Genomic DNA, 54,325 nt, shown 5'->3' on the forward strand with positions numbered 1-54,325 from the left:
AGAGAGAGAGAGAGAGAGAGAGAGAGAGAGAGAGAGAGAGAGAGAGAATAAATAAATAAATTGAAATAAGTTTTCGAGTTAGTGACCTGGATGAAAGAAATTAAGGTGGCACTCAAAGCTTAAATGTTTGGGCTATGGTTGTGGCTCAGTGGTAGAGTGCTTGCCTAGTACACACAAGGCCCAGAGTTCAAAACCCAGCACAGCAAAATGAAATCTTTAAAGAATGGTCCTGGTTCCTGGATGCAGGAAATGAGTGGTATGGTGAGTTGAGGTGATGGGACGTATCAGAGGCTGGTGGAGGTACTGGAGTCTTTGTCCAGGAGGGAACTGTGTTTTCTGTCCTGCTAGTTCCCGCAATTGTTAAATCCCAAAGAAATCACACAGAAGTCTACATTAGTTATAAACTGATTGGCCCAGTATCTCAGGCTTCTTATTAACTCCTATAACTTATATTAGCCCATTATTCTTGTCTATGTTAGCCACATGGCTCGATACCTCATTCAGCGAGGCAGTCTTGTTTCTTCTGTGGCTGGGCCAGGACTACAGAGGAATGGGCTTTCCTCTTCCCAGAATTCTCCTGTTCTCATTGACTGGCCTCTACTTCCTGTCTGGTTGTCCCGCCTATACTTCCTGTATGGCTACTGGCCAATCAGCATTCTATTAAAATACAATTGATACAGGCCATTGTCCCTTAGCAGAACTGTTGGAGCCCTTCCAAGAGAGAGGAAAATTAAGATCAAATTAGAAAGTAGTCAGTAAAAGAAAAGGTCTTAGGAGTGGCACTCTAAGAAATGATACCACTAGGCCTGGAGAGATGGCTCAGAGGTTAAGAGCACTGGCTGTTCTTCCAGAGGGCCTGAGTTCAATTCCCAGCAACCACATGATGGCTTACAACCAACCATGTATGTAATGAGCTCTGGTGCCCTCTTTTGGTAATACAGACAGAACACTGTATATGTAATAAATAAATCTTAAATAACAACAATAATAATAAAGAAAAGATAGCACCAACTATACTCAAGGCCTACTTGCTCATTCGGTCTCTGAGAACCTCACGTCTGGTCTCTGGTCTACTGTGGGTAGGCACGATGGCTTTGACTGAAAAGGCTGATGCTCCCCTCTGAGTGCCCTGACTCTGCTCCTGTGGTATGAATGAACACCCCACAAATGAATGAAGTGTTTTCTGTGTGCCAGGCAATGCTCTGGGCACTGTGGATGCAGTGGTAAACAAAAGGGGATTGAGTTCACAGTGCTTATATTCTGATCTGTAGGAACAGGCGAAACAGTCAGTCAGATTTTAAAAAGCCGATAGAAGAGATGGCAATATATACAATGGAGTGAAATCAAGCAGAGAAGGCAGCAGGAGTGTTGATGTTATATGGGATGGCTAATTTAAGGAGCACTCAAAAGGTATGCCAAGCAGGTGTGTCCATATTTCAGGGACTGTCAACCCAAAAGGAAGTGTGCCAGTGTTTCCCAGACTGTCTAGTACGTTTGAACAACAAAATGCAAATTCACCTTAACACTTTGTCTTCCAATCTCCTGGGAAAATTTGGTTCTAAGGGGGGCTGGCGATATAATTCAGATTGTGAATTATGCTTGCCTAGCGTCTACGAGGCCCTGTATTTGGTAAACTGGGGGTAGTTGAAAATAACTGTAATCTCAGCATCCATGAAGTAGCATAGGTTGAGATCTCGCCTGTCCCTCACTGAGACAGGGTTTCTCTGTGTAACAGTCTTGACTGTCCTCAAGGCTCACAGCCAGGCCTCAAACTCACAGAGATCCACCTGCCTCTGCCTCCCAAGTGTTGGGATTAAAGGCGTGCACCACCACCTCCCAGAAGAGACCCTACCTCAAAACCCAAACAAAAGCTTGTTCCTTAGCTTGCAATCCACTGCCGGGTGAACAAGCCTGAACTGGGCACTAGGCAGAGAAGAAGGATGAAGCTGTTCCGGAGTCATCTGAGCAGAGAGGAAACCACATTGTCTGCTTGGTTTATGGCTTTACTTTTTAAATTAGATAAATAGATGCTTGGCGGGGCATCTCTCAGAGATGTGCTTCTTGTGTAGTTCTCTTCATCTTTTCTCCCGGGTCTCTCCTGTTCTCTTGTGTTGTGACTGTTCTTCCTGCCTCTCTTCTCTGACTCCCTCGTGCCAGCTTCCGCTCTGATTTGCTCTTGTCCACTGTTCCCCTGGGCTTGCTCCCCTTGTACTGTTCTCCTGGCTCGTCTACCTGCGTGGTGCCGTGGGATGCAGGTTGCTGTACCCTCATGCGGTGGTGAGAAGTCGTGGAGAGGCTGACGGGATGAAGAAGCATTCTTCTCGGAGCTGTGATAACTCAGCTTTGCTCCTAGTGGCCATTTCCTCCTCCCTTCTGATAAGATAGAGTTCCCGGAAACTGAATACTGAAGAGAAGTGATGGTGTGGACTGCACAAAGTCTTCCCAATGGGAAAGGATCCGTCATATAGAGATTCCTGTGAGTGTCGGACAGAAAGTGGTCAAAATCATATAGGTTACCAGAAACACTCTTCTGTGAATGCACAGACACAACGATAGCCCTTTGTCTCTGGGGATTTATCTTCTGACAACTCTAAACTTTATAGATATCATTTCTTCTGATATAGACAAATTAAACAAAGATTAATTCATAGGCATGGTACGAGATTACCAACATGCCTAGTAATTAAATCAAACAATTGTGATCTAACAAAAGTTATGGTGGCTATGGTTTCTCTCTCAATATTGAATCTCCATTTAATTTTGGGGCTGTATGTGGTTGTGGCTAACTGAAACCTTGGAAAGTGAGGCCACGGGGGCGGGGGGGGGGGCCCTTGTTCTTATTTACATTTTCATTTTGAATGTATTTAATTACGTGGATGGGGGATCCGTGCACGTGAGTGCAGGTGTCTGTGGAGGCCTGAGGCATCAGATCTGGAGCTGGAGTTACAGGCAGTTGGGAGTCACCTGAAGTGACTACTAGAAACCAATTCAGGTCCTCTGGAAGAGCCATATGCATTCTTATTCTCAACTGCAGGATGACCTCTTTGGCTCCTACTTACATTGAAAACTTTTCAGTTATTAATAAATGGTCTTTTGGAAGAATTTCAGGAATTTTCTTTCATATGATATTATTTCGTTGATGCTATCTAAAGTTTTACCACATTTGCTTGTTTTGCGTGCATATTGTAAGAAGGTCATGAAAGTAGAAAGGGGTCGTGGGGAGGCAGGAAGAAGAGCAAAAAGATAGAGCAAAGCAATGCAGGTGACAGGAAAGAGATGGGGACCAGCAAGAAGGGAGCAGTGGGAACAGCGAGGGCAGCAAGGGGGGACAGGAGAACAAAGTATAAGGACATCTACTTAGGAAATGCCAGAGTGACAGAAAACAAGAAAAATGCCATAGTGAAACCACAGCTTGCTGTGTTAACTTAAAAATTACTTTAAAAATAAAGATTTTTTTTTTGCAAATACAAAAATAAGTATTTTTATTTCTATGAATTAGAAAATCAAATTAACCCACCCTCTTTAGGACTGCCAGACCCAATGCAGAGAAGGTGCTTCACAGTGCTAGTTGAATAGATGTAGGATAGATGGGGCACCTTGGAGGGGGAGAGGCTGGGACCCAGGGAAGTTTGTCCTCACTCAGCCCTTCAGTCCGGCTCCTCGTCCCTTTACTACAGCACCACCATTAGTTAGGAAGACACCAAGAGCTCTAGGGCAGGAGAGGGGAGGAAAGAGCCATGGGAGCTGCTGAGCTCCAGGAGATGGGCCGCTATGCCTCTTACACAGCAGGAAGAGAAGGCCCCAGAGCACCAGCTGAATGGTCTGCCCTTCCGTGGTGTCTGGAGATACCACACTGTAGAATTTCACTCATTATTATTGGAGGCAGAGTAAACAAGGGAGAAGAAGAGCGGAGGGTAAGGTTACTGTGGCCAGCAACCCATCCTCTTCACACAGCATTTGGAATCACCCTGAGGATCCTAGGACACAGTCCTGTTTCTGAGCTTCAGCTCCAGCCAGTCCCAAGAAGGCCACCAGATCAATCCCATCACCACCATACCTCCAGTCAGGGACAGCCGAGGCCTGCTGGAGGCAGCCAGAGTGCCGAGGAGCGAGAGGGGCTGTGGCCCAGAGGGGTTCTCTCTTTCCCACTCTCCGAAAGTCAGCGCATCCCTCCAGCTGAGATCGCGAGTGCAGGGGACACTGTCTTCACTGGGAGTATCTTTCCCTAGTTAAGAAAAGGAATATATTTGCACTCCAGCTCACAGAACACTCTGGAAGCTAACAGCTAATAGTTATGGGGAGAGGAAGCCATCATACACGAGATCCATCAGACAATTACACATTCTTGCTTTTATCATTGGTGGTAACTCTCCCACAATCCCCCACCTTACAGATAAGAACTCTGAGGTCCACAGAGGCTGATTGATTTACTAACGACCATATTATCATGAGGCAGAATCAATATGCAAAGTCAACCAACCTGATTTGAGAGTCTGTGTTCTTAACCACTAACTACATCCTGTTGAGTAAAATTGCGGGTTAACTAAGCTAATCTCCCCAAGGATATATTCAGTCGGCTAAACTGACAATGGCCTTGAAACCAGAAGAGCAAAGTCAGAGCCTATTCTTAAACCCTTTGCCCCTGGCTATTCAAAATGTAACTAAAACCTTGGTATCAGCGGGGATCATATTAGAAATACCTGATTTCAAGGCCTTATGTCCAGGTCTAATGAGTTAGAAACAGCATTTCAACAAGACCAAGAATTGACTTATGCACCTGCTAATAGGGGCACACAGGTGAACTTTGAGCTTCTGGTGGTCTCAACTGCATAACAATCCCCATGCCCATCCGCTGGAACTCTTCTGCAGCCAAGGTTGATCTTGAGCTCGTGACTCCTCCTCTCCTTGCCTCGCAAAGGCTGGGATTACAGGCATTCACCACAATGTCTAACTAAGTGTGCATGAGTGCATGAGCGCCTCCATGCATGTGTCTGTGTGTGTGCATATGTGTGCATGCATGTGTGCCTGTGTGAGTACAAGTGAAGGAAGTAGTCTCAGAGACCTGAGGCATCCGATGCCCCTCCTCCCTTGGGAGCTGGAGTTACAGGTAGTTCTGAGCTACCCGAACTGGATGCTAGGAACCAAACTTAGATCCTCAGGAAGAGCAATATGCATTCTAAACCCCTAAGACAATCTCTGAAGCCCCATGGGTTCTGGGAGTCAAACTCAGGTCCTCATTCTGACAAGGCAAGTACTTTACTGGCTGAGTTATTTCCCTGCCCTTCTCGTTATTTTAATTCAGAAGTTCCAATAGAGGGTTTAGGACATGGCTCAGTAGGAGATAGTAAGGGTCCCAAGAGCCTAGCATGTAGCTTCCCTTTTCTGGCCAGTACTTGACCCAGCAAGAAAACAAAGTCCAAAACACATCCCAACGTGGATCATTAAAATCAACCTAAGAACATTTCAACATTAGATATTCTGACATTTCTTTTGGTGTTGTCCGAGGCTCTAGTAAGATCCTATGTAGCCCAGGCTATCCTGTAACTTGCCATACAGACCAAGCTGGCTTTAAGCTTGAGATATTTCTCCCAGCTCAGCTCTCCAAGGTCTGCAATGACGGGTTTGCACAGCCGCACCTACCCAGATATCTTGAAGTTTTAAACCTTTTCTCTCCAGGCCCAGCACTCACTGGAAACATTCTTGAATATTCTCTTTTCCTTATCTCTAACTTCATAAACTATTTTAAAGTGTGTGTGTTTGCGAATGTTCTTGAATGTGCTATAAAAACAGAAAAAAAAATAGTTGACATCGTGTCAAAGGTCACGGCATGTGGGAAAGCAGTCCCAGATGGGGAGGAAGCGAGGCTCAGCTCTCCTGTCAGGACGCAGGAGCTGGCGGCCGCCACGTCCATCTTCAGTGCCCACGAGAGCCTTCCCTTCGGTACATCTTCCTTGCCCACTAAGCTTGAGTATATATATATATATATATACACATATATATGTATATATACACATATATATGAGTATATATACACATATATATATGTATATATATGTGTATGTATATATGCTGCGCTTCTCTTTACAGGGTATATTTAAAAATTCAGACTTGGGACTTCTCTTGAAAATAAAAACATCTGGAGTAGCTGACGATACCAGACCAAGCGCCAGCATGGCGGCAATTAGTCAAAGTCTTAGCGAGTACCGCCCCTGTTTTTGTTCCTCCTGTCTCCGTCGCTCTCTCGATCGCCTTCTTAGTGTTGAAAGCAGGGGTCAGTTGCCAGCAGTTGTTTTGTTTTCTAGCTTTACTTATGTTTTATGTTGTGTGACTATTTCGCCTACATGTAAGTCTGTGTACCACATCCATGCCTGCTGCCCATGGAGACTGGAAGATGGTGTTGGTTCCCCCAGGACTGTTGTGAGCTGTCATGTGACCTGGGGATTGAGCCTGGGTCCTCAGCCCAGAGCAGCCAGTGTTCTTAACCACCTAACCATCTCTCCCGCTCTACCGGCAGTTGTTTTAAACATCAGGTGAGAGCCAACCATTCCTTTTGCCCGCGTTCCCTCAGACCTTTATTTATTTATTTCACTCTTAGACATGAGTTTGTAAAATGTTCTGATTTGGATCCTAGTTCTCCTAGGATCTCCAACCCCCTCTACATTCCAAAATATAGCATGATATAGCTGTCTCTGAGCCATGATGGAGAATTAGTTTGTCAATGATCTTAGGTACTGATATTTATTGAACTCTTGTTGTGTCCCCAGCTCTGCGCTTGTGCTGTGGATGACTTAGAGGCATGCACGCAATTTAACATTCATTAAGAAATAGGCCTTATGCCTATAAGAGAACCAGAAAACAGTGTGAGAGGTTAGGACGAAAGCCGAGTCTTGGCAGGAACGTGTGGGGTAGGATTTAGGACAGCCGGGTTTAGAGCAGCTCCTCGGGGGAAGGAAGTGAGTGTGGGATGACTAAGGTATGACGAAGTGTGGGTAAAATTGGACTGAAACAGATGTGGCTGGGGTAGACATGAGGCAGGGAGCACGTTATCAGGGGAGACAGGAAGAATGGAGAGGCTGCTGAGGGACCACATCCAGAAGACTCGAGATCAATTAGAATTTGGCAATAGGGAAGCAGCTAACGCTTCTAGAACGTCACAGCTTCTCACATGGCCTAACCTACTCCATCTGTCCTGGTCCTATCATATATGGCAATACCCTGAAAGAAGTGAAGGCCTCTCTACCTTTCATATCTCTGGCACCCCAGCATGAACTCTGAATGTCGTCTAGAAAGGAGTTTCTATGATTTTGGTATGCACCCGTGTGACGTCACCCCCTGGGAAAAGGCGGTGTGGGCACGGTAAGAGCCTCTGGTGCGTGCTTTTGAATATGTCAGTCAATCAACAAATGGATGCTGCAGATGTGAAGGGAAAAGTACCGGCTAGGGTCATGTGTGGAACTGGAAATCAAGAATAAAGAAGCGCCGGGCGGTGGTGTCACACACCTTTAATCCCAGCACTCGGGAGGCAGAGGCAGACGGATCTCTGTGAGTTCGAGGCCAGCCTGGTCTACAAGAGCTAGTTCCAGGACAGGAACCAAAAAAAAAACAAACAAACAAACAAACAAACAAACAAACAAAAAAAAAACAAAACAAAACAAAAAACTATGGAGAAACCCTGTCTCGGAAATAAAAAAAAAAAAAAAAGAATAAAGAATCATCTCAAACTGGGCGGTGGTGGCGCACACCTTTAATCCCAGCCAGCACTCAGGAGGCAGAGGAAGATGGATCTCTGTGAGTTCGATGCTAGCCTGGTTCCAGGACAGGCTCTAAAGCTACAGAGAAACCCTGTCTCGAAAAGGAAAAGAAAGAAGAAAAGAAGAGAAAAGAAAAAAGAATAAAGAAACAGATTAATAGAGCTTGGTGCCAAATTGATTTTGGTGACCAAAGAGCCCAGAGAGTTACCCATTATGGTGGGGGAACCTATGGTTCTCCTGATGGCATCCAGAAGGACAGAGGGGACCTTGTGAGGGATCTGAGTCTATGCCTACACAGCAGCCGGCTCTCCCAGCATGGGACCCTGTGTCCTTCCTTACCTGCGTTGGTCTTGTTGATCTGAATCTTCTTGCTCCTCCTGGAAAAGATCAAAGTTAAGGAGAAGAACATTAAATCAGGTGGGGTTTTGTGTGTTGTTTCTTTGTTTTTTGAGACATGGTCTTATCATAGTCTTAAATTCACTATGGAGCTGAGGACGACTCTGAACGCCTGACTTTCTTGCCTCCTGAGTGCTGGAATTATAGCCGTGCACCAGCGTGCCTGGTTTATGCAATAGGACTGCGGATCAGACCTTGGCTTTGTGTGTGCTGCCGCAAACACTACACCCTGAGCTACATGCTCAGCCTTGAAGTGACATTTGAAAGCTTATCCCTAGTTAGATTTTTTTCCCCATGTGAAGGATTTAGAGACGGATATAAATATGGAAAAGGCCAGCTGTGGCTACACTGGGTGGGTGTGATGCGTACTGTTTGCAGAAGAGAAAGGGGAAAGAGGAGGTGGGATGGAGATGGAAGGAGGTAGGGACCAGAGCCCGTGGCTCTGATGTGTTTGTGGAGAAGAACCGTGGCCCTATCATGGAGCTTGCATGCTCTTTACTGTTCGGTGGCAGGTTGCTGCAAGTGAGCAAAAACCGGTAATAACTGCAACCAGCCTGGAAGGCGCCTGAATCTGAAGCATTAACACGTGGAACTTTGCTCTGGGAAACCAAAGAAGCCACTGAGGTAACAGGGAGGCAGAAGTGATACTCTCCACTCTTCTTTTCCAAATCTTCCTGACCCGTTTTATACAGTCAGTCCAGACCAGTTGAGCTGCTTATCTGGTCTCTCTGAGTCTCTTCTCCTCCCCCCCCCCCCCCCCCCCCCCCCCCCCCCCCCCCCCCCCCCCCCCCCTCCCCCCCCCCTCCCTCCCCCTCCCCCCCCCCCCCCCCCCCCCCCCCGCCCCATCAACTGTCACGCTACAGCTAGAGTGACCTTTTCAAATGCAAATTGTATCACAGCACCTCCAGGCATCAAATGCAGCAAAGGCTCCCTCCCACTGAAAGTAGGAAATCCTCCACACAGCTTCTCCCTCCTGCTTGGTGGGGCTTCAGCCTATTTCTACCTGTTCTCTGACCCAACGCCCTTCTTCCTCTTTCCCTAAACCAATCAGGTTTCTTCCTCTGGACAAAGCCTCAGTCATTTGTTTTTTTCAACCTTCCTGGCTCTCTACCTTCCTTGTTCTTTTTGTCTAATGCCTATTTCTTTTTAGGGGCTTAGCTCCCTCTAACCTTCCAGAATGAAAGACCAGAGATTGGTGGTAGGCCCCCCAGGAACCCCACTTCCCTTTTCCTTTGGGGGTAGAGCATCTAATTTTGTGAGGTATTGTTGTTTTGAGACAGTCTAGGTTGACTTCAAACTCACAGGAATCTTCCTGCCCCAGCTTCCTGAGTGTTGAGATTACAGGCATGTACCACCATCTCAGACTGAGGACACTTAATCTGTGTATCTAAAGGAGAATGTGCTTCTTAGCCTCCCCTGCAGCTAGTTTGGTCTATGGGACTGAGTTCCAGCCAGTAACTCAGAATGCAATATGTGCAAAAGAGTCTGTGGTGATTTGAATGAAATACACACACTCACTCATAGGCTTGAGTATCTGAATACTCAGTCCCCAGTTGGTGACCCTGTTCAGAGAGGTCTAGGTGGCGCAGTCTTGGGGAAATGTGTCACAGAGCATCTTGTGCCACTTCCAGTAAGATCTCTTTGCTTTGTGTTTGCATTTGACAATGTGAGCTACCAGTTTCCTGTTTCTGCTGCCACGCCTGCCTCTCGTTGCTATGGCTCCTAATCATGATGGGCTCTTGTTACTCTGCACCCATAAACCCATCCATACCCCAGTGCATCTAAGTTGCCTTGATCATGGCATTTTATCACAGCAATAGAAAAGTAGCGAATACAGTGTCCTATAAATAGTAAACTATCTGGGGATTGTGGTCATGCACTCTCAGGCAGGAAGATCCCAAATTCTGAGCCAGCATTGTCAAGACAGACGCTGTTTCAAACAAACAAAAAAACCATCGTAGCCAGGTAGTGTGGGGCATGCCTATCATACTAGCACTTAGGAGAATCAAGGGTTCAAGGTCTCTCACTAGTTACTTAAGTTTCAGGCCTGCTGTGATTGTATCTGTGATTTAGTAATTTGACAGTTTAAAACTTTTGACTGTCCTGGAACTCACTTTGTAGACCAAGTTGGCTTTGGATTCACTGAGATTTGCCTGCTTCTGCCTCCCCAAGTGCTGGGATTAAGGGTATAAATCATCACAGCCCAGAATATGACATTCTACATAACCATTTTGTAATTACAGTTTTCTGTACACAGAAACAATCTTTTATACAGTGACAATCTTTTGACAAACTGTTAAATCTTTCCCAAGACCATTAGTAACACACATTAATATTTCTTGAGATAGCACTCATATCTGCTTCTCGATCTGACAAAGAGCATACTAAAGGCTCCCAATCCCAACAGTATCCGGATGCGGCTTTCTATTATCTTTCAGGTATTATGGAACAGAAAGCTGGGGCACTAGTCCGAGAGCCTTCAACCACTCAGAGAGACCGTCTATAGGCTCTCTTGCTTTTCAGCTTCCCACCCCAACACTATTCGGTTTGCCTCTGAGTTACTCTAACTGGTTCCTATTATGATAAGCCCCTCCTCGTGGGTTGATAGACAGCTGAGTGGTAGAGCCCTTGCTTAGGAAGCTTGAGGCCCCAAATTCAACCCCCAAGCTGAAGGGAGGGGGGTATCTCTTCTTCTATGTGTCACCAGGAATGGTGGCCCAGATTTCCTTCTAATTCCAGCATTTGGGAGGGAGAGGCAGGAGGGTTGGGAATTCAAGATCGTTCTTGACCACTTAGGGAATTTGAAGTCAACCTGAGCTGCATGAGATTCTATCTTAAAGCAAAAAAGTTCCTTCTCTTTGACACTTCAGTTTTCTCTCCTGGTGATATATACTAATTCAGTTTTTGGTTTTCCTTCTCTGTTTGTAGCCCATGCTAGTCTGGAACTCATTCTGTTGCCCAGGCTAGCCTCAATTTTGAAAGAGTCTGCTTGCCTCAACCTTTCTCAGGGCTGGAACGACAGCAACGGGTCACCACACCGGACTTCCTGTCTCCCATATCACACTGAATCATCTGTACTACAGGGACATTTCTTCAGGCATGGAGAAGACAGGCCTGTTTCCTGGAGCATCCCAGGAGACAACACTTTAGGAACAACCTCAAGAGCTCTATGAAGTCCAAACAGAGGCCCAGTCAATGGGGAAACGAACCCAGGACACAGCAAGGTCTAAAGCAATACAGTATGCCTCTGTAGAATTAGATGCTGGGTTAGGATTTAACTCTCCTTCTCCCGTGCCTGTTACTAACTCATTTTCATGCTGAAGAAGTATTTCATTTCTACACACTTCCTCTGGAGTCAGGCCTACCTTGCTTGCTGTGTGGAGATCAAGGCAATGACAACAGGACCGTCCTGAGACCATCACTGCCTGACTGTGTCACGTCCCTGACTGTGCTCCTTCACCCAGGGTCTCGCTGCTGGGGTCTTCCGGATTAACCCGATTTAAATCATGTACCTGTGCTGTTTCCGCTGATGCAAATCGGCAAAGATCTGCGAGAGGGCCTCACTCTCCCCCCTGGCCATCAGCTGCATGAGGCTCTCGCTGGGCCGGGGACCTTGAGGTTTCTTCGGCACTAACTGTACAGAGAAGGAACAAGCAAAGCAAGAAGTTAAGCCGGGCTGGCTTCATTTTCTTAGTACCAGGGCTCTAAAGTCTGAAACATCAGGACCCAACCATTCCCATGAGGCAGCCATCCCGGCTTCACGGGAACACGTCTCTTGGTTGGTAGCTAAGTATTTGGTATAAACGTCCTTTGGTGCCTTAAAGGTGCAAACATATAATTAGTATCGTTAACTTGCCAATATGAATTTTAATACCTAGTGCTACTTGCTTTATATTTAAATGTATATATATATTATGAGAAATTCATGCTTAAAAATGAGTTCCTCTAATAAAAGTCCTCTATGCAGCTGCTTTGTGGGTAGGTAGTGTACTTGGACCTGGACGAATGAGTCCACACGTAGCGGCTACAGGTCAACACTGAGTGTTTTCCTCCATCATTTTCCACCTGATATTTAAGACAGGCCTTTCGCTGAACCTGGCTCTCACTGACTCCACCGAGTTGGCTGGTCAGCGAGTCCCAGGGATCCTCCCCAAGGGGGCCAATCAATCACCTGACCATCAGATATCTCTCAGAAAATCGGATGCACCTAAAGACATACTGAGGAGATGGGAAGAATAATTATGCCATTAATAAAATAATGTGATTTTGTTCCTTGAAGCTCCCCCCCCCCATACAGTTGCTCCCAGAGCCTCACTATTAAACCCGCTCGTTTTTCTGTGCCTCAAAAACTGTAGCTCTTGGGGGCTGGAGAGATGGCTCAGAGGTTAAGAGCACTGGCTGCTCTTCCAGAGGTCCTGAGTTCAATTCCTCGCAACCACATGGTGGCTCACAACCACCTGTACTGAGATCTGGTGCCCTGCTCTGGCATGCGAGCATACACTGAAGCAGAATGTTGTATACATAATACATAAATAAATCTTTTTTTAAAAAAACTGTAGCTCTTCCTTTTCTTGTTTACTCCTTTTTTGTATACCGCCCAAAGCAAAAGCACAAAGCCCAGTACTTGGGCTTTCTCAATGTTTCTCTGAAGCCTCTACCCCATGGCCCATTCTTTTTTTTTTTTTTTTCCTTTCAAGACAGGGTTTCTCTGTAGCTTTGGAACTTGCTCTGTAGACCAGGCCAGCCTCGAACTTACAGCCTACAAACCATTCTTTTTTTTTCTTCCTATTTATTTATTTATTTATTTATTTATTTATTTATTTTTGGCTTCTTTGTTATTTTTATTTGAGGGTTTTATTGTTACTATAGGGACATGGTATTCTCTTCTGTCAGGGCACAGGGTGACCTCAAACTTGTTGTTACAACCTATTCTTAAATTGTTTGCCATCTTCCCTTGTTGAACACTCCTGATATCTCGAACCGTAACTCAAAGGCATGAATAAATCAGACCCTGCCTCAAACAAACACAACACCCACATGGTTCCAAGTCCATGAGTTGCAGCACGCGCCTGTACTCTAAGCACGTGGAGGCTAAAGCAGAAGGCTGGAAGTCGTAGACCATCCTGAGTTCTGCAGCATGATTCAGCCTCAAACAGAACTCCTACAACTACATTCACAAGGGTACCAGCACAGGGAATCATGTAGGGGTACGTTTAACAAAAGGATGTTGAGGTTGGGGATTTAGCTACATGGTAGAGTGCTTGCCTAGCAAGTGCGTGCAAGGCCCTGGGTTGGGTCCTCAGCTCCTAGAAGAGAAAAGAATTAGAAAAGAGAGAAGGTAATGAAAGGATGTCAACGAGTAAAGAGCTTGATGCCTAGAATGCACGTAAAATCAGGTGCAGCAGCTCACGTATGAAACCTCAGAGTGCCTGTGGTGAGATGGGAACCAGAGACAGGAGAATCCACAAACGGTCAAGGGCTAGTTAGCCTGGAGCGCACATAGGAGAACCAGGGACCCTGTCTGAAGTAAGGTAGAAGATGAAGATTGACAGCTGAGGTGAGCTGTCCTCTGACATCTACATGTGTGCCATGGCACATGTGTACTTGCACACACACACACATCACACAGGGTGCAAGGAGGGAGGGAGGAAGAGGTGTTAAGAATAGATAATGAAAAAGCTAAAAATTCCCTCATGGGCTACGAAGTGAGTAATAGTACTTGTGAAAGAATTAGGACCTGAGTTCAGATCCCTAGCATTTGTGTAAAGAGCCATTCACAGCAACACCCACCTCTAACCCTAGCACTGGGGTGAGGGGTTGGGGAGCAGAGACAAGAGAATTGCTGGGGCTTGTTGGTCACTAGTCTAGCAAAAATCCCTCAAGCTCCAGGCTCCATGAAAAACCCTATCTCAGAGGAATAAGGCAAATAGCAAGAGGAATATACCTGAAGTCTTCCTCTGGCTTCTGCATGCCCCTCACAGTGCATACCACCACCCAACACACACATATGTACACACACATGCATATGCTTAAGCACATGTACATGCATGCACACACATGCATGCACACATGTACACACATGCATATGCATGCACACATGCATGCATGCATTCACACACGCACGCACACATACACACGCATGCACGCACACATTCAGGCATACCAGGAAAGTCTCTTTTGACCTGGCATGGTTGAACATGCCTGTAATCCCAGGACTTGGGAGCTAGAGAAAGGAGGCTTGGGATTTCAAGGCCAACTTTGGCTACACAATGAGTTTGAGGCCAGCTCAAAAAAGCCAAACAAAAAAAAAATAAGCAAAAACAAAGCCCTTCTCTCTTGTTTCTTTTCACTGAATTGTGGCGATGGCTGATGGTTGCACAACTGTGTGCCTTTACTGGAAGCATAGTTATTTAGAAAGAGGTATTCTGTGCTTACAAATGTTACCATGTCTGGCATAGAGTTAAAGCTGAGGGCACCTACTTTGGGCACTCAGCAGCGGCTGCTCAAATCTCCCTTCTCCAACTCTGGTCTTGACTGAAGGCTGGCAATGGGGATTTCTTACCTCGGACTTTCCACATGGGCTGCAGAGGCTCTTGGGTACCAGGCAGTGAGTGACCAGAATGCTAGGGTCCTTGGTGGTGATGGACAGACCCTTCTGCAGAATTTGAACCAGGCGGATCCAAAAGAGGAAGACAGTCTCAGGGTGGTCAGGGTGGAGCTTTAGGAAGTAGATCTTCTCGGTGACTGTCCTCAACCTCAGGACACGTTCATGGTGGTCACAGATCTGAAGCTCCACAAACTTCAAAGGAAGAATACTAAGACACAGAAGAAGACACCTGGACAACCCCATCACTTTGACATGTCTCCTTAAGGGTGGGGGCTTTTAGAGGCAGGAAAGAGAGCTCTTGACCAGTGGTGCTAAACTCTGGGGAAGGCAGATTTCCCTGGAGCCCTTGATGCGGACTCTCAGAGACAATCCCAAAGATTCAGATTCAGTCGGTCTGGGCTGTGGCCCTGGGACCTGCCTCTCTCGCACTGCCACGATTCTCATGCCAGTGTTCCCTGGGTCCCGTCACAGATGGAGCTCAGGAGTACGGTGGCCGGAGACATGAGATTTTGCCATTTCCTCCTTCAAAATGCAAAGGGAGCTGACCCACCTGCTCAACTTGTTCATTCAAGGACCTGGCTTAGATATGACATTAGTCACCTGTAGGGGGCAGTACTTGCTACAGGTACACCAACATCATAATGGAGAGCTCCGCACGAGGTAGCTCGGAGGGATGCAGGGGTTTCCTGGACCTCTGGTAACATCTAGAGATTCTTGAGATGGTTTGCAGACTGTGTAAGGAAGCCTTTTGTGGAGTGAATGTCTTCCCCAGACGCTTACTTGTTTGAACACGCGGTCCCCAGCTAATGGTGCCTTTTGGGAAGGTTGTATTTGGAACCTTTAGAAGGAGGAAGTGGATCACTGGGAGCGTGGCGGGGGATTTTACAGCCAGACCTCATTTTCTGTTCTCTGTTTCCTGTTTAGATGCAATATCATCAGCCAGCACCTGCTCTTGCTACCATGTCTCCCCTTCCCCGCCACAACAGGCTCTGTCCCCGTGGAACTGTAAGCCAAAATGAACCCTCTCTTCCCTACTAAGCTGCTTTTCGTTAGTTTTTTTTTTTTTTTTTTTTTTTTTTTTAATCACAGCAACAGAAAGGAAACGGAAACAAGGCCCAAGCATCAATATGGACGGTTCTATCCCAAGCCTTATGCTACCATTTGCTACAGCCCTAAGCGGGACTTTGGCAGTTTGCTTTATAGAGGAAAACTGCAGCCAGTGACTTGTGATACAGAAATTGAGTCTAGTTAACTGCGCACCCAGGACCGAAGAGAGCATGGCCTCTCCCGAGCTGCCCTCCACCCTCCAGTCTCACGGCCTCATTACTCCTTAACCGGAGGCTCGGAGGTTTCCTGCTAAATCAGAAGCGTGAAGCAGGAAGACAAGCTTGGAGACCAGCCTCCACTCCTGTCCCTGAGCTTCCCTTTGTCCCAAATAACTTGTCCTTCCTGTGAAAGGCCTGTCTTGTCTCACCTGACTTGCGTGTGTTATATGCATGCATGTTTGTCAGGCGTGAGCTTGCCCGTGCATGTGTTTGTGTATGGAAGCCAGGGTTCAATGCCACTGTCTTTCCCTAGTGCAGTCCACTATTTAAAAAATGTTTGTTTGCTTGCTTGCTTGTTTTGAGACAGTGTCTCACTATGTAGTTCTACCTGCCCTGGAACTCACTATGTAGACCAGGCCGGCCTATAACCCACAAAGATCCACCTACCTCTGCCTTCCGAGTGCTGGACTGGACTTAAAGGCATGTGTCACCATGCCCAGTCTAAAATTTTATTTTATTATATGTCGTTATGCGTATGGGGATTTGTGTGCGTGTCTATCTGTGCACCACATGCATGCAGTGCCCACATTCTCCAGAAGTGTCTGGTGTCCTGAGACTGGACTTACAGGCGGTTGTTGATTGCTATGGAAGAAGAGCAAGTGCTTTTAACCACCGAGCCATCTCTCCAGCCCCCACCATCTTTTTAAAGGGGCAGTTGCTTAAGAAAGAAAAGGGGCACGAGTTGCTCTTGCAGAAGACCTGCCAACCGCAGGATGACTCATAACCATTTATAACTCCAGGAGATCTGACTCTCCGCAGGCACTGGGCACTTACATGGCACACAGAGAGACATGCAGGCAAAACATTCACATGCTTAAAACAAAATCAGAACTTTTAAAAAATATTTAAAATATAAGAAAAAAGGCACTCATGAGGAAGGGAGTGGGCTTGTGAGTTGGGAAGACAGTCACTCAAAAACTTCCACCAAAATTGTTGAGACATTGCTCATGGAATCCCGAGCTTATGGTTTTTTCATCTGGCTAGACTAGCTGGCTCGTCCCTAGGATCCACTCTCTTCCTCTAACCCCTTGCACTATCTCTGGGGTTACAGGCACACATTGTACTTGGCTTTTTGCGTGGCTGCTGATTATCCAAACTCGGAAGCTCATGCGCATCATCCATCTCCCCATGAGACATGTTTCCCCACTCCCACCCACCTGTGTATGCATGTGTTTGGGGAGGTGTGTGTGCATAAGTATGTGGAGGTCAGAGGTTAACCCCCAAGTCCCATTTCTTAAGCGTTTTCCACCTTGGTTTGTTTATTTATTTATTTATTTATTTATTTATTTATTTAAAATCAGAGTCTCTTACTAACCCTGGAACTTATTAGCTAGGCTAGGCTGGGTGGGTAGCAGACCCCAGGATCTCCCTACCTCTACCTCCCAGGGCTGCGATTACCATGTGAACCACCATACCCATTTTTTTTAACACAGGTTCTGGGGATAAAGTCCAGGTCTCCTCGTGTTTGCGCAGCAGGCACTATGATTGGACTACCTCCCCAACCTCCTACTTGTCAATCTAGAGCAGCCAGTAGCCAGGCATCATGGTTTGGAATCTAAGCATACAGGAGGAGGAGGCAGGTGGATCAAGAATTCAAGGCCAGCCTTGACTGCAGAGTAGGTTCATGGCTAGCCTGGGCCATAAAAGATCTTGTTTAAAACAAAACAAAATAATAAAATTCCAAGTAACGTCACTGTAGTGACTTCTCAGTTCACCCCATCTGGAGTTTAGTACAAGGCAGCCTCCACCTGGGCCTGCCCTTTACCCCGCTCATCCCTCACTCCCATCTGCATTGCTTACCTCTTCAGGATGATGCTCGGGGCTGTGGATGGTCTGTTCCATGTCTGGCTTTGCCCCTGATGCCATTTGACTCTGGCCATAAGGAGGATGTTAGGAAGGGGTAGGCAAGGCACGGAGGAGGTCACCCCAAGGGCCATTGTGTTGGAGGCTTTGTAGATTTCTTTCCAGTTTCTGCCCCCCCTTCTGACCTGCAATGAAGCCCCGGGCCCAGCCTGAGCATTTGCAAAAAGCAGCAAGATGTTTCAGCCGAGTTTCTTCACTCGACACTGATCTTTGGTTTTGATAGCTCTGACTGGCCTAGAACTCACTGTGTAGACCAGGACCAGAGAGATCCGCAGGCCTTTGCCTCCTGAGTGTGGGGATTAAAGGCACGTGCCTCCACACTATGATAGTCACTTCTCTTCTTTGTGGGAGGAAGGCCATGCTGTTTTGTGGGAGTGTTTAGCAGCGTCCTTGGCCTCTGTATCCTGGATGCCCTTAGCAAACTCGCATCCAAATTCTGACAACTGAAAATGTCCTCAGACATTGCTAAATGTCCCTTAGAAAGGAGGACTTAAGCATTGCTTTTTGGCAAATGTTTTAACCTTTATTGGTTTGAAGACTCTAGTGGGGCTTATGGATGTTTTTTAAATTATTATTATTTTTTTTTAGTTATTTAAACAAGAAAAAAATGAAGCAAAACAGAGACTTACTCTATAGCCCAGGATAGATTTATTCTCAAGGACATCTCCCTGCCTCAACCTCCCGAGTGCTGGGATTACAGACTGTACCACCAGGTAGAATTTTTAAATAAGATTTAAAGGACCTACTATTAACACAGAGCAAGAAAAGTAACTTAGGAGTTCCTTGGCATCTGCTTCATGTCTATAGATACTCCCTTGACAGTTTCCTGACTTTGCTTTGAAAACAGTCATCCTCATGGTCCTTCCTTCAAAGTTCTGTCTGGCTCAAGGGGAGCCCAGGCAAGGAGATAAAAACACACCAAGTCAGCCAGGCAGTTGTGGTGCACGCCTTTAATCCCAGCACTCTGGAGGCAGGAGCGGGCAGATCTCTGGGAGTTTGAGGCCAGCCTGGTCTACAAGAGCTAGTTCCAGGACAGGCTCCAAAGCTACAGAGAAACCCTGTGTCCAAAAATCTCACTGTCTTAACCTGGCATCAGGTGAATAACATAAATTAGATATTCCAATGCCTCATCCTCCACTCAGCAAAGGATGCCTGGCTTTTCTTGCTGTGTGTACACTTTATAGGAGAAGCCCTGGCCAGCCTGTGTCTCAGCCCACTAGCTCCCCTGCATCAGCTCATCTCCCACGGCGGTCCTAAGGATAACTCTTTCGGTCCCATCTCGGGAACGGGTTTAGAAGAATCAAGGAGGGCTGTTCTGAGTCCCCCAAGAATACCTGGACAAAGTTACTTTCAAACACCACAGAGTTAGGAAACAGGTTGAATTCTGGAGAATGAACCATCTGACAGAGCAGTCCTTCCTCCACTCCTAGGTCCACTCCAGGGCTCGGCTCCCCTTCCACAGGCAAGAGGCCCCTGAATTTTTCCAAGGCATTCAAGGAAGGCAAGGTTGGATAAGGTCTTACAACTTTTACAGTCTTCTTCGAGTTCCACCAAGACTGTCTAGGTGGAACTGATGTCATCCTGTCTGCACATACTCAGGGGCCCTCTGCACTGTTGTCCTGGGATCTCTTTCTTCCCTTCTGACCTTGGGCCACTGGCCAAGGCCTGGGGGGCAGCTGGTCAGCTCACAATGATGAATGGATGACATCATGAAAAACCACAGTAGGCCTGCAAGAAAGGGAAGCGAGGGGAGCCTCCCATTTCCTCCTGAGACAGTGTTGGTCACTTATGCACTAACATCCCAAGTCCTTCTCGGGGGCCTATGCAGAACAGTCACAGAGCTTTCTGGGAAAGCCTGAGGCAGTTAGGAAGCTCCTGCTACTGCCCAGAAGGAAGGCCCTTCCTGACTTTCAACCTTCCCTGATCTGTGTGTGTTTGTGCGTGTGTGTGCGTGTGTATATGTGTGTGTGCATGCATATATGTGTATGTGATTGTGTGTGTGCATATATGTGTACGTGACGTGTGTGATGTGTGTGTATGTGTTGTGTGTGTGCCTGTGTGTATGTGTGTTTATGTGATGTGTGTGTATGTGGTGTGTGTGTGCCTGTGTGTATGTGTGTTTATGTGATGTGTGTGTATGTGGTGTGTGTGTGCATATATGTGTACTGATGTGTGTGTGCGTATGTGTGTGTACCTGTGCGTATATGTGTGTGTTTATGTGATGTGTGTGTGTGTGTGTGTATGTTGCCGGGGACTGAACCCAGGGCCCCTCACATGCTGTATAAGCTGCCCAACTTTATCCCCAGCTCATACAGAACGTGAACTTGCCATATTTCTGCCTCAACCTCCTCACTTCTGAGAGGATGGACCTGCGGCATGAAGTTCAAGCTCCCCCATTTACTTAACGTTTGATTGATTGACTGAGTGATGTGCATGCATGGGTGAGTGTGTCACAGCATGTGTGTAAAGTCAGAGAACAACTTACGGGAACCAATTCCACCGCATAGGCTCTGGGGATAAAACTCGGTTCATCGGGCTCGATGGTTAGGTACTCGCTTTTATCTGCTGAGGCATCTCACCACTGAGCAATCCTGCTGGCCTACTCCCTTACTCTCTTAGAGAAAATTATCCTAAACAATGCAAAGAGCTGATGGCTAGTCATCTATTCAACACTCATTTACAGAGCCTCACATGACATCATCCCCCCACCACACACCCTGATTTAGCATGACGCCAGCCTCTCACACTCTGGCTTACAATGACATGAAGCTCCTACACTCTGATTTAGTGTGACCTCTCCCTGCACCCTGATTTACATGCAAGAACCATTTCTGCTTCTAGGAGAGCTGCTGGTGCCTGCTGTCTGCCTGCTATGGCTGATTGCAGCTGCAGGATCTTGTTCCCTTAGGAAGTCAAAACTGAAGGAGCAGGAGAAGCAATAAGTTTCTTACAAGGATGACTGTGGAAGGGTACCAATTGGGATGGACAACACCATATCCTGGTCTCAGTAATCATGTCTCTTCCCCAAGAGCCAGAGAAAGAAAAAAATAATCCAAATAGTGGGCATGGTGTGGCTCAAAGAACCAAGCAGGCTGACAACTATTCAAAGTCAATTTAAAGAGACAAAGTATTCTAACTTGGACAAAATTCTAGGAGTTGTTAATGTATCAACATCGAGGTCAAATGTGATAAATAGAAAATGGTTTGGCCACCAGATATACAAAAGGTCAGGCCTAGATGTTACTCCTGTATTTCATTATAAAGTCAGGAAGAGGCCGAGCACCATGAGGTCTTCCTGTTCTGGTTCCATCAGCCCTCTCCCCTGGCCACGAGTCTATACCGCCCAACTCCCTGGGAAACAATGAGATGCCCAACTCACATTCCTCGTTTTTATTTGCTTACAGTGTGGGGTAAAATGCCGCCCCCTTGTAAGATTCTCTAAGGATGGAGTAATAGACAACACCCTGTGGTTTGCATCCTCCTGGAAACCAAAAATACGATACAAAAGTGATGGCTGTTAACAAGCTGTGCGCCTTTCACAGTTGGCACTTAACCACAGCACAGCCTGCTGCGCTAGATGCGGGGCTCGAGAAATGTAGCCACGGAGACATCCCAAAGTCAACTGGGAAGTTGACTCTGCTCTTTCCATCTAGGGACACTAAGCCGGTTTCTGCGGTGTTCCTTGACCTTCAGTGGAAGGAGGCTTTAGCACTGGTCTAGAAAGTTAATTATAACAGCACTTTTGGCTCTAAACAAGATGCTGAACAATTGTATCAATGGTGTTTCAAGGTGTCTATCTTTTCCTTGACCCCTAGCCTTCCAACACCAGTGCTTCGAGTTACTTTAATTACCATGTAATATACCCCAATACTTCTTCCACTTTTTTCTGTTAAACACATTGTTTACAACTGTGAAAAGGAAGGAATAAAAGAGAGACCAAAGAAATAACCTCAATATTAAAATAATCTTTTAGATATAGTATATTCATTTGATGTCCATTTCTGGGGTATGGAAATTACATTTACTTGGACACAGGCCATCTAGAAGAAAAATACACTGTGTGGCTTCTCTTGCTTCTAGGTAAGGCTGTGCGACTATTCTATTGAAAGACATATAAGCTCAAGTAAAATTTCTGGAAGCAATTATTTTAGGAAGAAGCATCCCTCTTCCCTACTCCCTTTTCCCATCTCCTTCCCTACTCCCCCCACCGCAAAATGGAATAAAATTTCCATTCCAATCCTGAACTGTGAATTTCTATTTATGAAAAAAATAGGAATTTTTAACATGTACGTATTATTTTGTATGTGGCTGTATATGTGGGGTGGTGCTGTAGCACCCGTGTGGAGGTTGGAGGGAGCCTGCTCGCTTCTGCCACCATGTGCGGTCCAGGGATTGAGACTCTGCTGTAGACTTTACCATCTCCACAACCCAAATTTGGATTTTTGACATTAGACTGAGTCAAACCTAAAACTGGCTAAAGTTACATAGACCTCTTGCTCACTCATCAGAACAATTTTGCAGCAAATGGTAAACTGTTCACCACAGTTCTAGATAATAACAAAGTTAATTTGCAGGGCATCTGAACCTTAGTATATAAACTTGTGGCTTCTGTGGAGGGCGACTGTTTCCTTCAACACTAGAAAATGCTGCTCCTGTGCTCCTCGCGTGTTAGGTGGTGCTGGTGCTTGAATATTGGATGGTGGCAGCTCTGGAGACTTCTGGAAGGACGTGTTCTGATGCTTGCTCAAAGTGACCAGAATCTCTGGGTGTCAGTCAGGGCTGGACCAGCCTCTGTGCAGCTTAAGGCTTGCTATTTAAAGATTTCTCTTTTCCTTTCCTTTCCTTTCCTTTCCTTTCCTTTCCTTTCCTTTCCTTTCCTTTCCTTTCCTTTCCTTTCCTTTCCTTTCCTTTCCTTTCCTTTCCTTTCCTTTCCTTTCCTTTCCTTTCCTTTCCTTTCCTCTTTCTTTCTTTCTTTCTTTCTTTCTTTCTTTCTTTCTTTCTTTCTTTCTTTCTTTCCCTCCCTCCCTCCCTCCCTCCCTCCCTCCCTCCCTTCCTTCCTTCCTTCCTTCCTTCCTTTCTTTTAGTTCTTTTCCAGACAAAATCTCACTATGTAGCCCTGGCTGTCCTGGAACCTACTTTGTAGACCAGATTGGCCTCAAACTCACAAAAGTCTACCTGCCTCTGCCTTCCAAATGCTGGGATTAAATGTTGTGCGTCACCATGCCCTGAAAGGGTTTTTTTAAGGTTAGGTAGAGGAGAGCATGGAGTTTGTCTTTATTGGGTACAGAATGTCTGTTTAGCAGTGTGAGCCACTTCTGGAGAGGGATGGGTGGTGATGGCTGCTCCACTGTGAATATGAGTCATTTCACTGCACTGTGCCAAAAAGCTGAAAATGGTATCACTTGTGCTGTTATTTTAACTATGAAAAAGATATCTGAACTTTAAAAGACAATGTGAAAACCCCCCAAACGTGTGACACGGAATCACCCCAGGCTGGTGGGTGTGACTCACAGCGCAGATTCTTCTAACGAGTGTGACGCTTGGGTTTTGCTTTCAGTACATAAAAAGATTATTAAAACTCTTTTGGGGGGGACAAAGTCACACTCGAACCAAGTTGCCCTGGAACTCATTATGTGGCCAATTGAGCTTGCACACTTGGTGGTCTTCTTACCTCAGGCTCCCACGTTCTGAGATTACAGGAGTAAGCTACTTTGTCTAGCTCTAATACGTGTGTGTGTGTGTGTGTGTGTGTGTGCGTGCACATGTGTGTGCATGCATGGGCATGTGTGGGCATGCGTATGTTAGTATTGGGGATTGAATGCAGGTCCTTGCAAATACCAGATAAATGTTCTATCACTAACTTACACCTCCAGCCCTTAGATAATTAAAAAAAAAGCCCAGAATACTCCTAATTTTTGGAGAACATTATAACTTTGTATGGTTTGTGTGAGTATAGGTATGTGTAAAGCCAAAACATTGTATTGGGGTTTTGGTTTTGTTTCAGAATGAAGTCTTAGGTATTCAGGTCGTTTGACCTCATTATGTTGAAGATGACCTTGAACACTTGATTCCCTGGTATCTGGCTCCTGCATTGACACTAACAAGCACACCCACCATTAATGCTCTCGTATTCTATTGTTTCACAGACTTTTTTGGTCACTAGTTTCATTTACTCAACACTACAGTTGTGTTCATGTTTTCATTTTGCGCCACCAGAGGGTACATTGCAATTTCCCTAAGCAGCTAAATTATTGCCACATCTGGTTTATTAAAATCAGTATCCAACCCAAGAGCTGATTTGTTTTTATCTGGTAAAGTCTCTTTCTTAGGATACTAATAGTGAAAGTATGGGCTGGAGAGATGGCTCAGCGGTTAAGAGCACTGACTGCTCTAGTAAAAGCATTAGTGAGCTATACTGCAGGATGCTCCTCTTTCTGGGTTTGCCTTGTTGGTTCCTTGTGCTGATATTTAGGTTAGTTCTCCAGCCACTAACTTGTTATGGAACAGAAGTTATAGTTAAAGAAATTTTTTTAGCTCAAGATAAATATTTCTTTTAAAATTAAATGGTCGCCATTCCCTAGTAAAGATCTACCATGGGGTCTGTACAAAGAACAGCTCTCCCCCTCGACTAATGCCAACAGAAACATAAGTGACTGTATGTCAGAAGGGAAATATATCAGAAAACAGGAGAAAATACTTGACAACAATCTTTGCTGCGCTGGGGACTAAATGTAGTATGAAAAAAGAATAATGGAACCAGAATGGAAGATTCTGATGGGAAGAGAAAAGGAAGAAACAGAGGAGATAAAAACTCTTAAATTCTCGGAGTTGCATCAGAAGCTGCAGCTGATGTGATAGAAAAGCAAGTCATTGATGTGGATGACAGACTAGCAAACATCCCACCGAAGGCCACAGAGTGACAGGAGGGGACAGCGCCCAGTGTGATGGTTAGGTCGACCCAGCGCGGCTGGCGTGCCTTTGCAGAGAAAAATGGATGGAACTGGACAACAACAAAAAAGCTGTTCTGAAACTAAACTCCCTCCGTATGACAACACAACAGGACTTACCATAGTTCAAGGAGACTGGGTAAATATACTCGAGAGGAAAGAATGGCTTTTCAGAAACTCTGAGTTACTGGAATAAAAAGAGAAGCATCCTACTGCAGATATCCAGAGAGATGAAGCCAGCGGTCTACTAAACAAAGAGAGGATAGCCTCAGACTTCTCAGGACTTTTAGATGACACAAGACAATGGAACAGTGTAGAAAGAATGTTGAGGAGAAAAGGATGTGGCCCCAGAATTCTACAGACAGCCGGAGGTCTGTCTATACCATTCAATTGTAATGGCAGCAAAAATAATCTTAAGACATGTAAATGAACATATAAACTAATTGAAAAAAATTAGTTGATCCACTTGCTAACAGTATAGCTTTAAAATGTGGATATACAAGGTAAAATCTGGGGATGGAAAGATGGCTCAGAGGTTAAGAGCACTGACTACTCTTCTAGAAGTCATGAGTTCAAATCCCAGCAACTACAGCATTAATAGTGAGATTTAACACCTTCTAGTTTCAGACAAACATGCAGACAGAACACTGTATAAATAATAAATAAAATAATTCTTTAAAAATTTGAGATAAAGACATAAACATGTATTGGTAAAATAAAAGTAGTGACATGAAATATTATTTAGAATATAGCCAAAGTATCCCCTATATCTGGTGATTAAACAAAACAGCTTTTAATTTTTTTTCTCACAAAGAAAGATAGCCCAAAGCTGATACATTGTCTCTGTCATGTGGCTTCATTTCTGAGCCTCAAGGTGGCTGCGCTGGCTCTTGTCATCACATTTGCATGCTAATCAGTAAGAAAAGGGAAAGCAAAGAGAGCACAAAGCATTCCTTTTATGGGGATGACCTAGAAATGGCATTATCATTTTTGCTCACATTCTATTGGCCAGAGTTCAGACACATGGCCACACCCACATACAAGAAAGGCTGGGAAAGAAGCTGTTAGGCAGGTGGCTAGGAACCCGCCTAGAGCTGGGCATATAATTATTGAAGGATCAAAGATAGCTGTGGGCAGTTAGTCCCTGTGAAGGAAGCATGTCACAGAATGACACCTAACACATACATTAACAGCATAATAACGTTTAGTATACTTGAGACAGGGTCTCACTATGTAACTTAGGCTGGCCTTGAACTTGAGATCTGTCTGCCATGACCTCACCAATGTTAGGATTATAGGCATCACTATGCTTGGTTAATAATTTCTTAAAAGATGCATTACTTATATGTATGTGTGTGCCTGTGTGAATTTATATATATACCGTGTGTGATTTTACTGTCTGCCAGATTTTTCCGTCATATTATTCCTTTTCCGTCTGCAAGTTAGTAAAAATTTCTGGGCAATATTCGTGGTTGCATGGATAGTCAGTTCTTCAGAAAATTACTACTCATTAGTCTCAGACACAATGAGAAAAGTTCCTTCCTGGACCAACCACCTCTCAGGTGGTACAAGTAATGCATTTCTATGTCCATCACTCCTTTTACTAATAGCCAGGCCCTTACCTCAAGAAGCTTTATAGTGTTATCCACCACCTACCCATGCATCTGTTCATCATCAGTATGGCTCATAGGTCCCAGTTTGATTCAAGGGTTTGTAATTCATCCCTGCTATTACTTGCTTTGATACTCAATTGTCCCAGGCTTGGCCAGTGGCAGTACCTCTAGGCTGACCTCTGTGTTCTGTTCTTTTGACTTGTCCCAATCTTTCAAAAAAATTTCGAGTGTTCCCCCTTTCTGAGAAGTGCCTGGTGGTACACATCCATAATCCCAGTACTACCAAGGTGGAGGAAGAAAGAGCAGGAGTTTAAGGCTGTCCTTAAGACCTGTCTTAACAACAAGTGGTTGGACCAAGAGGGCTTTGACTTAATTAAAGAATCATTCCATTGAGGGATTCATAGTTTGATGGCATGATTGGGAAGTGGTAGAAACTAGGAAGTGGTGCTTGTTGGAGGGAATAAGTCATAGAATGGGGAGGGGAGGGAGAGTATCCTGAAAGAGTATTCCTCCTTGATAGTCCCGTTCTGGTATACTTTGTCCCCAGCAACCCTCTGGTTCTCTTGGGATGCTCTTTGTTTGGGTATTTTGTAACAATGACAAAAAGGCTGATTAATATAATGTTTAAATTTTTCACAAAAACAGGGGCCTGGAAAGATGGGTTGGTGGTTAGAGTACTAGCTGATCTTCTAAAGTACTCCAGTTCAATTCCCAGCACCCACATGATGGCTTGCAACTATCTGGAATTCCAGCTCCAGAGGATCCACTGCCCTCTTCTGGCCTCCCTGGGCACTGCACACACATGGTGCACATAACACAGGCAAAACATTCATTAACATAAAATAATCTTTAAAGGTGTATTAAAACTTTAAAAAAACAGAAAATTTTCAGAATGTTCTTTTCTTTCTTTTGTGTGTGTGTGGTTTTCGAGACAACATTTCTCTGTAGCTTTGGAACATGTTCTGGAATTCGCTCTTGTAGACCAGGCTGGCCTCGAATTCACAGAGATCTGCCAGCCTCTGTCTCCCAAGTGCTGGGATTAAAGGCATTTGTCACCACAACCTGGCCAGAATGTCCTTTTAGTTTAATTCATTTGGCATCTTATTAGCAGAGTAGAGTGAAGGATACCTAGTCAAGTTGACCTGGTTGCACTGGAGTGTTGCAGTAACAACTACAGAAACAAAGACCTTGGGAGCAGGGTCCTTTAGTGAATCGGTTCTCAACCTGTGGGTCTCAGCCTCTTGACAAACCTCTGTCTCTAAAATACTTGCATTAGAATTCATAACAGTAGTAAAATTACAGTTATGAAATAGCAATGAAAATAATTTTATGGTGGGGATCACCACAATAGGAGGAACTTGTATCAAAGGGTCACAGCACTAGGATAGCTGAGAGCCACTGCTTTGGAAGATGTCTATCAGTGTAGTAGACAGCCTTAATTGTGCCTTGCTGTAAGGGAATAAGCTATAGAAGATGTGAGGACATAGATGCTATAGATGGCAGGTGGTAAGCAGCTCCAGGGGCTCAGCTAGAGGGAGCTAAGCCTGGATAGCAAAGAAGCATTGGGCACTGATGTCATGGACAGGAGAGGAGCATAGGGACAACTCTCACCTTTAGTGACAGCCCATAAGGGATTCCAGATGGGGACCAATCTGGAGCAACTATACCAGGACATAACCTGAGAGAGGCTCTGAGGAAGGTACACAGAATGGCTGGGATTGTTCTTAGGAGAAAATGAAGCCAACAGAGTCTGGTTTACCCAAGAGCTCAAAGAAAAGTCTGTGAAGTGTTGAGCTAAGGAGCCCAGATGAATAGTTCCAGGGAGGGAGGAAGGAGGATTGAGCAGAGAACCAGGGACAAGCAAGAAAGTTTGCCAATATGATGACTTTCAGCCTGGTTCCACTAAGTCTAGACTCATAAAATTGTATTGAGGCTAGGGATATGGCTCAGTTGGGTGAATGCTTCCTTAGAGTGCTGAAGCCCCATGCTGATAAATTAAGCATGGTGATGCATCCTGTGCATCAATCCCAGAACTCATGAGGTAGAGTAGGTGAATGAGAAGTTCAAGGTCATTCTCAGATGCACAGAGAATTTGACTTTAGCCTCACTATGAGAGCCTGTTTTGTTTTGTTTTAAAGAGAGATTGAATTTGCTATTCAACGCCAATAAAGTTCCATAACAGACTGATAGCTGGGACTCAAAATAGTCAAAATGAAGTATCATTGTCTCAGTTAGGGTTACTATTGCTGGATGAAACACCATGACCAAAAGCAACTCAGGGAGAAAAGGGTTTATTTCACTTATGGTTCCATATAACAGTCTGTCATCAAAAGCAGCGAAAGCAGGAACTCAAGCAGGCAGGTGGTATGGGAAGTCCTTCTGTGTATGTGTTGTTTTTATTGATTAATAAAGAAGTTGCCTTTGACCAATGGCTTAACAGAATATAGCCAAGATGGAAGAGATATCTATATATAGAGAGAGTAGGCAGAGTCAGTGAGAAGCCATGTAGTTTTTGTTGGAGCTCAGCTAGTAGGCCATGGTGATGCACAGATTAATGGAGATGGGTTAGTTTAGGTATAATAGCTAGCTAGAAATATGCTTAAGCTATTGGCCAAATAGTATTGCAAATAAGAAAATCAGAAACAAAAACCAAAAACCAAACAAACAAAAAACCACATAGTTTCAAAACAGCAGCTTCCTGGTCTGTGCTGCCAGCATGAACTCTGGCTCTTTCAGGAGGTTGAGCATTTGAATGGGGTTTGTGAGCAGAGTGCTACAATTTGCTTAATGGCAACACAGACCTGCTGTGACCCAACCCTAAATCTGGGGTGGAGAGAATGGCTCTCTTCTGCAGTGAACATGCTTCTGCCATGTTGGACTGGGCAGAGCCAACAGGCAAAGCTGCAGAGTTTGCCCTAGCCACACACACTTAGCATTTTTAAAAAGGTGCTTCTGGTCAGAAAATAATTACAGATACACAGTAAAGACAGATTCAGATAAAAAAGACCTCTAAGTGGGTCACAGTGCTGAATAAATGTATGTAGGCTTGGGAGAGAGAAGAAAAAGAGTATAGAGAGTTATGAAAAGAAGTAAGTGGTTTTTTAAAAAATAAAACAATGTCTTTAAAGAGACAGAGTAAATATGTAGAAAAAATTATAGAAGTAAAGAAAATAAGCCATGTAAATATGGGATATATGCAGAGAGTCTGGATTATGTATATTCTTGTGTTTTCTTTGAATTTCTTGATGGTGAAGGATCTAAGTACAGAGAGACATTTCATTGTATATGCTGCTAAGCTAAGCCAACACATATGCTTTAGAGGTATCTTAACTTCAAAATTTGGGTCTAATGATTTGTTGCTTTAGAAAAGAGGTTCTTTTTTTGTTTCCACAGAAGATGAGAACCTGGATTCCTTCTAGACTAATGTGGTTTGATGGATCAAGACCCCCCAAAAGGTCAGGTGAACACCCCCAAAATATTTCTCCCAACAAAATGCAGGAAGCAGTTTAGAGAAAACTATGTCCAAATTCCCAAATATTGTTTATAAATGTTTGTTTACATTTAAAGAGAGATATGCATAGAGATGAATATTTTGCATTGGTATGGATCTTGGCTTATTGGTATAAATTTAAGAACAATTTTTATATGTATATTTCTGTTCTTGATTAAGGTATTGTGTTTGTGCAGCTCATTTAAAAATGTAATGTATAAGCCAGGCGATGGTGGCACACGCCTTTAATCCCAGCACTCGGGAGGCAGAGGCAGGTGGATCTCTGTGAGTTCGAGACCAGCCTGGTCTACAGAGCTAGTTCCAGGACAGGCTCCCAAGCCACAGAGAAACCCTGTCTCGAAAAACAAAAAAAAAATGTAATGTATAATTAAGAAATACAGTTTAATAGATATTAATAATCTATAATAGTCAAGCTTCTAGTCATGTTAGTTAGGTTTTTTAAAGATAGATAGATAGATTTCAGTTAGATAGGTATTCTTCAAATCTTTCAGAGACCTTCAGAATATGGTATTTAAAATGTTTTAATAACTTAGGACTTTTCATAACAATGAGACACATCTGCTTCTGGCAGCATCAATCTACTTCAAGAGGATAAAAGACATTGAAGAGGCGCCTTATGGAGTTTGATGGCCATTTGGACAGAGACTGCTCTTGCCTGGACTGCTTGGTGTTATGCTGTGTGAGCTGGGCATTCAGAACCCATGGAGAGATGACTGCTGAACTTGCCTAAAGGTGAGACAGTCCTTCAGCGTCCCTGCTTCATGAAAGAGTCTGCCAGACATTCCGCAGGACACAGACAAACTGTCAATATAGGTGGAACTGTTTTTGAAATTTCCTGCTTCATGGAAAAGTCTGCTAGATACTATGGGCCCGTAGACTGAAGATGGATGCTCGCAACGTTACAGAAGAACTTTGGGTGACTGTCCAGGTAGTGAGATGCCTCTGTCAATTCTAGAGTTTTGGAAGTGTACTTCCTGTTTACTTAGGTAATATATCCTTCTGGGGTCTTTAATGGAGTTGAAGAGCTATAATTATAGTTTTCCTTAGTTGTGATAAAAGATAAAGTAGATATAGATATGTAACTGTAATTCCTCCTTGATACCTGTTTTGTTACATGTAATTATACCATGTTAAAGTTAAAGCCTTCTTTTTTATTTATGGTGTGGGAAGTCCTTCTATATATGTGTTTCTTTTATTGGTTAATAAAGAAGCTGCTTTCGGCCAGTGGCTTAACAGAATATAGCCAGGCTGGAAGAGATATATAAAAAGAGAGTAGGAGGAGTCAGTGAGAAGCCATGTAGCTGCCAGTGGGAACAGATTCCTCTGAGAGAGCCTGCCAAAACTTTGCCCCAGTAGGCCACTACCCCATGGTGATGCACAGATTAATGGAGATGGATTAGTTTAGGATATAAGAGCTAGTTAGCAATATGCTTAAGCTATTAGCCAAGCAGTATTGTAAATAATATAGTTTCTGAGTGATTATTTTGTGGTCTGTGCAGCTGGTAAGGAACATGCAGCCTCCCGCCAACAAGTAGGGACCTGAAGGTTGAGGCTGTGGAGGGGTGTTTTTTTCTGGCTTGCTCCCCACGGCTTGCTCAGCCTGCTTTCTTATAGTACCCAGGACCACCAGCCTAGGGGTGGCCCCACCCATAATGGACTGGGCCCGCTTGCATTAATCACTAATTGAGAAAATGCCCTACAGGCCTGCCTAGGGTCCTATCTTATGAAAGCATTTTCTCAACTGAGGCTCCCTCTTCCCTGATCACCTTAGTTTGTGTCAAGTCAACTTAGAACTAGCTAGTACAGTCATCATTATTAAATTAATGAGATGTTTGGGGTTTACAGGCTCCACGAAGTACCTGGTAGTATGTTTGGTCTGCTTTGTGATGTTTTTCTGTTGGCTTAGTGGCTGCACATGAATCTACTATTATCTTGATTATCATCAGCTGCCTCATGCCCCCTCCCCGTCAGTGCCCCACCAGCTACCCAGGCTGAGGCCTGGAGGGTCCTCAGGTTCTTTGGCCAGCTCTGCTGTGGCCTCAATATGAAGGTTTAAACTAAGTCTCTTTTGTTCTATTTACCAAGAAAACTCAGAAGTCAGATATGGGGCTGAAAATCCACTAGATCAGAGAAGCTGAGAAGCAACCAGCTGACCTTGCTTTTTGGCTGGAGTTGCAGACTCTTTACTTCTATAACCAAAAGATGCACCAAATTCCAGCTCTGCCCTTTTCCTTTCTTTTTGTCTTCTCTATCCAAATTCCTGACTTTTCTACGGCTAATTCTGGTCGGCTAGTCACTGGCTCCGCCCCAGTTCAAGGTTAACTTTATTAACAGTCTAAGAGTGTCCATAGTGCGGTCAAATATTCCTCAACAGCTGTAGGATAGGATGGGTGTGCAATTTACAGAAGAGTTAGAAGTTCCAGCAATCTCCTTTTACTTGGTTCCTGTTTCCTGGGCCTGATCTGGGAAGAGCAGACAGGGAGAGTGGGACCTGGGGAGAGTGGTTTCTGCCTTTTTCGCTGGCATAATTCTTCAGGGAGGCTCTGGGATTAGGAAGGATAACATCAGAGACTTGTCTGTACGTGCTAGTCAGGGGTTGACTGAGACTGAGTGACCTGGGTGAAGGGTAGAGAGAATCAGGATCCCTGTGCCCACCAGCACTGACTCACCTCAACCTGTACCTGCCATGGTTCACCTGTCTCCCAGATTAGCCCCAAAGAGGCCGTTGTCCCTACTGTGTGCTGGACTTAGAGGACCAACAGCTGCCCACAACGCAGTCCTCACAGGGATTCGTCCTCACCTGACTGCTCTGGGCTTTGCTCTCTGCACTCGGGGAGTATAGTTATTAGTAACAGACGTTGAATGCCATTATGAGACTTTTGATGGTAGATGTGGAGACGCTTTCCAGAATGCCAGGTGCAGGGCTGGAGAAACGACTCAGCAGGTAAAGGTGCCTGCCTGCCACACACGCTTGACAGCATGAGTTTGATCCCTGAACTCACAAAGTGGATGGAAACAACTGATTCCTGCAAGTTGTTCTCTGACTTCCAACACATGCATTATGACATCTGTACACACACACACACACACACGTACACACACACACACACACACACAGACACTGGATGATGGCACACACCTTTAATCCCAGCACTTGGGTGACAGAGGCAGGTTAATCTGTGAGTTCAGTGCCAGCCTGGTCTATAATAGCAAGTTCCAGGTTGCCCAGAACAACATAGTGAGATTCTGTCTCAATATAAAGAAACAACAACAAAAAGCAAATACACATAATAAATAAGTACACGTTTAAAAAGAAGAGCAAGCATTTGCAATCACAATGTTCTGAGTATGTGTGTGAAGGAATCACTGCTTTCTTACTGCATGCATCTGGTCCTCGAATGGCATCCAGGGGAGGGGTGGCTTGAACACTAAAACTCCACTTAGGATAAATTGTCTATGTCATTCCTTTGTGCGTTATCAGCAGGTAGGATGCTCTCAGGTATTCTGGCAATTATTAATATCCCAAAGCAGTGTTTTGTTTGAGCATGGTTCAAAATTTAATTTTAGTAATATTTAATAAAAAATCAGTATCTGTATCTGTGGCAGGACGAAGAAGAGGATTTATTAATTCTACGTTAGGTAGGAATCAAAGACAGTGAAGACAAGGAAGGCTCCCTCTGAGATTATCTCTAGATTTCTGCATTTGTGGTTGTTTTTATTCAAGTAATCTTCAAGTAATCCATCAAGTGATTACGCCCATAAATTAGTGACCTTAGTCTTAATAATCCTAAATGCTTACTTTATTTATATTTTATTACACCTATTTGTGTGTGTATGTGTGTGTGTGAGTGTGTATGGGGGTACCAAGGTGTGCACATGGAGGTCCAAGGGCAGCTTGCCACGGTCAGTTCTCCACCTCCTCCCTCTTTCCACCATGTGAGTCCCAGAGATTAAACTCAAGCCAGCAGATTTGACAAGTACCTTCACCCACTGAGCCATCTCTCCAGCCCTTAGACATTCACATTATATGATGAAGCCGTTGTTGTCCCATCTTTAACCCTGGTTTTGGATTTCTCCAGCCTGGCCCTCTGTGGTTTGTTTCTGCAAACCAGTGGCCTAAGGTTCAGAGTGGTCCCTTGTGAACCTCTGCTGGTGGAGGACATGGGTTGAAACTGCTCATTTCTCTGCATTAGGTGTGACCAGCTGCTCACTCCCCTCTCTGCTGTCTCATTAGCACCAGGGAAGTCTGCATTAACCCTCTGCTATCTTTCTAGAGACTTCCAAGGACAACTGTGAAGCCTTAATCCCATTTCTGTCACAGAGTTTTAGAAGGTGTATTTTGATGTTATTCCTTCAGGGTATTCTCTCTCTGAACCTTAAGAGGCATCCTTTTGCTTTGTTCTGGAGATTGTTTTGACAAATGCCTTGTCCCAGAGGCCATTAATTGATTCTAGATGACAATGCTTTGTCCCTTTTCTCCTTCGGGCACCTTGCTCACTGGCCTTTAAATGCTTTACTAATCCCTCGTGCGGTGTTATTTTCATCTAAGGAATAGTTTCTGGGAAATCGATTTCTAGGAGAAACCAGGACTGGAGCTTTCAAGACAGTGCTGGGGACAGACAGAGTTGGTAATGGCAGAAATGCATTTGCCTAACCGCCTTTAATTGGTGTCTGGTAGGAAACAGGCCCCAGGGGATACACAAATGACTAAACCACATACGCTTGGCATATGGATACCCACACAGCATCCCTTGCCTGGGAACAGAATGGCTTCAATTAGACTTCATGGCTATTGACACAGGGAGGCGAAAGGCCAATCTAAGTCAGAGGGGTTTTGTTGGAAAGCCATTAGGGACTCTCAACTCCAACTGGGTTAAGGAAACTAAGTAAAGAACACTGGGGAACAACACCCTGAAGAGACAAGGCAACAGTGAGGATGTTATCTTCAGGAAGATAATTGACAGCCTTGTTCATGATGTAAAATCAGAAAGAGAGCATCCAGGTAGCCAGGTCCACATCACGGAGGTGTAGAGTAAGGAGCCGGAATGGTTACTGGAGCAGGGGGTGGGGTGGGTGGGAACATTCTAGAGAAATCTTATATGACCATGAGGTAGAATCGACCCCTCCTATCCATCTTGTCTCCTACCTGGCCTGACTATTGGCCAAACTACACGGAAACTAGACGTGATGAGCCCTCCTGTGCAGTCTACACAGACCTGCCAGGGAACAGGGAACTCAAGTTCCCAGGTCCAGAGCTTCCATCTGGGGCAGTGGGCGCCTCCATCTGTGGGAAGGGACTTTGATCTTCACCTTTCTTCCCTTCCCCACACACTTGCCCTTCACTAATCTTCCAAGCAGATCTTGGTACCTTTGATTAAATCTTTAACCATCATTGGCAGTAATTTACAAATAGTTGCAAATATAACACATCCATGAATTATATTTTCTCTTTCTACATTTTTTTCTTTTTAAGAGTTTTTCATCTGCTTGTCTTTAATGCTGATTTTTTCCTACATCAGCTTCTGCATAGATACAAGAATGCCTCTCAAGCGTTCAACCCCATCAGTCAAGCGCCCTTTGCTGAGTGCTGTCTTCTGGTGTCTGAGCCATCCCTTCTCGCACATCCTGGATGCTCCTTCACTCAGTTCCTACATGGAACTTGTTAGTCACAGTCCAGCCATTTTGTAAAGCTCCTCCATTTTGATCGAACAGTGATAATGACCAAAATTACAATAATTTGTGCTTCAGAATGAAAATAAGTTGTTCTTCTGGATTCTTGTTCTCACCCTGCGCTGTTGTACCAGACAAGGCCTGGCTGCCAGCAAGCACACGCTACAGACCACTCATCAATCACGTGACATAGCGCCTGCCTCCTGCCTCTGAATCTTATGGGAGAGGACTTCTGCTATGCTTCACAGGCCCAAACTCCCCTCAGAAACCTCCAAAGGCTGTCTAGCTATGTGTCAATAGCTCACCTAATTCAGTGTTCCCCATTCCAAACCTGAAACCTTTGAGAACCAGCCATCTCCTGAGTCTGCATTTCCTCCCCCACTTCTAACACTGCCTCCCTGACCCCTCACCTTCCTTCTCTGTGACACTCAGGATGGTCTCAGACATATCATGCATGCTTAAACAAGCTCTCTACCACTGAGATACATCCCCAACCCTCCTCCTCCTCCTCCTCCACCTCCTCCTTCTCTTTCTTCTCCTTCTCTCGCTCCTCCTTCTTCCTCCTCTTCCTCCACCTTCCTCCTCCTCCTTCTTCTTCTTTGGTTTTTGGTTTTTCAAGTCAGGGTTTCTCTGTAGCTTTGGAGTCTTTCCTGGAACTCATTCTATAGACCAGGCTGGTCTTGAACTAACAGAGATCCGCCTGTGTTTGCCTCCAAGAGCTGAGGATTAAAGGTGTGTGCCACCATTGCCCAGCTTCCTTTTCTTCTTTTTAAGTTGACTGTATCAGATCTTTTGTCACAACAGCAGAAAGTCAACTACCTCAAACTATATGAAAAATATCTGCTACTTGCTGACCTGAAGTTGAGAAGTAGGGGAAGCAGTGATGTCACGGGACTGGGGGTGGCTGTGGGGGGTGGTCCACTGTTGAAAGCTGGAGGCAAAGCTGGCTGTGATGCTGTATATACCAGTAAGCTGCTACTTTGGAGGCTAAAGTAAGAAGACCATGAGTTTAAGGCCAGCCTTGCATGTATAGACTCTGTCTCAAAACAACGACAACAAAAATCAAAGCCAGAAATGGGAGGCAGATGTTGCTAGTTTTGGTGCCTCTTCCCTAGGTCAGCTGTTCTTAACCTGTGGGCCGTGACCCCATTGGGGGCTGAGCGAACAACCCTTTCACAGAGTTGGCTGCCTAAGACCATCAGAAAACACAGATATTTACATTATGATTGATAAATGTAAAATTACAGTTATGAAGTAGCAATGAAAATAATTTTATGTTGGGGGGTCACTACAACATGAGGAACTGCATTAAAAGATCAAAGCATCAGGGAGGTTGAGAACCATTGCTCTAGGGGACTGTGATACTTCTGGCCAGTGTTTGGAGAGGATCATCTTTACCAGGAAGACAAGCATGCCTTCCTCACAGCAAGGGTAGGAAGTAGTGGCCACCGAAATAAAACGGAGACCTTGCTCAGTCAACAGAAGAGGACATATACTGTGCAAACAAAACTGTCAGGGATTTGGAATTTGGGGTTGAAAGGCCTCCCTACAAGAAAACTTTTAACAAGGAACTCATGTCCCTTGCAAGATTTTTAAAGATTTATTTATTTATTTTTGTATATGAATGTTTTGTCTGCATGCATGTATGCTCACCATATACAAGTCCAGTACCCAGAAAGGTCAGAAGAGAGTGTCAGACCCCTTGGAACTGGGCTACAGATGGTTGTGAGCCACTGTAAGGATGCTGGGATCTGAACCCTGATCCTTTGCCACAACTGCAAGTGCGCTTAGCTAGTGAGTTCTCTCTCCAGGCCCTCCTTGCAACATTTTAAATTCTAAACATAGAAAAAAAACAAATACAGGTTAAATAGTACCTGAAATTGCTGATTTTGGAACTTTCTGGGCTGGTGGCACAGCTCAGTTGGCTGAGTGTTTGCCTGACGTGCACAAAGCCGAGTCTGATTCATAGTACAGCACAAACAGTGTGGTGGCTTGGGCCTGCAACCCCAACACTTGTGAGGCTGAGGCAGGAGGACTGCTGAGTTCTCGGCCAGCCTGGGTTACAGAGAGACCCACCATGAAAACAACAGCATCAACAGTGTGCTATCTTTAAGTACAGCATCATTTAGAGACCATTTCACTATTCTAAGTGGTGAATAAAGGGTGTGTGTGGCCTCGGATGCTGTAGAATATAGGTCTCAGAGGGTGGCAAAGAGTAACATTTGAAAATGATGACTTGGGGCTGGAGAGATGGGTTGGTGGTTAAGAGCACCGACTACTCTTCCAGAGGACCTGGGTTCAATTCCTAGTACCCACATGACAACTCACAACTGTCTGTAACTCCAGTTCCAGGGGATCTGAGAACTTCACACCAACATACATAAAATAAAGTTAAATAAATCATAAAAAATTCTTTAAAAAAATGATGGCTTAATGGAGAAGTGGGTGGACTTACTACAATTCCGGAACTTGGTACCTCTATCAGCGCCTTCTGCTGCACAACGGCAGAACTCCTGGCAGAAACAGTTCACGAGAATAAAGGATTATCTGGGCCGTTTAGACTCTCAGTCCATCCTGCGGAAGGGCAGGGTTGGAGTACAGGAAGGTTTTGCCCACACTGCACACAGGGAAGCAGGGAGGATGCTGGAACCAGGGCCCTGGTATAATCTTCAGAGGCCCATCCTTCATGACCTACTTATGCCATCCAGGCCCCACATCCAAAATAGCATGTCCAGGTCGAGGAAATGATCCAGCCAGTAACACGCTTGGTGCACAAGCACAAGGGCCTGAGTGGATGTCCCCACGTAAAATTCTAGGAGCTGTGGTACACCTACATAAAAATTCAAGAAGCAATGTACCTATAATTCTACAGCTGGAGAGGGCTGGTCTCTTAATCTAGTCAATTGGTGAGCTCCAGGTTTAGTGAAGAGACCTCGTCGTCACTAAAAAAAATTAATAAATAAATAAGTCGGAGGCCAGGCAAGATGGATCAGAGGGTAAAGGCACCTGCTTCATAAACCTGGAGACGTGAATTCAATCCGAGGCTGCTGGGGGGAGGGAAAGAACTGATTCCTGAAAGGCTCCTCTAACCTCCACGTGTGCCAGGGCACACACGCACTCCCGGTCTTGCACACAATAATACTAAACAAAACATAAGCAAGTTAAAATAGAGTGCAAAAGCTATTGAAGAAGACGCCATGTTGGCGTCTAGCTTCCACACTTATGTCTGCCCCCTCACACTGGAAGTGGTTGAGACTTAAACCATCACTACACCCAAAAGGAACAAGGGGGGACTGAATGAACAATGCATCAAAACAACACAGTTTATTCCAGGAACACAGCAAACAGAAGAATATTAATATTCCGTTATCAACTGGCCTGGCCCATGCTACAAAATGGGACGAAATAAGGGCCATGTCTCATAGATTGTGCTGTGGCTGAGAGCCCAGAGCTAAGGGCTTGGTGGGTTTTCACACTAAATAGTAACCAAACTTGCTCTCTTCCAAGAAGAGAAAATGTCATAAGGTGATCATCCTATGTCACCTGACCTCCTTAATTGTCATCTAACTAGCCACTGGGACAGCTTTTGGTGGCAGAACTTGAAATTTGGCATGCTCTCAAAGCCCACGGAAGTGGTGGCTCAGGTTACAATCCAGAACTTGGGAGGCTTAGGAATGAGTCTCATTAGCTCAAAACCAACCCAGGCTCCAGGGTGAGACCGTCCCTCAAAAACAAAAACAAAAAAAATATAGGGCCAGATGTGGTGGCATGCATCTTTAATTCCAGCACTTGGGAGACAGATGCAGGTGTATCTCGGTCAGCCTGATCTACCCAGAGAGTTCCAGGTCAAACAGAGCTACACAGAGAGACCCTGTCTCAAAAAAAAAAAAAAAAAAAAAAAAAAAAAAGGAAGTAAAATCTCTCTTGTTTCCCCCACCAGAGAACAGAGTTAAACCACACTGGGCATTCGCTATCAGCCACCAGAATTCCATTTCTCTGTTTGCTCCTTTGTAACAATTTAAATTTCCCTACTGCAGCCTTTGACCTCTCCCTGACTCCCCAGCGATGCCCTGCTATCACACTCTGTGACGTCATGACTCTCCACTGCTGTCCCTCAATTGTCCCTTTGGTTTTGTGATGGCTAAAGAAGCTCCATTTTATGCTAGGTATCCATCGTGGTACCCACTAGTCATTCGGCTCTGACTCCAGTCCCTGGAAGGTAAGTTCCCAGTCACCTGATTCGCTGATTCCACCCAGAAACATACAGCTGTGATTATCTACTTGTTAGGATACGACTAACTGCTTTTTTGCTCCTGTAACTTGCTTACACAGATACCCAAAGGTTGTTTTGAGTTGCTTAACCACTTAACTTGTCAGAACAGACTGGTTTTTACTTGCTTGTGTGTTCCTAAGGGTCTTCTTGTGGTTTTCCCCTTTTAAAATTCCTCCCTCAGCTGTGGGGTGGTGGCACACACTTTGATCCCAGCAATCAGGAGGCAGAGGCAGGCAGATCTCTGAGTTCAAGGCCAGCCTGGTCTACAGAGAGAATCCAGGACAGCCAAGGCTACACAGAGGAACCTGGTTGAAAAACAAAACAAAACAGTTCCCCCCACATTCTTCCTTCAACCCCCTTTCGAGGCAATCTCAGAGACTGTCATCCTACTAGCAGCTAATCAAGAAATCTTTTAATTATAATTGGGTTGAGTTTATGGTCTTTTCCCAGGGGTCACAAGCTCCATAACAGTTTTGCGTGGCAACCCGCATCCTTCCAATAAATTCCTCTCCTTTGAGTGAAAGTTAGCTTCTCTTCTGAGTATCTCATTGATTCTGAAATGGCATCTGTTCTTAGAGTTCCTATAAGGAGACAGACATGGAAGAAATAGCTACAATGTGGTTAGGAATGCCACAATCCAATGCAAATGAGGAGCACACGTGTAGCGGAGTATATAGCACACTAAACACCAGTATCTTGGGAGGTGTAGGAAAAGCAAGGAAATGAACATTGGATGGAGTGAACGTGTATAAAATGCCCAGGCAGTACTCAAAGACAATGCAAATTTAGGGACCCACAAGGAACTTGGCATGATGGATGCATAAGATTCCAGGGGAACTGCAGCAAATAGAGAGCCTGCGGTTATTAGCGGGGCATCAGTCATTTCATGGCAAAGAGTTTGGGTTTATGAAGAAGGGAGCTATCGCAGGCATGTATATAATGCTTCAGAAAGGTTGCTGTTATATGTGTGTAAGAGGAATGGATAGGCAGAGGGTCACAGGCTCATCCGAAGTGTGGGCTGTGGCCCATGCCGTGTAAGCCCAGAACCTGGGACGCAGCAGCAGTTTGAAGCCAGATCTGTCTCTATAGCAAATTTCAAGACAACCAGGATTATATAGAGAGACCAATACAAATGTTGTAAGCTTAGATTAGACAGACTGAGTTAAAATGCTGGCTACTTACTCCCTGTGTGACCTCAAATGTTCTCTCTGTGGTGTCGTCATTCACGAAATGTGCTAACGAGTATCTGCCTCCGAGTGGGTTGTGGGGTGGACTGGGAGATCTTTGCAAACCCTTACAGATGTGAGTATCCAATGATGCCATCTGTTAATGTTATGGTGATATTAGAGTCTGGCCAATGGGATTACCACAGCAGGTCAAGTGAGAACTGAAAGAAACAAAAACCCAGGCACTAGAGGCTGAGTGTGGTGGCCCACACTTGTGATCCTAGCATTTGGGAAGTGGAGACAGGAGAATTGCTGTGAGCTCAAGGATAGACTGGGCCACAGAATGAGACTTTGTTTAAATGGAGTAAAGACAGGTATTCTTTAAGTGCTTATAGACACCAGATGCCATATGATTTAGCCCCACAAGGACAACTTTGAGAGCTATATTTTATATATTAACAATAATACTAGAACAGGCATACGTTGGGGGGTATGGTCACTCTTCATTATCAGCCTCGCATGGGTCCAGCTTCTAGATGTCCTTTTACCAGCACCGGCAATGCCCAGTTTATTTAGTAGCAAATATGCCTGCCCTAGCTTCCTTTCTATTCCCGTGATAAATGCCATGACCAAAAGCAGTTTGGGAAGAACACGGTTTACTTCCATTTACACCTTATAGCGTATCACCAATGGAAGCCAAGGCAGGAACTGAAAGCAGAGGCCGTGGAGAAAGGTTACGTACTGGCTTGCTCAGCCTATGTTTTTACACAACCTGCTCAATGCACTGGGCCCTCCCACATTGATCATTAATCAATAAAATGCCCCACAGGAAAAAAAATGCACCCTAGGCCAATCTGATGGCGGCATTTTCTCGTTTGTGGTTCTGTGGTCCCATAGGACTCTAGCCTGTGCCAAGATGATAGGGAACAAGCACAATGTCCAAAAGAAATCTGGGTTGCTTGTGTTTTTCATGGGGGAATGGGAGGAAGAAAGTATCTTGCCTAATCCCAGTCTTGCCAGGATTTGCTCCTTGGATTAACCACGCCTTCCCGGGAAGAGGGCAGCCACGCTCTTCCTCCTGGCATCACACAAGATGTGAGATACAGGAAGGCAGGTCCTCCAACTTTTATTTGGGGACTGAGTGACATAAATGTCATGTAATCAGTAATGGCCTTCCTTTATCTTTATAACAGAGGTCAGTAGCTGCCCCAGGCTGTCTCCAAGGACAGGAAACTTGCCCTCTCTTGTTCTCTGATGAGCTCAACATCACACACCAACCAGGGCACCAAACCGATGTCATAAATGCGTATTTGATGTTTTTCTGTCAGCTTAGCAGCTGGTATTTTAGTTATTGTCTTCATCCCCATGGCCCTGTATTCAGCACCCTGCCCACCATTCAGGCATCAGCCGTGGCAGAACCTGGACCATCTATAGCTGTAAACTAAGTCTCTGTTGTTTTATTTACCTGCAAAGACTTGGAAGTCAGATGTCGGGGTGAAAACCTGCTAGATCAGAGAAATAACCAGCAGACCTTCCTTTTCGGCCAGAGACACTGCAAGAGACACGTCTCTTCCCTTGGCCCAGAACCAAAAGGAAGCTCAAAACTCTCCTCCCTGTCCTTTTCTTCCTGTGCATCCTCTCTGTCCGAAGTGTGGGCCTCTCTAAGGCTAATTTCTGTCGGCTAGCTGCTGGTTCTGCCCCCTGATTCAAGGTAAATTTTTCTGGAGGGCCACAGTGTAATCTAAATATCCTACAACATGTATTGGCTATTATGGTAGTATATGCCGGGTAAATATTCCTAATTGTCTAGGAAGTAGGAGCAGTTTTGATCATTGCCTACACAATTAGGAATATGTGCTCAGAAACTCGCAAGATACAAGGTCCCCCCGCTTGTTTTCACTAGGTTCCAGAAGGGAACAGTCAAGGCGGTCAGAACTCCTTTGCTAGGGAGTCACCACTGCCCTTCCCAGAAGCCACATCTCCATTAGTAACCCTTATTCACGGCCAGGGGCGTGCCGTTGGGCTTTTGCCCTCACACAGGGAGTTGAGAGAGATGAATCCTCAGTTTCTTTCTTGAAATGCATGAGGTCATCTCCTAGGTGGCTGCTATCCTCCCAGGGTTTCTGCAAACCAAAGTCCTGCCTCTGGGTCCCGCCATCTCTTTGACAATGGAAGTTAGAGCGCTCCTCAGAGGAGACCGTTTCCTTTGCGCTGGATAGCTCGGGTTGGTCTAGATGCTTTGAACCGGGCAGGCCAGAGCTTACTTAACATTTACTTTTCTAAGTAGTGAGCGGTGATTTCCAGCCAGCCCTGAGTCAGCTGCCCAGATGCTTCCGCCCCCGCCCCCACCAAAACACAACCTACAACAACCAGGACTCCATTGGAGGTTTATTGGTGGAAGCAGAGGAGCGTCTTGGCATAAGCACCATCTCATATCTCCCGTGGTTACTTGGCCCACTGTGGGAAACAGCATTATACGAGGCAGGGCTGGCCGACACGCATTCTGGTTAGGTGTTAGGGTCCCAAAAAGTTCTCTCCTAAGGAGCTGGCTACAGGAACCTGCAGGAAGCTCTCGTTTGGGTTCTCTTGTTCCCAGAGGCTGTGGGTCAAGGTAGCTCTCATGGGCATATTAACTGAAGATGCCACCAGTGGGGGGGTCTTGCAGCTGCTGGAGCTGTCGAGTTCTATGGTAGTCTCAGTGGATCTGTGGGAGTCCAGAGAGTCCCAGGTCATAGAAGACAACAGAAAGGAAAGAAAACAGCGTTAGACTCCACTTAAGGGCTGGAACAAATACCTCAGCAGTAAAGAACACTTGCTATGCCTTCAGAGGACTTAAGTTTGGTTCCTAGTATGTATGGCATCTTACAATTGTCTGTGGCTCCAGTTCTAGGGGGTCTGATGTCCTCTGCTGGTCCCCACAGGCTCTATAGGCAAAACACTCTACAGGCAAAACACCCATACACATAAAAAAAAATCTGCTTAAATAAACTGTTACACAGTAAGACTTTGTCCCAGAAAAAAAAGAAAATAAATAAAAACAAACTATGCAGGGCCTGGTGGGGCACAACTTTAATCCCAGTACTGAAGAGATGGAGGTAAGCAGATCTTTGTGAGTTCAAAGCTAACCTGGTCTACATAGTGAGTCTCAAGCTACCCAAGAGCTAAACAGTGAGACGCTGTCTCAAAAACAAACCAATAAACAAAAATCCAAAACAATACAGAGGTGTGCTAATACACTCCGGTAATCCTGCACTTGGAAAGTAGAAGCAGGAGAGGGTCAGTAGTTCAAGATCATCTGTCTTAGAACAAAACTGAAACAAAAACTCCAAATAACAAAATAACACAAGAAAGCTCCTAAGAGGAAAAATCAGCTTAAATCATGGGGAAATGGAAAGGGAAGTTGATGACCCTGCCTCGGAAAAATAATGAATTTTTTATTATTATTTTATGTGTATGGGGGGGGTTGTTTTCATGTATGTCTGTGCACCACTTGTGTGCCTGGTACCTGAGGAGGCCAGAAGAGTGTGTTAGAGCCCTTGAACCTAGACTTATAAACAGTTGTGAGCTGCCACATGGTTGTTGGGAATTAAGCCTGAATCTTCTAGAAAAGCAGCCAGTGCTCTGAACCAATGAGCCATCACGTCGGCTCCAAAGAAAGAAAATTTTTTTGGAGGCCGAGGCAGGAGGATTACAGCAACTTCAAGTCTATTCAGAGCTGTAGAGTGAAACCCTGAGTCAAACAAGCAAACAAGACCAAGGGGCCAGGACTGGGGATGTAGCTCCGTGGGTTGTCTTTGACTGGTACTCCTGAAGCCCTGGGTTCGAACCCTAGCACTTGGGATGTGGAGGCAGGAGGATCAGGAGAGTTTGAGGTCACCCTTGGCTATATAGTAAGTCTGAGGCCATGGGGCAATAAGAAACTCATGGGGGAGGGGAGGGGAGGGGAGAGCGGAGAAGAGAGGAGTGGGACCAGGTTGAGGGCATCAAGAAGGTAGACTAAGGTACCAGACATTTTAACTTCCAAAGTGAAGCTGTTTTTGCAATCTGAAAGAACCAGATTTTCTTTTCTAAAATGGCACCATGTTCTGTAGGGACTGTCCAGAAAAACAGCTTTTAAAGCCATGCAACAACAACAAAAAACTCCTCCAAGTAGAAAAAAAAAAATCACAAATTAAAAAAAAAAAAACACAAATTATGCATTGATGGCAGTGTATGAGTTATATTTGAGTTATATTTGCCCTGCACGTGGGGGTTCAATCTGTGGCTGCTTGTAAGGGAATCAGTTGAAACTTGGAGCTAGGAGGAGTCTTTGGTCACTGCCCATTTTATGCCAGAGGTAGAGAGGACAAAGGAGAGGCTCTCCCAAGGGGCCTTTGGGATTAGTGAGTCAGTGGCTAACTGACTCATTTACTAACTCACATTTCCTAGAATTAATTTACCCATTTTTTCCACTTCTACCGTGTACCTGCCACTTGAAAACAGTGGCGTTTATCTGTAGAATGAACATTCAGATGCCTGGGTGCCACAGAACCTGCTTTCAAGCACAAGCTTGTGTGGCTGACTAGAATAAAAGGAACTAGAGCTGGCTGGACAGAGAGTGGCATAGGCCCCGTGAATCCAGGCTAGGGCGAGGGATGCTGGAGCCAACAACACAGGACTCACCTGTCTCCCGTGAGCTGGTGTCTTTTTGAGAGCCCTAAGAGACTGCCGCTGGCCCGCTCAGCCGCCAGCAGCATTACGGTCTCACTGGGCTGGGAGGATGCTGGCACGCTGCTTTCAGGCTGTGTGGGGAAATTCAAGTCAGAGGGTCCTGCTGCTATGGGAGCATCCACGCTCTCCCTGGCAGGGCCTTGAAGGAGTCTGTGTGACTGACTTCAGTTTCAGGCCTATAAGCATTAATTCACAATATTGCCAGGCCGGTGATGGAGGCCTCTGGCAACAGCACACTTTCTCTGGTGTGCTGTGGAGGCTACGCGCTCCAGAGGGCACGGAGTGGACCTTAGAGCAGCTGAAACACTAAAACACACACCTTAGTGAAACAGCTTTAAGATCTCACATTGGGAGCAATCATCTGCCAGACTTTGCACCGGCGCTTCTTCACTGGGCAGGTCCCGGAAGTCCTCACACCCCAAGGGAGCTCAGTGTAGTGGTGTGTATGTGCAGTCCTAGCAACTCAGGAGGCTAAGGCAGGAGGCTAGCCGTAAGTGTGAGGGTAACCTGGGCTACACTGTGAATTCCAGCCCAGCCTAAGCTATAGAGGGAGACATGTGCCAACAATAGCACACACACACTAAATAGGTAAATGATGAGAAAATACAAAAAGGCAATAGCTCGGGGATAGAGCAAGCGGAACACTTGCCTAGCATTGAGTACGTGGGAGGCCCTGCATCTACCTACAACAGGAGGAGAAGCTGTGGGAACTGAGGCAGGAAGATCTTGAGTTTGAAGCCAGCCTGGGCTATGTAGCGGGATCCCATCTTTACAAAAATACAGAAAGAATAAGTCTATTAAGACACGTAATTATGTTCATATTTACTGAAAAGTAACTTTCATAGTAAGAGTCATTCAGATATAGTCCACCGTGGTCAGGAAATGGTGTCTAAATGAGGGGAAGGGCCCGTGAGAGGATAGAGTGTTTTAAAATGTCGACGGCATGGCATTCAGTAACATACATTCTTGTCCCTAAGATCCACGGGGATCGGTTCCAGGATCTACCATCCAGTATCCAAATCCACTTTACTCAAGTTCCTTATTCCAAAGACGGAGCTTTGGCACGTGCCTCACATAACACAACGCCATGCAAGTAGCTGCTCTCCTGTATTGTTCGGGGAACCACGGCAAGGGCACAATATTTTCTCCTGAATATTTCTGACCCAAGGTGTGGAGTGGAATCGTGGATGGGGGACCTGCCAAGTGTCCATTTGCATGTGTGAGCATTCTGTGTGCAGGAGTAGGTTACATGGAAACACGCTCTCTCTGTTTCCTTCCCTGCAGACGCTGGGGGGCGCCCCCACTTACTGTTGTTTCCACGGAGGGGTTGGGTATCTTGGGCACCAGGCAGTGAGTGAACTGGATCCTCGGGTCTTTGGTGGTGATAGACAGACCTTTCTGCAAAATTTTCACCAAGCGGATCCAGAACTGAAACACGGCCTGTGGATGTTTCTCGTGGAGCCTCAGGTAGTAGATCTTCTCGGTCACTGTCCTAACCCGAAGGATGCGCTTGGTGTAGTCATAGATCTGTAGCTCCACATACTTCAGGGGAAGGATCCTGGGCATGATCAGGAAGTTTGTGTGTCGGCACCTCCCGCGCTGCCTGGAGGGCGCTGGCAGTACAGAGCTCCTGCGCTAAGGGTGGGGACTGACTCCCCTCTGATCATTTGCAGGCTCTCTGTCCCTTAGGAAAGACTCTGCATAACAGTGAGTGTACGCCTAAATTCGTCACCTGGGAACTGAGGGCCTGAGCTACGGGACTTTGTCTCAAAAAATATTAAATAAAAATAATCTGCCCACATCCGCCACCACTACTGTTACTGGTGCATACTGTCTCAGTTCTCATAAAACCCTTTCATGAGGAAAAGAGAAATGTCACTAAATATGCATTTGTAACAGAGGCTTGGAGAAGTTTGGTGAGTGAAAAAAGAGGTGACTCAGAGGATTAAAAAAAAAAGCATTTGCTGTGCAAGCATCAAGGACTGAGTTTGAATCCCCAACACTCATGTTTAAAAGAAAAAAAAAATGAGCCGGGCGGTGGTGGTGCAGGCCTTTAATCCCAGCACTTGGGTGACAGAGGCAGGTTAATCTGTGAGTTCAGTGCCAGCCTGGTCTATAATAGCAAGTTCCAGGTTGCCCAGAACAACATAGTGAGATTCTGTCTCAATATAAAGAAACAACAACAAAAAGCAAATACACATAATAAATAAGTACACGTTTAAAAAGAAGAGCAAGCATTTGCAATCACAATGTTCTGAGTATGTGTGTGAAGGAATCACTGCTTTCTTACTGCATGCATCTGGTCCTCGAATGGCATCCAGGGGAGGGGTGGCTTGAACACTAAAACTCCACTTAGGATAAATTGTCTATGTCATTCCTTTGTGCGTTATCAGCAGGTAGGATGCTCTCAGGTATTCTGGCAATTATTAATATCCCAAAGCAGTGTTTTGTTTGAGCATGGTTCAAAATTTAATTTTAGTAATATTTAATAAAAAATCAGTATCTGTATCTGTGGCAGGACGAAGAAGAGGATTTATTAATTCTACGTTAGGTAGGAATCAAAGACAGTGAAGACAAGGAAGGCTCCCTCTGAGATTATCTCTAGATTTCTGCATTTGTGGTTGTTTTTATTCAAGTAATCTTCAAGTAATCCATCAAGTGATTACGCCCATAAATTAGTGACCTTAGTCTTAATAATCCTAAATGCTTACTTTATTTATATTTTATTACACCTATTTGTGTGTGTATGTGTGTGTGTGAGTGTGTATGGGGGTACCAAGGTGTGCACATGGAGGTCCAAGGGCAGCTTGCCACGGTCAGTTCTCCACCTCCTCCCTCTTTCCACCATGTGAGTCCCAGAGATTAAACTCAAGCCAGCAGATTTGACAAGTACCTTCACCCACTGAGCCATCTCTCCAGCCCTTAGACATTCACATTATATGATGAAGCCGTTGTTGTCCCATCTTTAACCCTGGTTTTGGATTTCTCCAGCCTGGCCCTCTGTGGTTTGTTTCTGCAAACCAGTGGCCTAAGGTTCAGAGTGGTCCCTTGTGAACCTCTGCTGGTGGAGGACATGGGTTGAAACTGCTCATTTCTCTGCATTAGGTGTGACCAGCTGCTCACTCCCCTCTCTGCTGTCTCATTAGCACCAGGGAAGTCTGCATTAACCCTCTGCTATCTTTCTAGAGACTTCCAAGGACAACTGTGAAGCCTTAATCCCATTTCTGTCACAGAGTTTTAGAAGGTGTATTTTGATGTTATTCCTTCAGGGTATTCTCTCTCTGAACCTTAAGAGGCATCCTTTTGCTTTGTTCTGGAGATTGTTTTGACAAATGCCTTGTCCCAGAGGCCATTAATTGATTCTAGATGACAATGCTTTGTCCCTTTTCTCCTTCGGGCACCTTGCTCACTGGCCTTTAAATGCTTTACTAATCCCTCGTGCGGTGTTATTTTCATCTAAGGAATAGTTTCTGGGAAATCGATTTCTAGGAGAAACCAGGACTGGAGCTTTCAAGACAGTGCTGGGGACAGACAGAGTTGGTAATGGCAGAAATGCATTTGCCTAACCGCCTTTAATTGGTGTCTGGTAGGAAACAGGCCCCAGGGGATACACAAATGACTAAACCACATACGCTTGGCATATGGATACCCACACAGCATCCCTTGCCTGGGAACAGAATGGCTTCAATTAGACTTCATGGCTATTGACACAGGGAGGCGAAAGGCCAATCTAAGTCAGAGGGGTTTTGTTGGAAAGCCATTAGGGACTCTCAACTCCAACTGGGTTAAGGAAACTAAGTAAAGAACACTGGGGAACAACACCCTGAAGAGACAAGGCAACAGTGAGGATGTTATCTTCAGGAAGATAATTGACAGCCTTGTTCATGATGTAAAATCAGAAAGAGAGCATCCAGGTAGCCAGGTCCACATCACGGAGGTGTAGAGTAAGGAGCCGGAATGGTTACTGGAGCAGGGGGTGGGGTGGGTGGGAACATTCTAGAGAAATCTTATATGACCATGAGGTAGAATCGACCCCTCCTATCCATCTTGTCTCCTACCTGGCCTGACTATTGGCCAAACTACACGGAAACTAGACGTGATGAGCCCTCCTGTGCAGTCTACACAGACCTGCCAGGGAACAGGGAACTCAAGTTCCCAGGTCCAGAGCTTCCATCTGGGGCAGTGGGCGCCTCCATCTGTGGGAAGGGACTTTGATCTTCACCTTTCTTCCCTTCCCCACACACTTGCCCTTCACTAATCTTCCAAGCAGATCTTGGTACCTTTGATTAAATCTTTAACCATCATTGGCAGTAATTTACAAATAGTTGCAAATATAACACATCCATGAATTATATTTTCTCTTTCTACATTTTTTTCTTTTTAAGAGTTTTTCATCTGCTTGTCTTTAATGCTGATTTTTTCCTACATCAGCTTCTGCATAGATACAAGAATGCCTCTCAAGCGTTCAACCCCATCAGTCAAGCGCCCTTTGCTGAGTGCTGTCTTCTGGTGTCTGAGCCATCCCTTCTCGCACATCCTGGATGCTCCTTCACTCAGTTCCTACATGGAACTTGTTAGTCACAGTCCAGCCATTTTGTAAAGCTCCTCCATTTTGATCGAACAGTGATAATGACCAAAATTACAATAATTTGTGCTTCAGAATGAAAATAAGTTGTTCTTCTGGATTCTTGTTCTCACCCTGCGCTGTTGTACCAGACAAGGCCTGGCTGCCAGCAAGCACACGCTACAGACCACTCATCAATCACGTGACATAGCGCCTGCCTCCTGCCTCTGAATCTTATGGGAGAGGACTTCTGCTATGCTTCACAGGCCCAAACTCCCCTCAGAAACCTCCAAAGGCTGTCTAGCTATGTGTCAATAGCTCACCTAATTCAGTGTTCCCCATTCCAAACCTGAAACCTTTGAGAACCAGCCATCTCCTGAGTCTGCATTTCCTCCCCCACTTCTAACACTGCCTCCCTGACCCCTCACCTTCCTTCTCTGTGACACTCAGGATGGTCTCAGACATATCATGCATGCTTAAACAAGCTCTCTACCACTGAGATACATCCCCAACCCTCCTCCTCCTCCTCCTCCACCTCCTCCTTCTCTTTCTTCTCCTTCTCTCGCTCCTCCTTCTTCCTCCTCTTCCTCCACCTTCCTCCTCCTCCTTCTTCTTCTTTGGTTTTTGGTTTTTCAAGTCAGGGTTTCTCTGTAGCTTTGGAGTCTTTCCTGGAACTCATTCTATAGACCAGGCTGGTCTTGAACTAACAGAGATCCGCCTGTGTTTGCCTCCAAGAGCTGAGGATTAAAGGTGTGTGCCACCATTGCCCAGCTTCCTTTTCTTCTTTTTAAGTTGACTGTATCAGATCTTTTGTCACAACAGCAGAAAGTCAACTACCTCAAACTATATGAAAAATATCTGCTACTTGCTGACCTGAAGTTGAGAAGTAGGGGAAGCAGTGATGTCACGGGACTGGGGGTGGCTGTGGGGGGTGGTCCACTGTTGAAAGCTGGAGGCAAAGCTGGCTGTGATGCTGTATATACCAGTAAGCTGCTACTTTGGAGGCTAAAGTAAGAAGACCATGAGTTTAAGGCCAGCCTTGCATGTATAGACTCTGTCTCAAAACAACGACAACAAAAATCAAAGCCAGAAATGGGAGGCAGATGTTGCTAGTTTTGGTGCCTCTTCCCTAGGTCAGCTGTTCTTAACCTGTGGGCCGTGACCCCATTGGGGGCTGAGCGAACAACCCTTTCACAGAGTTGGCTGCCTAAGACCATCAGAAAACACAGATATTTACATTATGATTGATAAATGTAAAATTACAGTTATGAAGTAGCAATGAAAATAATTTTATGTTGGGGGGTCACTACAACATGAGGAACTGCATTAAAAGATCAAAGCATCAGGGAGGTTGAGAACCATTGCTCTAGGGGACTGTGATACTTCTGGCCAGTGTTTGGAGAGGATCATCTTTACCAGGAAGACAAGCATGCCTTCCTCACAGCAAGGGTAGGAAGTAGTGGCCACCGAAATAAAACGGAGACCTTGCTCAGTCAACAGAAGAGGACATATACTGTGCAAACAAAACTGTCAGGGATTTGGAATTTGGGGTTGAAAGGCCTCCCTACAAGAAAACTTTTAACAAGGAACTCATGTCCCTTGCAAGATTTTTAAAGATTTATTTATTTATTTTTGTATATGAATGTTTTGTCTGCATGCATGTATGCTCACCATATACAAGTCCAGTACCCAGAAAGGTCAGAAGAGAGTGTCAGACCCCTTGGAACTGGGCTACAGATGGTTGTGAGCCACTGTAAGGATGCTGGGATCTGAACCCTGATCCTTTGCCACAACTGCAAGTGCGCTTAGCTAGTGAGTTCTCTCTCCAGGCCCTCCTTGCAACATTTTAAATTCTAAACATAGAAAAAAAACAAATACAGGTTAAATAGTACCTGAAATTGCTGATTTTGGAACTTTCTGGGCTGGTGGCACAGCTCAGTTGGCTGAGTGTTTGCCTGACGTGCACAAAGCCGAGTCTGATTCATAGTACAGCACAAACAGTGTGGTGGCTTGGGCCTGCAACCCCAACACTTGTGAGGCTGAGGCAGGAGGACTGCTGAGTTCTCGGCCAGCCTGGGTTACAGAGAGACCCACCATGAAAACAACAGCATCAACAGTGTGCTATCTTTAAGTACAGCATCATTTAGAGACCATTTCACTATTCTAAGTGGTGAATAAAGGGTGTGTGTGGCCTCGGATGCTGTAGAATATAGGTCTCAGAGGGTGGCAAAGAGTAACATTTGAAAATGATGACTTGGGGCTGGAGAGATGGGTTGGTGGTTAAGAGCACCGACTACTCTTCCAGAGGACCTGGGTTCAATTCCTAGTACCCACATGACAACTCACAACTGTCTGTAACTCCAGTTCCAGGGGATCTGAGAACTTCACACCAACATACATAAAATAAAGTTAAATAAATCATAAAAAATTCTTTAAAAAAATGATGGCTTAATGGAGAAGTGGGTGGACTTACTACAATTCCGGAACTTGGTACCTCTATCAGCGCCTTCTGCTGCACAACGGCAGAACTCCTGGCAGAAACAGTTCACGAGAATAAAGGATTATCTGGGCCGTTTAGACTCTCAGTCCATCCTGCGGAAGGGCAGGGTTGGAGTACAGGAAGGTTTTGCCCACACTGCACACAGGGAAGCAGGGAGGATGCTGGAACCAGGGCCCTGGTATAATCTTCAGAGGCCCATCCTTCATGACCTACTTATGCCATCCAGGCCCCACATCCAAAATAGCATGTCCAGGTCGAGGAAATGATCCAGCCAGTAACACGCTTGGTGCACAAGCACAAGGGCCTGAGTGGATGTCCCCACGTAAAATTCTAGGAGCTGTGGTACACCTACATAAAAATTCAAGAAGCAATGTACCTATAATTCTACAGCTGGAGAGGGCTGGTCTCTTAATCTAGTCAATTGGTGAGCTCCAGGTTTAGTGAAGAGACCTCGTCGTCACTAAAAAAAATTAATAAATAAATAAGTCGGAGGCCAGGCAAGATGGATCAGAGGGTAAAGGCACCTGCTTCATAAACCTGGAGACGTGAATTCAATCCGAGGCTGCTGGGGGGAGGGAAAGAACTGATTCCTGAAAGGCTCCTCTAACCTCCACGTGTGCCAGGGCACACACGCACTCCCGGTCTTGCACACAATAATACTAAACAAAACATAAGCAAGTTAAAATAGAGTGCAAAAGCTATTGAAGAAGACGCCATGTTGGCGTCTAGCTTCCACACTTATGTCTGCCCCCTCACACTGGAAGTGGTTGAGACTTAAACCATCACTACACCCAAAAGGAACAAGGGGGGACTGAATGAACAATGCATCAAAACAACACAGTTTATTCCAGGAACACAGCAAACAGAAGAATATTAATATTCCGTTATCAACTGGCCTGGCCCATGCTACAAAATGGGACGAAATAAGGGCCATGTCTCATAGATTGTGCTGTGGCTGAGAGCCCAGAGCTAAGGGCTTGGTGGGTTTTCACACTAAATAGTAACCAAACTTGCTCTCTTCCAAGAAGAGAAAATGTCATAAGGTGATCATCCTATGTCACCTGACCTCCTTAATTGTCATCTAACTAGCCACTGGGACAGCTTTTGGTGGCAGAACTTGAAATTTGGCATGCTCTCAAAGCCCACGGAAGTGGTGGCTCAGGTTACAATCCAGAACTTGGGAGGCTTAGGAATGAGTCTCATTAGCTCAAAACCAACCCAGGCTCCAGGGTGAGACCGTCCCTCAAAAACAAAAACAAAAAAAATATAGGGCCAGATGTGGTGGCATGCATCTTTAATTCCAGCACTTGGGAGACAGATGCAGGTGTATCTCGGTCAGCCTGATCTACCCAGAGAGTTCCAGGTCAAACAGAGCTACACAGAGAGACCCTGTCTCAAAAAAAAAAAAAAAAAAAAAAAAAAAAAAAAA

General features: G+C 45.2%; 2 protein-coding genes across 4 annotated transcripts in view; both read right to left on the minus strand.

The window, feature by feature from the left end:
* Window positions 1–1,995: 1,995 nt before the first annotated feature.
* Garin1b (golgi associated RAB2 interactor 1B) lies at window positions 1,996–19,522 on the minus strand. Its single transcript, XM_050141664.1, has 7 exons — window positions 19,277–19,522; window positions 17,880–18,067; window positions 14,710–14,962; window positions 11,660–11,781; window positions 8,091–8,128; window positions 4,058–4,225; window positions 1,996–2,474 (listed from the first exon to the last, which is right to left on the minus strand). The coding sequence occupies exons 1-7, from the start codon at window positions 19,520–19,522 to the stop codon at window positions 2,461–2,463; spliced, it is 1,029 nt and encodes a 342-aa protein (XP_049997621.1). The 3' UTR covers window positions 1,996–2,460.
* A 24,000-nt stretch (window positions 19,523–43,522) lies between these two features.
* Garin1a (golgi associated RAB2 interactor 1A) overlaps window positions 43,523–54,325 on the minus strand; it is a 28,193-nt gene continuing 17,390 nt past the window's right edge. For all 3 annotated transcript variants that reach the window (XM_050141666.1, XM_050141667.1, XM_050141668.1), the window contains exons 3-5: window positions 47,141–47,390; window positions 45,785–45,903; window positions 43,523–43,826 (exon numbers count right to left, since the gene is read on the minus strand). In XM_050141666.1, coding sequence (XP_049997623.1) covers window positions 43,637–43,826; window positions 45,785–45,903; window positions 47,141–47,390 — 559 coding nt within the window. In that variant the 3' untranslated portion in view covers window positions 43,523–43,636. The remainder of the gene's footprint in view (window positions 43,827–45,784; window positions 45,904–47,140; window positions 47,391–54,325) is intronic.

Source organism: Alexandromys fortis, unplaced genomic scaffold, assembly GCF_014885135.2.
Source record: "Alexandromys fortis isolate MF-2015 unplaced genomic scaffold, M_Fortis_MF-2015_v1.1 scaffold_44, whole genome shotgun sequence".
In the NCBI taxonomy this organism is placed as follows: domain Eukaryota; kingdom Metazoa; phylum Chordata; class Mammalia; order Rodentia; family Cricetidae; genus Alexandromys; species Alexandromys fortis.

Coding starts and splice junctions, on each gene's coding strand:
- Garin1b (XM_050141664.1), bottom strand. CDS start 19,522: ATGACATCAGTTCCACCTAGACAGTCTTGGTGGAACTCGAAGAAGACT. Junction 14,963..17,879: donor CCGAGCATCATCCTGAAGAG/GTAAGCAATGCA, acceptor TCTGTGTCTTAG/TATTCTTCCTTTGAAGTTTG. Junction 8,129..11,659: donor CATCAGCGGAAACAGCACAG/GTACATGATTTA, acceptor GATCTTTTCCAG/GAGGAGCAAGAAGATTCAGA.